Here is a 72089-nt window from a genome sequence, read left to right as displayed (position 1 = left end):
ACTAGTACAGTGATGCCTGCTCAAGATGTCTGAAATGTGTACCTTGGGGGAAACGATGAAGACTTTTGCCTTTTAGGCAAAACTTGTTCAATACATATCCCTCATGATAAATATGTTCTACTCTAACAAGGAAGTGTTCCTTTGAGAATTGTTCTCAATGCTTCTGATGTCTTGGACAAGAGTTGCTATGACAGACCTGTCCAAGTTGAACAGGAGTAAAAAGCTGAAAATTGACATCATCCTGAACTCTCAGGAATGCACCCTGACTTTGGTGGAGACAGGAATTGGCGTTAGCAAGCCTGAAAACACAGATAATGTAAAAACCATTGCTCAGTCTGGCACGGAAACTTTCATGGAGGCCCTCCAGGCTGGTGCAGACATCTCTGGGATTCAGTACTTTGGTGTTTGTCCTGGGGTTTCTATTGCTGTAATGAAAATATGACCAAAAGTAACTCGGGAAGTAAATGGCTTGTTTCATCTTATATCTTGTAGTCCATCATTTAGGAAATTTAGGATAGGAACTCAGGGCAGAAACCTAGAGGCAAGAACCAATACAGAAGCCATAGGATAATGTTGCTAATTGGCTTTCTCCTCATGACTTTCTCAACCTGCTTTTTTATATACACACCAGGACCATCTGCTCAGTGTAACAACACATGCAATTATATGAACCCTTCAATAACACTATTTTTAAAAATGCCCCATAAGAGTGGGGCGTGGTGGGGCTAGACTTTAATCTTAGCACTGGAGGGGAGAGGCAGAGGCATGTGGGCCTCTTTTAGTTCAATGCCACCATGGTTTACATAGCAAGTTCCAGGACAGCTAGGACTATATAGAAAGACCCTGTCTCAGAAAGAGAGAGAGAAGGAGAGAGAGAGAGAGAGAGAGAGAGAGAGAGAGAGAGAGAGAGAGAGAGAGAGAGAGAGGAGAGAGAGAGAGAGTTGGATTCCATTCTGCCTCTTTGGTGGCAGAGAAAGTTGTGATCACAAAGCCCAATGATGATGAACACTATACAGGCATATCATGGTAGGCCTATTGAGCAGGGTATAAAACTGATACTTTGTTCCAAAAGAAGACCAGAAAGAATACTTAGAGGATAAGAAGCTCAATGCAGTGGTTAAGAAGCACTCACAGTTCAGTTCATGGGCTATTCTTTCTTTTTCTTTTCTTTTTTTCTCTCTCTCTCTCTTTTTTGATAAGAAAGGTAAGACATAGATCAGTGATAATGAAGCAAAGGAAGAGGAGGAAGAGGACAGTAAGAATAAGGGAAATTCTAAGATTGAAGATGTAAGATCAGATGAGGAGGATGATACTGGTAAAAATAAGGAAAAAAAACAAGAAAATTAAAGAGAAATATATTGTTCAGAAAGAATTGAGCCAGTCCAAGTCTACTTGGACCAAAAGCCCTGATTGTGAAATCTATAAGAGCCCCACCAGTGATTGGGAAGACCACTTGGAGGTTAAACACTTCTTCGTGGAAGGTCAATTGGAATTCGTGGCATAGTTCATCATCTTTTGGCAAGTTCTCATTGTTCTCTTTGAGATGAAAAAGAACATCAAGCTCTGTGCTCCTCACATGTTCACCATGGACAGCTGTGGTGAATTAATAACAAGCTCTGTCAACTTCATCTGTTAGATGGTTGGTTTCAAGGATGAGCATCCCCCAAGAAATGTTCCAGCATAGCAAATCCTTGAAAGTCACCCACAAAAATATTGTAAAGAAGGGACAGGAGATCATCTCTAAGCTGACGGAAGACAAAGAGAACTATGAGAAATTCTGTGAGGTGGTCTCTAAAAATGTTGAACTTGGAATCCATGAAGATTCCATTAAATGGCAATAATGCCTTTCTGAGCTACTGAGCTACCACACATCTCCCTCTGGAAGGGGAGATGAGTTTCATGTCTAAGTATGTATCTCCCATGAAGGAGACATGGAAATCAATTTATTATATCACTAGTGTAAGCAGAGACTGGGTAGCCAACTCTGCCTTCATGAAGTGTATGAAGAAGTGGGGCTTTAAGCTGGTATTTATACTTAATCCTATTTTCAGGTGCTGCATGCAGCAGGTCAAAGAGCTATATAGGAGTAAGCCAGGTATCTGGGAAATTTTGAGAATCTCTGAAAACTCATGAAGATCTTGGATAAGTTGAGAAGATGACAAATCCTGTCTCTCCGTTGTGCTACATTGTTAAATGCACTTACAGATGAACAGCCATCATGGAGCATATAATGAAGGCCCCAGCACTCCAAGACAACTCTTCATTGTGTTCCATGATGGCCAGAAAGCACATAGAGATCCACCCAGACCACCACATTATAGTCTGCAGCAGATGGCTGAGGCAGACAAAATGGCAAGGCTCTCAGATCCTAGTAGTGCTACTGTTTTAAATCACTTTGCTCTCCCCTGGCTTCTGCCTTGAGAATCCTCAGCTCCACTTTATGATCATACTAGGCCTCAGCACTAATGAAAAATGAAGTGATAGTAGAGGAGCTGAGTCCTACTGATCCCACCACTTTTGTGTGATGCAGATACTATCATTTCACATGGAAGTAAAGCTCCCACTTGGGAAGCCTGTGCCCGTTGTGTGTTTTTCTCTTGGGCTCTCCAGCAGGCAACCTTGACTGACCCTGACCCACCTAGCTCTCTGCTGCTGCTTGTGGGTTATTTTCTTCTCTTCAGTCCTTAGTGTCTTATAGTAGAACAGTCTTGCCACCTTTGCCAAAGCCAGGGCGACATGCATTATGATTTGTTCATTCGTTTTGTTTATTTTGCCCTGAAATGTAAAGAGCCTTTCACCACCCAGAGGAGCTATAGATTAATCCATTGTGTGTTGGACTGTGTGTGGATGTGGGTGCACATATGTGCACATGCATGTGGAAGCCTGAGACAGCCTCCAAGGTTATTTTTCAGGCATTATTCAATATTTTTTATGACAGGCTTTTACTGGCCTGGAACTCATGAAGTAGGCTATGCTGGCTGACCAAAATGCCCCAGAAATCTGTATGTTTCTATCTCCCTAGCACTGGGATTACAAGTTTTACATCAAACCTGGCTTTTTATAAATTTTTACCAACTGAACTGTATTCACTAACATTAGCTTTTCACTTTCTGGATAACATCTTTTGATGTATTTTTTAAATTATTATTTGGTTTTATTTGTCTGTCCAGAGAGATAGCTCAGTGGATAAAGGGACATGCCACCAAGTCTGAAAACCCAAATTGTATTCCTAGGACCCATATGACAGAAAGAAAACTGATTACCAAGTGCTGTCCTGTGCCCCCTCCCATGCATGTGCCACAGCAAGGGCATACCTATACTTACACACACACACAAATAAATATTTTTTGAATTTTCTGTTTTCACAAAGTACAATTTATCAATTTCCTTCTTTAGTTACATGTGTTTTTAATTTCATATCCAAGAGACTCATTCCCAATTCAAGGTCATGTACCTTTTCACCTAGGTGACTTTGTAAGAGAATAGTTTTAGCTCTTAGATTTACATCTTTGTATTGAGTTATTTTTTGTCTATGTTGTAATTTATTAAGGCTAAATTCGTGGTTTTGAGTTAGGATTTCCAATTTTCCATGCACTATTTTTTAAACAAACAGTTCTTTACCTCTCTAAACAATCTTGGCATCCTTATTGACTAACAACAAAACTCAGTTGGATAGGTAAGGCACATCTTAATTGATAAAAACTTACCTTTAGCTGATGTGGTACAAATTCTATACCTAGAAGATACTTCAAGTTATGTTTTGATTAACTGTATAGATATATATGCCCAAATAGTTTCTCAAATAGTGGCATTTTGCTTCTATTAGGAATATCTTTCTTTAACAAATACTTTAAAGTGACAAAAAAATTTAAATACGTTGTCTCTATTTTTGATCCTTATTAAATGGCTTATATGAATTTCATGCTACAAAATTGTAAGTACTCTCAAAGTCATTCTATTTTGGTACAAAGTATGCATTTATCCAATTAAAAATAGGAACTTCATTAAAAGATTCTTCAAAGTTAAGATAGTGTAACATTCAATTATAGAATCACAAAACTAATTCTTACAAATCATTTGAACTCTCATCACTTAATTTCAGTTCCCCTGTTGTTTTCAAGAAAAGAAATCTCAGTGTCTTCCTGTTTGCAAGTTTCCTTCGCAGTGATTTCACTTCTAAACACTTCAAATGAGCTTTCAGTGAATACTGATTAAACATTTCCAAATGCAGTCCTGATGCAACTTAATATGCCAAGGCAGGTTGACATCCGTGGGAGGCATTCCCTTCTCTGAGGAAAAAGGAAGAGGGGAGGGGAAGGGAGGAGGAGGGAAGGACTGGGAGGAGAGGAAAGAGGAGAACCTGTGATCCAGGATGTAAAGTAACTAAATTAAATAATTAATGGGAAAAAATCCAAATGCTTTTAAGGAATCTAAAATTTGGAAAACTTAAAAAAACAGCTAGTTTTATGTCAACTTGACACAAGCTAGAGTCATCAGAGAGGAAAGAGCCTCAGTCAAGGAAATACCTCTATGAGATCCAGCTAAAAGATATTTTCTCAATTAGTGAATAGGGCGGGGTGGGGGTAGTCCTGAGTTCTATACCACCCCACTTCCACGGCCTCTGAACCAGTTCCTGCCTACAGATTCTTGCCCTGTGTGATTTCCTGTCTAGACTTTCTCTGATGGTGAAAAGTGATGTGGAAAGGTAAATTGAATAAACCCTGTCCTCCCCGGCTAGCTGTTGGTCATGGAGTTCCTTTGCAAACAATGATAATCCTAAACCAGTACTGCCAATGTAGGACAAATACAGTGATTAACAAAGTAGTTCTTCGAGGCTCAAACATTGGATGATGTACGCACTGACATGCTAAGTATTTTTTTTTTATTATTTAAAACACTTTTGCATACAGTGTATTTTGATCAAGTTTTTTCAGGTCTCCAGCTCCTCCTAGATCGTTCCCTCCTCTCTACCCACCTAACTTCATTCCCTCTCCCCACACCCCCTTCAAAAAAAACACAAAAAAGAACATTAAAGCAAACAAAAAATAAAACCTTTATTCAGCATTAGTTTTCTATTTTGTTTTGTACGCCCAAGCAGGCCTGGAATTTGCAGCCCCTCTGCCTTAGCTGGAAATACACTGAAATGCACCACTGCACAAGGTTTCAACATCAATTTTGTTAGAAAATTTGCACATAAGCTACTATAACATTGTATAATTAAAGACACTTGTAATTTTTGACAGCGTCAACTTCTGTTTTGGTTGGTATAATATTATTGCTTGGTTTATTTTTACAGTTAACCACAAATTGTATGTATATCTTGTCTAGTACCAAATATAGCTCAGTTCCATAAACTTCTCAATTTTACTAAGAGCATTGTCCTAGCTCTGATGTTGTGCTACACCAAACTTTAGATTTTTAACTATTACCCTCTTCCCAATAAGTCACCTAATCTCCAAATACTAAAGTTTTTTTAAATGAATTTACTATAGAAAGGCAGATGTTACACTTTTAACAGCATTAACCTCTGAAAGCTTTATTTAGATCCATGAACTAACTGAATGAGAATATCAAGCTATATTTGGAACAAACTGATATTCAAAGCATCTGATAACACTAGTATAAAATTGGTGTCAGGTAACTCTGAGCTTCCCTCCCTTGTGAAGGAGCCAACTCACCAGCAGTCATTGCTTAACTTTTTATACAAGGACATGAAAACCCTGGAGTACATTCAGCTGCAAGAGCAAAGTGAAAATAAATGTTCTATAAAGTCATATGTAAATATCCTTAAGGCATGGGCAATGAGTACTCTATCTGAGAATACTGTGGATCATAGACACACCTGAAGGGTAAAAGCATTTTAAAACCCATGGGCAGCTCTGCTATTCAAAATCCTAGTGTCAATGCTGACAGAATGTGAGCCAACTCCCTAAATGTCTACACTCAATGATTAATGCCTTGGTCTGGAAATGTAGCTCTGTTGGTAGAATGCTTAACTACCATGTATAAAACTCCGGGTCCATTCCTAGCATCACAAGTATCAGGCACAGTGGGATGTGCCTTAATTACAGGACATTGGAGGTAGAGTCAATACGATTAAGAGTTCAAGGACAGTGAGCATGAATTCAATCTCAGTATGTGAGACTGTCTCAAAGAATATTACTATTTTCTTGAACATTTTTCTGATGTTCTAGGAGAAAAAAGTAAACACACTCAACCACTAATAGCAAATCAGAAACAGAAACAATTTTAGAGGACAGAAAATAAGCAATGGAAAAGTTTATAAAAACAAAAGGCAAATTAACCAGTGAGATGTTCATAGAAAGACAGCAAGCATGTAATAAATGTGTATATAAGAAAGTAATGTTTTCTATTACTCTTGTACACACTTCTTTTTTTCCATCTCCTGAGTTCAGGAAGAACAAATGATTTCCTATGTATTTACAATAATCAACATAATAAGAAATTCAAATTACTCTTAAATTCATATTCAAATCTATACATTAAATGCATATGTTTATTTGCATAGGTTTATGCACACATTTGCATTCCAATCTAGCTATAAAACAGGTGAATTGAAAACTAGATAAGCATTGCATCCTAAAACTGTGTGACTAGGTCTCCTCTTATATTCTTGCTTTGTTTTGTGTGATTTTTCTCTTTCTTCCTTTCTTCCTTCCGTACCTCAGAGATTAGTCCTGAACTCTCACTCCAGCCTCAGAATCTCAAACACTAGGGATATGTACCACAACACTCAACAATTTCCTTCCTTTCTTCCTTCCTTTTCTTCTTTCCTCCCTCCCTCATTTCTCCCTCTCTCCCATCATTTTCTTTTTTCTCTCTCTCTTTTTTTCTTTCTTTCTTTCTTCCTTTCTGTTTTTTTATCTTTTAAGGCAGAGCCTCATAAAGGCCAGTTGGTCTCATATTCAATATGAAGTTGAGGATAGTGCTGAACTATTAATCTTCCTGCCTTAGTTTCTCCAGCCTCTTAAATCCTAGAATTATAGGCACCTGGATTAGAAAATTATTTAACACAAATTTTATTTTTATTTCATTTGACTGTAAAATTTCATGATATTCATCAACTATAACTTATATTTAATCTTTTTAATTTCAATTGATATTTCTTAAATATTTCCAATTATGTATGAAATCATACAGTTGATAAGACCAATTTTAATTTTTAATGTATTTGGGTATATTCAAATTTTACATGTTTTTATATAAATGGATTTTGCTATTTTCGTCCTTTAGACTTTTATCATGAAATGCAAATTAAATTAAAAATATTTTTAAAGTGGTCCTGGAGGGTGAAGCCACTGCCTCACATGTGCTAGGCAAATGCTCCACTACTGAGCGCCATTCCCAGATCTTCTTGTTTTATTTATATGAAAAGTTTTACTAAGTTACTAGGTTGATCTCAAACTACTGACCTTCTTGTGTTAGGCTCTTCTCTGTAATTCAGTTTTTAACTGTTTTGAGAATTCCATGCATGAGTACTATATTTACAGCATTCCCCACCCCCGGTGGAAATAAGATACACTGCAGCCACCATGCAAGAGTCTACTTGAGGCTGATGGAAAGAGATTCAGATTAACTGCATTGACAAAGGGTGTCTCAAAAAATCCCAGCATAGACTTTGTTCTTGTTTACACTCACAAAGAGTGTTTTGATCAAGGGTGGCAAGTTTGGAAAGCAAACATAGAAAATAAATGGTTCAAAAAGTAAATAGACATCAGGAAGTAGAATGGAGCTGAATCCTATATTCAAGGAGATAAACAAATTAAGGGCTGACCTTGGGGCAAGATCCACCCCCAGCTAAGCTTATTGTTTATGCTTTTGCAGTTGAAAAAGAGATAGTTCTCTCTAGGTGTTATTATCACCGGTTATTGTTTTCATTTAGACTTTTAATCTGGAATGAACCTCAATCTAGAAATAGAGGGTACACCTGTCATCAAAACCTTGAATATGGAAGACACAGGCTTTTGATCTGGATCTTGAAGAGTAGTGGCCAGGAAAAGCTTAGGTCTAGACATGGTGGTATACACCTTTAATACCAGAACTCAGGAAACAGGCATGCAGATCTCCAAGTTCAAAGTCAGTCTACAGAGTAAGTTCTAGGTCAGCCAAGCATAAGCAGTGAAGGAAATCATTGAAAACAGAAAGCTGGTGATGATGTAGTCAAAGAAAGGGGGGTTAAGTTCCATTCCAAGAAGAAGCAGAATTTGGCAGCTTAGGCCGTACAATCTGGCTTTAGGGTCAAGAGTAGAAGAGGTTACTGGAACAATTAATTCTGGTTTGATGAAGCTAAGAAATTAGCAGTGACTAAGAAGAGACCAGTATCACTGAGATCTTCTGGGAAGTGTTTTCTGAGAGCATAAAGAAGCTGTGTTTCATGTGGGGATCCATGCCATATACAGACACCAAACCCAGACACTATTGCTGATGCCAAGAAGTGATTGCTGATAGAAGCCTGATAATGCAGTTTCTTGAGAGGTTCTGCCAGAGACTGACAAATACAGAGGCAGATGCTCGAAGCCAACCATTGGACTGAGAATGGTGTTCCCAGTGGAGGAGTTAGAGAAAGGAAGGAAGGAGCTGAAGAGGTTTGCAACCCCATAGGAAGAACAATAATATCAATCAACCAGACACCCCCCCCCAGAGCTCCCAGGAAGTAAACTACTAACCAAAGGGTATACATGGTGTAACCCATGGTTCCAGTTGCATATGTAGCAGAGGATGACCTTGTATGACATCAATGGGAGGAGATACCCTTGGTCCTATGAAGGCTTGATGCCCCAATGTAGAAGAATGTCAGGGCAAAGAGGCAGGAGGGAAAGGATGGGTTGGTGGGGGAGCACCATCATAGAAGCAGGGGGAGGGGAGATGGAATAGAGGTTTTCAGAGGGGAAACCAGGAAGGGGATAACATTTGAAATGTAAATAAAGAACACAAGGATCCCAATGAAGAAGCTAGAGAAAGGACTGAAGGAGCTGAATGGGTCTACAGCCCCATGGGAAGAACAACATCATCAACCAACCAAACCCTCCACAGCTCCCACATACTAAAACACCAACCAATGAGCATACATGGAGAGACCCATGGCTCCAGTTACATAAGTAGCAAAGGATAGCATTATCTGGCATCAATGGGAGGAGAGGGCTTTGGCCTAGTGAAGGCTCAATTTTCCCAGTGTAGGGGAACGACAGGTGCTGAGTTGAGAGAGGGTGGTTGGGAGAGGGAGCACCTTCAGAAAGACAAGGAGGAAGGGGAGGAATAATGGGAGTGAAGGAAAAGGGGATAACATTTGAAATTTAAATACAGAGAATATTCAATAAACAAAGAGAAAAAAGAAAATATCCAGTAAATAAAAAAGGAAGCTGTATTCCAAAGATAGACTTCAGTGCTGGCAGTCAGACTTGATAATTTGTAAGAATAAAGTAGGTGTTACTTGTTTTAAAGCTATGAAGGAGTCATGGAGAGCAACTGAGGCTTGGCACTGTGAGAGGCCAGGAAAGGCCATTGGTAAAGGTATAACCTCAGTTGTAGTTGATGTCCCAGGACTGAAGGGGTAATGCAAAAAGGTTGAGGCTTTGCATCATGAAGAGAGCTGATAAGTAGCTTTGGAGAAGCCTAGTTGCAGCAGAAAACCCCAGCATGTTGGAGATGCCAGTAAAATGCGATGTTCTCCAAGAACACCCAAAACAGTGGAGTGGATCAACCTGAGCTACAGTGGGCAGAGATTGAGAAATGACCTAAGACCTTTGGAGGAGCCCAGAAGGTCATGTGTGGATCCCAGACACTGGAACAAGAAGCTGTGTAGTTGTAGTTGCCTGAAGACTCCAAGATGTTAGAGATGCCAGAGCCATGGGATACCTCCCAAGGAAAGCTACTGACAGGGAGTGGAACCAGCCCAAGAGAATGCAGTTTGTTGCTTCTGAATGCCAGATCTGCCAACAGCAGTCAACAAAGATGAAAGACTTTGGTGATCAGAAGAGCATTTTGATATCTGACATGGAGACATGGAGTTTGAAGTTTGACCAGCTGGTTTTCTGCCTTGCTTTTGGTCCAGTATTTCTTCACTGTAACACTGTGGAATGGTAATGTATATCAGCTTTTTTTATTTTGATTTTATAGGCAATTACAGTTAAGTGATTGCATAAATCTCAAAAGAGACTTTGAACTTTAGACTTTTAACATTGGTAGACTAGTATATACTATGGGGACTTTTAAAATTGGACTAAATGTATTTTTTATTATGCTATGGCTAGGTGTGGCCCCCATAGACTTCTGTGTTTGAACAAGCCTATGAGGGCCAGGAAGTGGAATGTGGTGGTTTGAATAGGTATAAACCCCATAAACTCCTAATTGAATGTTTGGTCCACAAGGAGTAACATTATTATGAGATAGGTCCTTGTTGGAGTGGGCATGGCCTTGTTGCAAGGTGTGTGTCACTGTGAGAGTGTACTTGCAGGTCTGATATATATCTTCAAGTTTGGCCAGAATGTGTCTCTCCTACCTACAGTTGTATCAAAATACAGAACTCTCAGCTCCTTTTCCAGTACCATGTATGTCTGGAATGTAACTTTAATATTTTCAAAACCTATTTTTTTGGGGGCGAGAGGAAAGGGTTTAATCTGCTTACACTTCCACATTGCTGTTCATCACCAAAGGAAGTCAGGACTGGAACTCAAGCAGGTCAGGAAGCAGGAGCTGATGCAGACGCCATGGAGGGATATCACTTACTGGCTTGATTCTCCTGGCTTGCTCAGCCTGCTTTCTTAGAGAACCCAAGTCTACCAGCCCAGGGATGGCTCCACCCACAATGGGTTGGGCCCTCCCCCTTGATCACTGGTTGAGAAAATGCCTTACAGCTGGATCTCATGGAGGCATTTTCTCAACTGAGTCTCCTTTCTCTGTGATAACTCCAGCTTGTGTCAAGTTGACACAATACCAGCCAGTACAATTGACCCCTTGTCAACTTGACACACAAACATATCACTATTAAGCCTCAACCTTTACTTTCTTATTCATCCCCATGATGTAAATACCTTAAGAGTCTCACTGTCTTTACAAAATTTTACATATTAAAACTTCAATCCCTTCAAAATATTAGACCTCTTTTAAAATTCAAAGTCTTTTTTTCAATTCGAAGTCTCTTAACTGTGGGCCCCACTAAAATACTTTCTTCAAGAGGAAAAAATATCAGGGCACAGTCACAATCAAAAGCAAAATCAAACTCTAACCATCCAATGTCTGGGATCCACTCATGAACTTATGGGCTCCTCCAAGGGCTTGGGTCATTTCTCCAGCTCTGCCCTTTGTAGCACACACCTTGTTTTTTAGGCTCCAGCTGCCTGTTCACTGCTGCTGCTGTTTTTGGTGGTCATCTCATGGTACTGGCATCTCCAAAATACTGCTGTCATCCACTGCAACTAGGCTTCACCAATAGGCTCTCTCTATGGTGCCAAGCCTCAACTCCTTTACATGATTCCTTCAGTCCTGGAGCATTAATTGCAACTGAGGCTGCATCTTCACCAGCAGTCTTCCATGGTCTCTCATAATGCCGAGACTCAGCTGCTCTTCATGACTCCATCATGCCTTCAAAACCAGTACCATCTGGGTGACAATTACATATGACCATGTCCAACTACAGCACAGGGTACAACCTTGGCTATCTCTGGAACACAGCCTCTTTATGCTCTCAGGAAATACTTCCCAGAAGATTTTACCTCAGTGATGCTGGTCTCTTCTTAATCACCACTAACTTCTTAGCTCCAGCTGACCAGCATCAATAGTCCCAGTAATGCAAAGGTTTTGCTTTAGTAGTTCTGGTATCTTGTTAATCACAATTGATTCTTTAGCTCCAGCTAACCAAAACCAAAGAATCTTCACAATCAAAACAGAAACAGCCTTGACAAGAGTCTTTAATCTTCCCTCTGAAATTTCACAAGCCAGGCCTCCATCTTCTGCACTGTTTTCAACATTATCTTCCAAGCTCCAACTGAACATCCCACAGAGCACTTAATATCTCAGTGGCTCTTCTAGCTCTAAGTTCTAATGTCCTTCCACAGTCATCCCCCAAACATTGTCACAGGAATACCTCTCTCCTGGTACCAATTTGTCTTAATCAGGGTTTCTATTCCTGCACAAAACATCATGACTAAGAAGCAAGTTGGGGAGGAAAGGGTTTATTCAGCTCACACTTCCACATTGCTGTTCATCACCAAAGGAAGTCAGGACTGGAACTCAAGCAGGTCAGGAAGCAGAAGCTGATACAGAAGCCATGGAGCTCAAAACCTACTTTTAATGATGGTTCATAAATGCTTTAATCTCTCTTTTAGCCCACCACCCACCAGTGGTTGTGGAAATGAAAGGGGAAGTAGATCTGTTTAGAAACTTTTTTGGAGCAACTCCCATCTGTGTTGTCTGGAAATTGGCAGTTTGGTTCATTGGTTAGCAGCTGCAGCTCTATCCACTTGCAAGCACTTCAAGGATACGCCAGCAGTCCAGTTCAGTAGAGTTTAGTATCAGTGGTGACAGGACCTAGCAGAGAGAGCCAGGCCTCAGCTTCAACTTGAGTCAATAGGAGGGACCAGGGAGGAATGCCAGGAGAAGTGAAAAAGGCTGTGCCTCTCTCAGTGAAAGTCAGCAAAAATGCAAGACCAGCTAGCCTTGCACACCTAGTTCTATAAGCAAGCCTAGCTCAGCCTCACATATCCATCAAGTTCTTTTTATAGTCCCTTCAAATATCACCTATCCTCCGTAGTTCTTGCTTCTCATCCCATGCACCTACCTCAGCTTAAATCACTCTGCCAATCAGCCCAACTCCATAGAAGCAGCAAGAAACTACAGCGAACCACTGAAGATTTTTGGTGCATTTCTCTCAATGGAGTCCCAACAAATGCAGCTCCAACTACATAATGTAAGGCAAACAAATGCATGTGTGCTGTTAGCAATGAACCCTTCATCACACGTCCTTTCGTGTGCTTGCTTTAGCAGAACATCCTTCCACCTGTGTCTGCTTCATCTAAACATTTCTTCAGGAGTCTGCCCCAGCAAAACACCATCCAACTGACTTTCCAGAGAACTCTTAAGTTTCCACTTTACTGGACACTACCATGCTTCTTGCCAAGATGACAATGGACTGAACCTCTGAAACTGTAAGCCAGCTCCAATTAAATGTTGTCTGTATAAGAGTTGTCTTGATCATAGTGCCTCTTCACAGCATTGGAAACCCTAACACTAAAATTATAATGAAAATCATTTACTATTGATATGAGGACACAAAAAGAGATACAAATAGAATGGTGACATCATCACTGACAAGCAGAGTTCAGTAAACTATAATTTCCCCGGGTTAATTCTTATATAGAAAAATCACTGAATGAGCATTTGGAAAATCTGGAGATTATTTATTTACAATAGATTACTGCAAAATCAATTATGGAAAAACAGTGTGTGGGGAAAAAAGCTTTAATATCTTTGTTTTCATGTGATTTTTTTTTAATTTTAGCTGATGTGTATCTGTGTTTGCAGAATATACGTATGTGCTCTCTGTGTCTGTTGCCAACTGCAGTCAGCAAAATACACCCAGTGTCCAGAACTGATTTTATCAATGGTTGTCAGTCATCGTATGGGCTGAGAACTGAATCCACGGCCTCTTCAAAACAATCAGTTCTATTAACTGGTATGCTATCTCAATAGCCCCCCAGTGGAATGTGCCTATCGCATTTCCAGTCTCCTGAACCCCTAACCATCCCTATCTCAATCCCCGCAAAATACCTGGTATATTTGCTATAGTTTCTTTTTACTATCCCATCCAGGGCTCTTCGTTCTGCTTCTCAGCTGAACAGCTTGGGCTTATCAATGAGCCCTGCAGAGCACATGAGGAACAGAGTCTTCAGAAAGTACCTTAACAGTGGTATGCTCAGATTATATGGAGAAAACAAAGTAGAGGATTCTACAAATAATTCTCCATCCTGATGCAGTTTCAGACTACAGAAAAGATGTAGGAAACATATTTAATTAGCATAACTTTAGCCCTAATAGTGCTGATCACAAGTCAATCGAAACACAAGGGTACAAATGGGCCTGAATGATTGGGATGACAGTATTATACAAACTGAAATTCTCATGGAACAAAATATGAAAGAAGACTTACACCTCCAGTAAGTATAATCATGAAAAATCAACAGAGGGGCCTCTGAGGATCTCAGTTTTCTGTGAGACATGACACTCATTTACACAATGCTCATACACCTGCCAGGTGGTTTTCTCAGGGGCCATAAGGAGGAGCAAGGGAGGCTGCAAAACTATTCTCAACCACAGAAGCCACACAGTGAGAATTCTGCATCATCCAGCCTCTCTGTACAGTCAGTTGAACATAGTCAAGATATTGACCCTCCTCTTAAGATAAGTTCATAGTCACTGCACTGTTAAGAAATCCCACAAAGAACAGACTTTTATAATTCTCTAACATCACATCTATGAACAATGCCCTCTGAGAAAAATTGAGACAATCTCATTCCTCCATAAGATGCCCACAGCCATGTCTCTTAATTTTAACAGATCCCCTAGCATGTTCTCATTCAGACTTGGAAACTTGGCTATAGTTTCTTCTCTTCCCCATCCAGGGCTCTTTGCTCTGATTCACAGGTGAACAGAAGTTGCTGAACAATGTGAGACTGATAGAAATCAGACTACCCCATTTCTGGAACAGGAGATCTATGCAAAATGCCCTGTCAGCAAGATCTAGGCATTCCCAATCGTCTTTCAGGTCCACAGTCACAAAACTGAATATCAACAAACCCTGGAGTTCCAGGGCCACCTTCTTTGGTTCCCAACATGGCACTGCTAAATGGTGACTCTCCAAGGACACCTGCCTATTTACATCATTTTATGCTTCCCTCTTCCCTAACCAACTCCTCCCACACCCCTCACTCCCTCTCACATCCATTATATCTTCTTCTAGAATTAGTATTGATAAATGTGTGCATACAACCTACTGACTACTGAGTCCATTTATTATTGTTCATAGATACACATTTTAAGCCGGATTATCTGTGATTGCACAACCTATTAGGTTGCTTGTGCCTGGAGAAAACTGATTCTCACTCTCTCAGCAGCCACTGATTACCTATACCTCTTCATCTAGGGGTAGGACATCCTGGTCTTCTGTATCTCATGATCATTCTGGTCTGTCTTCTGTTATTGTTTTATCCCTGAGTCTTCGGTGTAAGGGTTGAATTGTAGATGTATCAGTTTAGAGTTTCCCATCCCATGGCCACTAATTCCTGAATTTTGACCAGTTGTCGATCTCTGAAATAGTATTTATCTGTTACAGAAAGAAGCATCTTTGATTAGGAGAGCTATGTTTGTAAAGATAGTATTTAGGATATAGTTAGAAATTGTTTTTGGTTTTGGGAAATGGCAGTAATGGGTTCTCTTCTAGGGTCTATGACTTCTCCAACCACAAGTTGTTACTGAGCAGGCCTTAAGTACAATTAGACAGCCACTGATTATTCTCCTAATAAATGTGCCAGTATTGCACCACTGGGGATATCTTGTATGGATGGTCATTGTTGTGGTAGGATTTAGAGTTGGGTAGGTCTACTGATTGCTTTTCTCCCTTGGCAGCTTACACAGCACCTCTGGTACTATTAGAGCTAGTTTTCAGGGAGGAAACTACCAGGTCAGTTCCAGCTCAGTTCCTCCAAGTCCTGTGTCTGAAGTATGTAGTGTCCTCAGCAATAGGGTCTTTCCCTCTCTCCACAGTTTGAAAAAGGGTTTTTCCCAATTGCTCTTACATAACATCTTTATCCTACCATTTCCTTCTACAGAATCTCACTTCTCACATATTCCTTGTCTCTGCATTTCCTGTATATATGCCCTATACATCTGATGTGCGATGTTCCCCTTTCCCATGGTTATACCAAGAGACAGCCTATATAACCTTTGCATATGACTCAGACTATGACAAGAGACACAAGAGAGGTAGAAAGGGAATTGGCAACGGCCTGTACTGTTTGGGGAGTCTCTTGGATCCCCCTGATCAACAACTCAAAAAATTATTGTCCATGCCTGGCAGTGATGTTTTTGTTAGTCTATGGCTCCTGGAGAAAGCATATCACCAAGTGAGGCATGACTCCATTTAAATACACCAATAATACATTTTAAGTAAACATTAAACTGTATGTTTCACCATGGCTTTTAAAAACATCTTAGTGTTATTTATTCCCCCTCCCTCCCTTCCCCTCTCTTCCCAAAGTTTTCCCTTTTTCCTCCTCATAACACCCGAGTCTTACTATTGCCCTCTAGAATTTCTGCTCCCACCTAGCATAGTCACTATCTAATTTTCTAATTTTCTGGTTTCTGAAGATATATTCGCAGCTAAAGGCTCAGAGCTAAGAGAGAGAAAGAGAGGGGGGGGGGGACATGAAAACACTCCGGGTCTGGGTTACCTCATTCAGTATGAAAGCTTTTAGATCCATCAATATACCTGTGAATTTTGTCATTTAATTCATATTTTACAGCTTAAAATAATTCCATTGTGTATCTGTACCACTTTTCCATTATCCATTGTCAGCTGAGGGACATTCGGGTTGTTTCCGTTTCTTAGCTACTATGGGTGCAGTGGCAATGAAGTTGCCTTAAGCCTCTTAAGCAGCTGGAACCATAGGCAATACCAACACACAGCTCATAATGATCATGAGTAGAAAAATAAGATTAATGCTTTTAATGAAATGAAGGAAAAGTTTTGTCTGTGTTTTGGTTGGTTTGACTATTGAAGACTAAATGTAAGACCTCAATTTATTCTAAACACATTGCTCTACCACTGAGCTACATATTTAGCAACATGAATTTATGGAATAAGTACATAGTTATTCATGAGTTACATATTACTTTACTTGCATTACATTGTCTAGACTCTGCCAAACCATCCAGACACTCAGGCATATTTAAGTTCAGTCATCCTTGAGTTTTTGCCAATTCCATATAAAAACCATGGCAACATACATTTTTATCATAATGAAGGTATTTTTGTTCAGGTAGGAGCACAGGCATATTTTATTTAACATCCTGCTATCTTGATTCATAACTTGTAAATATTTAAACCTAATGGAATATGGGCTTTTGTTTGTCCTCTTGCCCCAGGCTCACAAATGTCAGGGATGGCCAGATCATGCCATATGCAGATGTGTGTGGCAAATCATCTCCAAGCAGGCTTTGTACAGTAACAAAGTGCTTTTTGGAGTAGACAGCAGTATTTTTTCAGTATCTACATGTCTTCTGTTCTCCATGTGGTTACTGATACCTGCACTGCCTCTGTGGCAGGTAATAAATATCCATAAATGCTTTCTGCAAGTTAGAAACCTGACATCAACATTCTTTGGAGGTAAAAACTCAGTGTTTAATTTTTTAGCGACTATTCCCTTGGGCTCACTGCTGCCCAAAGAGTTTATTGCCGAAACAAAAATAATAAGCATTAGCTAACAATATGATAAATAATAGATGTAGGCTTATGCTCTACAATAAATGACAAAACGTTTGCAAGCTAAAGCATTGAGAAGCCCTTTCTACCTTCTACATCAGCATGGCTCAGCTTTTATTTCCTGTACATACTTCATATACATCTAATTTCTCATGTCCCATATTTCTCCCTGATACACCAAGAGGTGACTTACATAGCTTTGCATATGACTGTGGCTGAGATAAAAGCCACAGTAACTGAGTAGCACACAAAGAAGCACATGAGAATAACAGCTTCAAATATCTCTTTGCAGTATTCCCTTAAAGATCAGAACTCAGCTCCTATGAGTGTTACTGATGGAAGCACTTAGTTTGATCTGGGAGTAGTCTGGTTGCTCTCCTTCACTGAGATGTAGGTGTAACTGTCATGCAACCAGAAAGCCAGATAGAAAGAAGCAAGACACTGTCTTTAGTTGCAAAATGAAATAAGGTCTCTGCTTGGTTTTATCTCACTACTAGGCAATTCTAGGTCTGAATCTGGAAGTGCCAAATGGAAGTCGACCACTTGCTCCAGCTTTTCTGATGTTCACTGATAATAATGACTTAAAAATTAAAGGCCTTGGCTGTGGATCATTCTCAGTTAATAGAATGATTGACTGGCATTCACAGTGCCTGGGATTTAAGCCTCAGCACTGCATAAACGAGGCAGTGACACATACTTCTGTAACCTCGAGGTAGAGCCAGGAGAATCAGGAGATCAAGTTCATCCCCAGTTAAATAATGAGTTTGAGAGCATCCTGAGATATATGAGATGTGTGAGAGAGAGGGGTGGGAGTGAGGGAGGGAGAGGAAGGGAAGGGAGGGAGGGAAGAAGAGGAAGGGAAGGAAAGGAAGGGGAAGGGAGGGAGTAGGAAGGGGATGGGGGGATTTATGACAAATGTTAGGCAGAATAATAGGGCAACAGGGATAAACCAAAATTGTGTCCGGCCCACAGACTTAAGGTCACTCTAAATGTTCCCCCTTCTGATTCATTCTGCAGGATACAGGTGGGTTTTTTTCTAAAGTACTGCTTTGCTAAAATCAGTCCTTGTTAGTGCATAGTTCAATTACCCTCCACTATTCTCATTATTTATTTTTATACTTAACTTATTTCTTTGGTTTCTCAAGATAGGGTTTCTCTGTGTAGCCCTGGCTGTCCTGGAACTAGTTTTGTAGACTAGTCTGGCCTTAAGCTCACAGAAATCTATCTGTCCCCTGCCCCTGCCCCTGCCCCTGCCCCTGCCCCTGCCCCTGCCCCTGCCCCTGCAAGTTGGGATTAAAGGTATGTGCTACCATGCCTAGCCTCCAGTGCTCTAAAGTTAGTACCTAAACTCCCTGATGTAATAGGCATCTGGAACCTGCCCAGCTCATCTTGGACCACCTCTTTCACATACCTCCACTGAACTTAAAGTGGGTTTACCTGATGATCCATCTTGTCTATGATAAACAACTGTCCTGTCAAGATACATTGTAACTATATTCCCTTGTATGAAAAGGGTCTTTTCTGACCCTCTCTTCCAACCTAGCCATCTAATCCCTATTCCCTGGGAATGTCTGTTGAATGCCTCTATTGTGAAGGTGATATCACTAGTTTCACTTCAGATCTGATTGCATGATAAAAAAAAAGCCTTTGATTTAGCCACAGCCCAGGATTTTCCTTCATCTGTGGAGCATTTTGAAAACAATACTAGGAACCCAAATATGAAGGAATCTAAATGCCTAGGTGATAAAATTGTACTGGGTAGATGGCTGATAAAGATAAATGGGGAGATTCTGAACAGAAAGGAAGCATGTACACAGAATTATTTTTGGAAACACAGTCTGGGATTGTGTAGAGGATGAACTGGGTTTCCACCCATTCTAACATCCTCCCCACCAATAATGTTCCCAGTAAACAGTCTCATTCTCTCTCCCCCCAGTCCATCCAAACCTATGAAAGTAGCAAGCACATGAGAATATGGAAGGTATTTCTAAGTAAATGCTTCTCGTTTTTAACAGCTATGATCCTAATTATCTTTCATAGCTTTACTATGTAAACAAAGAACTCTTGCAAATAAGCATGAAAAGAACATAAAGAGAAACCTCACAAGAGAGGAAAGACTGAACAATAAATTAGTAATATGGTGCCAATTTTCCCTAACAAATTGTCAAGAATTATAAAACTAATAAGAGTTAGAGTTTGCAAGGGTTTAGGAGATAAAAGTCAAAAATATATCCTACAAAATATTCAACACATTTCTAATCACTCAGAAATCTAAAAAAACAACTGAATGGCTAATAAAAAAGGACATCAAACCTAATGTGTTCAGTTGATTAATGATCCATAAAGGTATATCCAAGCACCAATACCCCAAACCTTCAAATGTTACCTTATTTATCCAAAAAAACTTTGCAGATATAACTGATGGTTTTATGAATTTAATTGTTTAAATTAATGTAATTATATAAAACATCACAGTGTATAAAATATTAAGACTTGGAATACTTCATGTTCATATTATAACTTTTGGCTTATAAAATAAGATATGGATATATACACACAATGCATGTTTTAGATGAATATTAAATATCTGAGTATTACCACTGATATTTGTCCAAAACTGAATGAACTTCTGGGATACAATGATAATCCAGAACTTCAGTCCAGCTTTAACTACATTCACAGCTTTGTTTTTCCCTTCTTTCACCATGTGGGTGGAATGAAACTTAAGTCATTAGGCTTGGCAGCAAAGCACCTTTACCCACTGAGCAGCCCACTCAGCCCAGTAGTCAGAACTTTGAAGTTACCATTATATGATAGAGCAATTAATTTAGGGTAGTCAATCATTACTGACTTTCAGCTGGAAGGAGATATTTTCATATAATTCATTTTTTTTTATTAGCGCACTTTTATTCACTCACTGATTCAATATTTATAGAAACTAGAGGGGTTCGACTGCTGTACCATCTCCCCCACAATTAATATGTACAGATAAGGGGCCTGCTTGGATCACCTCTATCTAGCAGAGGACATAGGACTATTTGGGGCTGGAGCTTGAAGCAGTGCGGTGCTTACTACCCCATTGGCATCGAGCCCTATCGAGCCCTATGGGAACACAGAAGTTCTAACTCCTCTCGGCCCTGTCCCCTACCCTCAGTACCTTGCAAGAGGCCAAGGAAGCTGGCACAGTGGAAGAACTGAGTAGTACCAGCTTCATTCAAGCAGCCCTGCCTCTGATGTTCTAAGAGAAGTCATGGTAATGCTGAGAGACTAGGTAGAAGCTCCTCTAGGGCCCAGAGACAGAGATTAGGAGCCTAAGGTAGGCCCACGGCCAGGGCCACAACACTGAAGGCAAAGAGCCCCAGAGCCTTGCTCTGACTCACTAACAAGTGTGGATGGTACTAGGACAGGCTGCATGCCACTGGGATAGTTCAAACACTTTTCTCCACGTAGGCTATGGGATGCTGACAGGCCATACATCCTACTAGGATACCCATGCCCATTCCAGCTCAGCAGCCTGGTCTCTAAGTTTGGCGCTCTCCCAGGAGGAATGAAGTGTAGGCCAAGCTTCTTCACAACAAGGACGGGCTAGTGGCAGGTGTTAGAGCACCAGGACCAAAGCCTTCTGAGTTTCCCAGCTGGGACTGTGGTGTGTTATAAGAGACCCGACCCCAGCAGAATGACAGTGCTGGGAGAGAAAGCAGAGTCAGGAAGCTGTCCATGTTAATACAGTGGCTAGATGGCCAGAAGTCCCCCCAAAAAAGACATCTCCAATAGACAGAAAGTATATCCTGCTGCCCAGGCAGCAAGGGCAGGTCCTGCTGCTCCTCAGATGGCTGTAGAGGCCACAGCACCATCCAATTCCAGCAGCAGCTTCCTGAGCGTTGTGGAGCTCTTTGTCCCTGTCAGACCCCTAACGCAAAGCAGAACACACATCTCACCCCCACTCACACGGCCTGGGCTCTAGACAGAACTATTCGGTAATACTTGGAAAAGTGAGACAGTGAAGGGCTCTGGTGAGGGCCTTCCAGCAAGAGAGGCTGCAGAGTCAGGGCCAGAGGTCTTCACTGCCATTTGCTCTTGTAGGGGTGAGAGAGTTGCTGCTGGTTAGGCTTCTGATGCTTGTGAAGCCGACCAATGCTGACCCCTTGTTAGCGTGGCACTGAGCTGTTCTGTTCCACTAGGTTAGCCTGCATTCCTTCCTGAGCCAGCGTGGGTATGAAGGTACAGGGAAACTGGTCATAGTTGTGTGTCCTTCGTTGGCCATCGGTCTTGAACTTCCTCCTTGAGACAGGCCTCATAGTGCTAGCAGCTCCTCCATTCAAGGGCTCGCGTTACCTGTTCAGCCCAGACTTGTCTCTGCTACCTGTGACTTCCACCGCCTCCTTCTCCTCTAGGCTGCTGGACCTCTGGCTGCCTTGGCTTAATCTACTAGAAGGTGAGGAACCCTCCCCACCCTCTCTGAGTGCCAGGGGACCCAGTACACCATCTTCAGCAAAGTGCAGCAGGCTGGTGCTAATGACAGCATGGTTGTAGCACATGCAGTCATCACGAACTAGGAGGTCATCTTCTCCAAAAAGCACCTTGGAGATGGGAGAGGTGACAGGGCTAGAGGGCCGTGTTGGGTTGGTGCTGATCTCAGAGGCTGTGTCTGCGCTCTCATTGCTAGGGGTGGGTGAAGGCTGCGGGTGTGTGAGCACAGCCATAGCTGGACTCCCAGTCCACTGCTAGTCTTCAGGGACAGAGGAATTGAAAGGTCTTTCTGAAACTCTTGAAACTCCTCAGTTAAGACATTGATGGTGTCGAGCCACACACTGACAGCTGCCCATCTGAAGACTTGCTCAACGATCCTGGCTTCCCTGTCCCCTCTGCTTGTTTCTGATGGCAGAATTGGTGTTCTGCATGTCATCCTCATCATCAGAGTACTGCTGGGGCAGTCAGACTTCAACTCAGCTGCGGCCCACACCTGACGCCAGGTCTTCCTCCTCCCGCACAGGGAATTTGGCATATTCGTGGTTGTCCAGAAAGGCTGGCAACCGCTGGACAATAAGCTTTGACAGAACCCCATGGAGGCTGCTTCCTGAAGGTTTCACCACCAACTTAGACTTGATGGGAAGACTATGTGTTGTAGTTTGTGGACACAAACCAGCCACCTCCTTTGCACTATCTGCGTGAGTACATTCAGAGGCCACTGGGGTTCTGTCTGCCTCTAGCCCAAGGGGGCAATTGCTGCTGCCTGGCTTGCTCTCCTCAGGCAATTGTGACTCTTGAGATTTGTGGGTCTAAATCAACTCTGGCTGTGTTACACTAATCAGCTGCTGCAGGGTCTCTAGGACTATTTGTAGGTTCAACTTCAGTACACGTAGCCTGGCCTTATACTTAATCCTGTGGTCAGGCCCACCTGCCATCAGGTTGCAGTGAATGTCATGGTAGGGCTCCCCTGCGGCAGCGAGGCCGATTCACTCCATGGTGACCCTGCTGGCTTTATCTGTCCACTCCTCGTCCTCTCCCCAGGGACATGATCAATAGGGTAGACTTTCAGCCCATCCAATTCAAAGAGACGCCCTGTGATGGGCACATAGCTGACAAAGTGAAACGCCTCCATGGTCGGCACTGCACTGAGACCATTCTGTTTCTCGGTAAGGCATGGGTATTGTGTGCCTTGGCCAGTTTTGGGGCACTGCCAATTGCCTATCCTTTGCTCTCGTGCGCCCCAGACCCACCCTGCTGCAGTTCATAAGCCTCAGCGTGCGCCCCAGACCCACACTGCTGCAGTTCAGAAGCGCGCTCAGCAAGGCCTGAGTGGCACAAGAGTTGGGAATCAGCTGGTGAGGCAAAGAACATGTTATTCACAATATCATCATCAGTCACAGACGTATTATCCACCAACACAGAAAGCTTGCTGTGGGACCTGTGTTCTTCGATCCATTTGAACAGGAAGATAAATCCATATACAGGCCCCTGACATTTACTCTGAAGATCCTAGATCTCCACTTGCACCGCTTTGACACCGAAATCTTCCACCAGGAGGGTGAAGAGGCCCGGGTCACTCTCCAGCTCCAGGCAACCCTTATTCGTCTTCCCACAGAGTGGCCTCACCACCAAGTCCAGGCTCTGCTAACTCCGAGTCACCCCCACTGGGAGCACTTACGGACCTCGGGGTCTTCTCAGCCCCACACAGACAATGGGCCATGCTGCGTCACTCCTAATTCATTTTCTCTAATATAATATATACGTAACGTTATATTCTTCATATTTTTCATGATTTAAAGGTTGAAGATGATACAATATGAACACTACTAAACATGAATCTGGAGTTTTGCCTTACATATTTATTTATATTTTTTAAAGATTTGTAGACTTAAAAAAGAAAAAATAGATTCACCAAGACTATCAACACTCTTAAATTTTTATTATATGTATACTTATTTCTCCCCCATCTTAGACTCTTAATGAATATATTTTAAAGTAACAGACTTCACAATATTATAATAAAAAGTACATGCCTACACTTCACCTAACCAATAACAATATAAAATACAAAATTTAAGATGTTTACTTTAAGTTATATGTAGAGTGTATAATCACATTAAAAAGAAAGAGACGAAATAATAAGAATAATTCAAACATAATTTAAGTGTCATCTCTTAGTCAGGGTTTCTATTCCTGCACAAACAACATGACCAAGAAGCAAGTTGGGGAGGAAAGGGTTTATTCAGCTTACACTTCCACATTGCTGTTCATCACCAGAGGAAGTCAGGACTGGAACTCAAGCAGGTCAGGAAGCAGGAGCTGATGCAGAGGCCATGGAGGGATGTCACTTACTGGCTTGCTTCCCCTGGTTTGCTCAGCCTGCTTTCTTATAGAACCCAGGTCTACCAGCCCAGGGATGGCTCCACCCACAATGGGCTGGGTCCTCCCCCCTTGATCACTAGTTGAGAAAATGCCTTACAGCTGGATCTCATGGAGGCATTGCCTCAACTGAGGCCCCTTCTCTATGATAACTCCAGCTTGTGTCAAGTTGACACAAAACCAGCCAGTACATGCCATCTTCATGTTTATGATGTTGAGTATTACCTTTTAAAAACTAATCTGACACTGTGTCTTTCAATTAATATACTTAGATTTTCATTAAGTCCAATAGAGTTGTGTATAACTCTATCATCTTGCTCCTTCTTTTCTGTCTCTAGCTCATCTACCTAAGCCCTTTTCCTCATTGTTGTCTTCTTGTGCATTGAGTTCTATCTCTCTTATTCAGCTGAACTGTTTTGTAATTCTAATGATTGCATTAGGGAATTATAGTGTGCCTTTAACTCATAGTCTGCTGTCAGTAATGTAACACTTTGTGTATAAGAATTTCACAACACAGAGGAAGGGGTGTAAATTATGTAAATATAGTGTGCTCATGCTTGAAATTCTCAATAATAAATAAATAATACATAAAAGAATCTTACAACACTCTATCTCTATTCCTTCCCCATACCCAGCCTTTGGGGACTCCAGATCTCTACAAATCCTTATATAGTCTCTGGCAGCCTTTCCCTTATCTTCTCTTTCCCCCACTCAACTTCACACACATTATTAATATATCTCTTGTCCCATTATACTCTAACCCTGCTAGACTAAAATTAAATTTACTGTCTTGTGTATGCAAACTAACAACCCCTAACAATGTCTCCATCCTACTCTCTAAACCCTGCAAATGTGACCTAATGTAGCCAAAAGTACCTTACAGATGGAATTACACTAAGGATCTCAAAGCAGTAAGAATATTTTTAATTGCCTGAGTGGGCCCAAAATGTAATCACAAGGTCTTTACAAGAAGTCTGACTCAGCAGTGGTGGCAGAGACCTTTGATCCCAGCACTCATGAGACACAGACTAAAATCTCTAAGTTCAAAGCCAGCCTGGACTACAGAAAGAATTCCAGGACAGCCAGGACTACACAGAGAAACCATAACTTGAGTGGGGGGAGTGAAGTCAGTGAAGGAGACAGTAGAGTAGGAACTGTGACAGCAGCAATCAGGATAGGGTGATGCAAGGAAAGGACCTTGAGGTGGATACTACTGATGACATTTGTTATTTGAAAGAAGCCAATAGACAGATTTTCTAAAGCCACCGGAAAGAATGCAATCTTGCTGACATTTTTACTTGAGCCCGGTGAGACTGACTCTGAAGATCCAACCTAAAGAAGTGTAAAAATCAAACTGTTATTTTATGCTGCTGACTTTATAGGAGGTCTGTTAAAGCGACATTGGGACAGCAATGCAGTCATTAAGTTACAATTTTGGAATGTGCATGCACTCCACGAAGACTCATACATGAAGCACATTTCTATCAGATGATCACAAAAACCTGACCACAGGAAAACTGTCCTCATAGATACTGTTTGCAGTGGTGACAGCAAGGATGCAATGGACAATCCTACAGACAGACTCTCAGGAAGCACCAGAGCCTTCAGGGAGCACAACAGAAGCTAGCATGTTGGGAAAAGTCAATATTTTTAGAGCCTTCCATCTTACATCCAAGATATCTTAGCAAGTCTGAGTCAGTCTCCATTTTCTCTCAGGTACCATATTTTTACTGATCTCTCATGCATTGCTGTAGTTTCACCATCCTCAACTCCACCCAGTCCCTCCCCACATCTCACTTCCCCTCTTCTCCAGATCCACTGCTCCTCTGTTTTCCTTCAGAAAATGGCAGGCCTCCCAGAGACATCAACCCAGCATGGCATATCAAGTTGCAAAAAGGCTAGGCACCTCTCCTTGTATTAAGGCTGGATAAGGCAAACCTGGTAGAAAAAAAAAAAAATCCCAAGGGCAGACAAAACAGTCAGACACATAATTGCTCTCACTGTTAGGAGTCCCACAAGAACACTGAACCACACAACCATAGCATACCTACAGGGGATCTAGCTCCAACCCATTCGGGGATTGTGATAGTCCCTTTAGTCTCTGTGAGCCTCCTATGAGCTCTGTGGGTCATGCTCTTCTTGTGTCCTTGACCCCTCTGGCTCTTATAATCCTTACTTCCCTCTTTCATGGGGTTTCCCAAGCTGTGCCTAATGTTTGGCTGTGGGTTTCTACATCTGCTCCCACCATCTGCTGGATGAAGTCTCTCCGATGACAATTGGGCTAGGCACTGATCTGTGAGTGTAGCAGAAAATCATTAGGAATTATTTCATTGAGTTTTTGTAATTTTTTTGTTTTTTTCCAGCCATGTTTGGTTCTAGTCAGGTATCTATCCTACATCTCTGACCTATCCAAACTGGTTCCTGGTCATCCAGGCAGTGTCAGGGTTGGGCTCCATCTCGTAGCATTGAATTCTGTAACTTTAATGTGTTTTTAAATCCTACTTTTAATGGTGATTCTTAAATGTGTTAACCTCCCTTCTAGCCCATCACCCACTGGAGGTAGTGGAAATGAAAGAATACAAGGTAATTGGACCTGTTTAAAAATGGTTCTTTGGAGCAAATTCCATCTGCATTGTCAAGAAATTAGCAGTTCAGTTCGTATGTCAGCAGCAGCATCTCAATCTATTCACAAACATTTCATGGATACACCAACAGTCTAGTTCAGTAGCGTTGGGATAGCAATAGCTGTGGCCCAACCTAGTAGGAACAGTCAGGCCTCAGAAACAAATTGTCACACATCAATGGGAGGGACCAGGGTCAAGAGGAACTCCAGGGAATGTTATTAGCTGTGCCTCTCTCAGTGAAGTGAAGATAAACAAAGACTTAAAGACAGGAGACCAAAAATCATTGTACAGCTAGCTGTACCAACAATCCAAACCCAGCCCCTTTCATTGTCCATCAAGTCTTATACTCCCTTAAAAAATAATGTGTCCTCCTTGGGTCTTGCCTCACCATGTGTTTTGTGTGAGCACTTAAGTTTTAACAAAACACTATATCTGTCTCAGCCGGCGTCAGTCTCCCAATAAGCCAAAGTCCGAGGAAGCACCAAGAAGCTACAACACACCACCAAAAGATTTTTTGTCTATTTCTCTCTATGGAGTCCTGACAAATGAAGCTCAACTATGTAATCAATGTAAGGCTGACCAGTACCATGTGTGTCGTTAGTAAAGAATCCTTTATCACCGGTCCTTTCACGTGCTTGCTCAGGAGAACATCAATTCACCTGTGTCTGCTTCAGTAAAATTTTCCTTTATGTCTTTGCCCCAGCAAACCACCATCAGACACAACTGATTTTCCAAAGAACCAGAAAGTTTCCACTTCGGAGTATAAACCATGTTTGTCGTTCAGGGTTTGGATTACCTCACTCAGGTTGGTTTTGTTTTGTTTTGTTTTGCTTTGTTTTCTAGTTTCATCAATTTGCCAGCAAATTTTTATGATGTCCTTGTTTTCAACAGTGAAGTATTTCTCCACTAGCTAAATGAACCACATTTTCTATATCAATTCTTCAGTTCAGGGACATCTAGGTTGTTCCCAGTTTCTGGCTATTATGAATAAAGCTGCTTTGAACATAGTTGAGTAAGTTCTTTCAGTTTTAAGCACAAGTTTTTGTTGTTGTTGTTGTTGTTTGAGTTTTATTTTGTTATGATTTGTTTTAGTTAATCCACATGGATGACTCTCAATCATCATGTTTAATGAAAATAAAAGCCAGATTTAAAGGAGTACACACTATAGTTGGACAACTACATATGTTTCTCAAAGGCTCAGGGAAAATCAAAGAAGACAAAAAGAATGTGAGAGCCACAGAGAGGGAGAAAGGGCAGTGAAATGCCATCATCTAGACATGACACAATCATTTGCAATCATACATGTGCCACAGCTATAATACCTAGTAATGGGCCTGCAAAACACTGGCCCTGGCCCCAGCCAGCCATGAATGAAGAAGGGCTTTGTGTGCCCTCTGCCTTACTGCTGAACTATTGCTGAAGATTCTGGCAGAGATTTATGTCTTCATCCGTACAGCTACTGGTAAGCTCACTAGGCTCCAATGGCTAGTTCCAATCGGAGGGTCACATACACAACTCTGGTTAAACTTAGAGGGCCTCAAAGCAAGAAGTTGTGAGTGTAGGCACACACATATTTGTGTACAAAATTGTCAAAGAATAAAAATTTATAAACCTTTCAGTTTTTCTCATCTTATGCCTATTTATACATTTCTCTTTTTTAACTTAATTACACACCACCTTAAACTTCCATTTCATTGTCTGGGATTTTATTTTGCTGTTTTGAGAGGAAATGGTCTCATTTACCCTAGGGTAACCTTTAACTCCTGAGCCTCTTGCCTCTCCTTCCCACAAGCTGGGATTATAGGTAGGTGTTAAACATGGCCTTTCTTGAACTTCCTACATCTAAACATCACCTTAGCTCTATTGACCTGGAAACTGAAAGCCATATGAATTCTAATTATGCCCTTCTGTATAGAACAAACACATTTGCTCTTCTTGCCAAGTGGTCCCAGGTTACAGGGCTTTTTGTAGGCTTTGTGTCTGCTTTATTGTTTTTTCCTTCCTATAAATGTTCAGTAGTGAATTACCCTGTGCATGTACTTGGCAGAAAAAAGGTAGGTGTTTCTAATCTGCTGAGAACCACTGGGGATAGTATTGAGAGCAGTTAATCATGTTGATAAGAACTGTTTGTTAAGTCAATTGAATGAGTTTAAGAGTTATCCTGTAGTAAAATGTAGCCAGTCTTGTTAAGAATTGAGTGATATGTAGTTTAGCTAATACTGTAGAGTTTAGTACTCAAAGTTACCATTTAAGTGTACACACACACACACACACACACACACACACACACACACACACGATTTTTGAATTAGCCTGAAAAGATTTGGTTCGCTGCCCACAGGATAAGGTCACATTTGAGTCAAAGCAACAGATAATGCCAGGAAAACATTTTAAAGAATCACAAACAATAAGGGCTGGTTTCAATCTCTTTATCAAACAGGGCATTTGATTAACCTTCTTTGTAAGATAAGAGAATCAATTATGGGAATAGCCTGCTGTGTGTGTCTGCTCACAACATTGCCACTTAAGATTTTTATTTTAAAAATAATAATTTATACACTCTCAAGTCTAGATAAAGTTTTGTTACTTCATTTTCCCAGGCCATAGTAATTTGTGAAATATTTAAACTGACAGAAAATAGTGACAACGCTTCTGAATTCCGGCATAAAAGGGCACCATGACTAGAATATGTTATTTTCAATCTTGGTTCTCTGCTAAAAAGTCTGCATGGCTGAGTTTGTGGGTGACGTTAGTCACATTCGCCGGGTATCCTTTTTGCATCTCTCTGTGCCAGATAATTGTTATCATTTCCAGAAACACTTGTAAAAGGGAAGACATTCATTTCAGATGTGCTTGCCATCTATTTTCTGAACTCCTCTTTTACAGCAGGCACTGAGCAGGCACTGCTATCCTCCAAGGGATATGTACACTAATATGTTCTCCATTTTAAAACTGGGAAGACTGATGCTCAGGAGACTTTAGGTGATTTCCTGCAGACAAAGCTAGGAAATTGTGAGCTAGTGACTCTCAAGCAAGGGCTCCACACCAGTGCGACTGATTGGACTTGTTGACATTGTTTGTGCTAAATAAAAAATAAAGGCTTCAATTTCCTTTCAACTACTGTAGCAGAGTACCTACGGAGTCGTTACCCATGAATTTATTTTTAAAATTAAATCTCCCTCTTTATACCTCTACTTGACTGAATTATCATTCCTTGATCGGCTTATTTGAACCAAAACCTTTTTAGTAAACATGAGCCTCAAACTACTATGTCCAGGAATTTATAAGCTCTCTACTATATTCCAAGTTTTCCAGCATTTTCCTTTCATTGTGAAAATTTCAGCTTTACCTCTTCCAAGTACAAAGGTGGCCACGTGGAAACTTTCAATTTTCTAAAAGTTAACAGAAGAAAATTAATTACGTGTTCCTCAGCCTGCCCTGATCAGTTGAAACTATTATCAGATTTTGCAGCACTAGACATCAGACCAAGGGTACGGTGCATGATAGACTATACCACCAAGGTGTATCCTTATCCCGTGTCTGGTTTGTTTGTTTTTAAGACAGGATTTCATTCTATAACCCAGACTGCTCTTAGACCCTCTCTAACTCTCCTTGCTCAGCCTCCCAATTGCTGGGTTAATAAATATGAGTCATCTTGCTCTGCTTCTAATTCTTGACTTCTTCAGATAGTATCTTCCTATATATGTCGACTAGCTAACCTTTGAACTTGCTTTTAAGTCCAGGTTAGTGTCAAACTCTCAATTCTTCTACTTCAACTCGAGAGACTGAAATACTGGAATTACACACACACAAACAAACACATACACACACACACACACACACACACACACACACACACACATACACATATATATATGTAACCAAACCTTAACTTGAAACAAAGATATCCCTGTCTTATTTTGATTTAAAACAATACCTTAGACAATGGAAGTACCTTTTTATGCTTTAAAATATATATTTTTTCAACTGTTGGCTCTGCCTCTTTCTGTGTGCTCATAAAAGATGAAACACTGAAGAATATTTACAGGAAAAGAAACTGAGGCCCAGAAAGCTTATCTCAGCTTCACACATGGATGCGAGTGCTAGTCTTGAATTTTTCACTCCAATCCTCTTCAGCCTGCCACATGCTGCCTTGGAATAAATATCCTCATTTTTACTTGCCATTTTTCTCATTCCAGACTTTCCCCAGCCCTTCTAACTGCTCAATGAGAAAACTGACGACCATTTCTCTAGCAGAACCATCTTCCAAAGCTCTAATGGGCTCATGTTTGCTTCTCCTAATGATACTTAAACACCACCATGCTAGTGTTGACTTTCCAGTTCATCAGATAACAAATTGAGTCACTTCTGTGTTCCATGTGGCTGGGACATGCAGTTGCTGACTAATGGGACATTCTACAGAGGAAGGAAAGCAATTATGGCACAAGTCAGAGGAGCAGATTCTGATTTGTTTCACACAACCCTGCCTATTCTTAGCACATCAGTATAACAAACCAATGAGAATTCTCCGTATCTCTGGCAGTTGGTTGTTTAATTGCACAGCTTTTTACAAATTCATGTATTTGTGTGCTTGTATATGGTGTATGCATATCATGGCAAGTGTGTGAAGGTCAAAGGACAACCAGTATACCTCCGTTCTCTCCCTCCATCTGTGGGGCCAGGTTTAAACTCTGGTTGTCAGGCTTGGTACCATATGCCTTTACCTGCTGAAACATCTTGCTGACCTATCAATTATACATCTATTTTTAAAAACACATATATACACTTGGGCCAGTGAGATGACTAAGTAGATAAAGTGCTTGCCACACAAGTTTGAGGAGCTGAGTTCAGATTCTTAGCACCCACACAGAAAGCAGAGTTCAGTGAATCCTAGCACTAAGAAGGGAGGTCCCTATAATTTGCTAGTCAGCCAGGCTAGCCAAATTACTGAGCTCCAGGTCCAGCAAGTAAGATAGAGAACAGTTGATGTAGACACTGGAAAATGGACGTTGACCTCTGACCTGTTCATGCACTCTCATGCACATTAGTACACACGCACGCGCACACACACACCCATCCACCCACCCATACATACACACCATAAAAATTAAAAAGGACATGCAATCATGATTACCTTAAGGTACACAAGGAACTTAAAAGAAGAATATCCGGTCCAAATTTTTGACACTCCCTGAAGCAGTTTCTTCCTTTGTACAGAGGAGATACTACGCCAAGTAGTTGGCCACATGGGAAATATTGTCCTGTGCTGAGGTTTCATCAGGTAAAACAAACACAAGCCATGTTTTCTCATGTGTCAAAAGCAAGTGCTGTGAGGAGTATGTGGTATAGCAATGGGAAGAAGCCCTGCACAAGTCTGAGGCATAGGGCATGGGATGGAGATAGAGCTTAACTCCGGGGTCGTTACCATTACTACAGACGGTCTGGTGCCAGGCAGCCCCTACCTGTGAATTCTTCAAGGGGCTCCTATGCTCCACTGTGCATACCTTCCTGGGCAGCCCACAAAGTGAAAAGGAAGAGACATAAAATCATGGCCACTTAGGTTCAACAGTTGATAGGTTTGATGGGTCACCTTAGTCACTCAGCTTCCATCCTCCCACCTCTGACCACTCCTGCTGTTGTTTCCTCCTTCCCACTGATGCTGGACCCAAAGACACACCTAATAAAAACCCCCTACACAGCAAACCCTCAGGCCGGCTTCCTGGGGGAAGCCCACCTGCCATACAAAGACACTGCGGTAAAGAAATAGTTGAAACTTGAGGCTTAAAATCATTTATAGCTCTGACTGGACTTTATCTTTAATAAACCTATTATTATTAAAATATGCATAAAACACCAGAAATTCAGAACAACTTTCAAAAGCTAACTTTTAAAAACTACTACTACTGGTAATTGAGATGAGATGAGATAAAAAAAATTACATGCTGGGAAAAATGGTTATTTGTAACAAAAAGGGTGGATAAATGTTTTGCTTCTGATATCTGATTATTTTCTGAAATTTTTGAGTTATGTGTATTTTTTTATAGTAGAAGAAAAAAATTAAGGAAATATGGATATTTACATGATTTCCACCTAATGAGCTTTTAAAATTAAATTCATCTCAGTTTCAAATAAAAACTTTTCATACTTTTGAGAAAAAATTATAAAAATATAAAAAATGTAAACCATATACCTCCATCACTCAAAATAAGTAATTTTATTATTTATGAAATTAACGTTTCACAAAGTGGCTAATCCCCAAAAAATGGCATCTGATGGTGACCTCCAGCCTCTGCATGCATGTGCACACATATGTAACCAAACATTACCATACCCACAAAAAGGAAAGGAGCCAAAATAATGTTTAATGATATAGTTTTTCATCCATTAAAATTCCCAAGCATTAGATAGGGGAGGGGCAGCTATTGGCTTGATGCCTACGGAAGGAGGAAAAACCACTTTTTTTTGGTGAATGGTCACTGTAGGTGGCACATGCTCTGGTGGATGTTCCTATAGGCATACACATATGGGTCAAGTAGACTTAGTAAGTTATCAAAAAAAAAAAGGCACAAAGTTAGAAAGGGGATATGAAAATCATCTAAGAGGATCCAAAGTCAGAGAGTTAGATATGATTAAAGTACATTGTACACACATACAAAATTCTCAAATAATAAGTAAAACTACTAGAATTTGAAATTTGCCATGCATGCTATCTCAAGCTTTAGTGTTTGAATCCAGGTAGCCAGAACAAATGCCTATGGGCTACTGAATCATCAGTATCTGAAAGGGAAGTCTGGAGACCAGCTTATAAGCTAGACAAGTGCAAGTGAAGCTAAGCAATGAGAAGTATGGCCAAGTTATGAAAGGGAAATAGACTTAAGGTGTCACTACTGATCCAAACATCCCTACACATTGGCTACTTCTGACCCTGGCCTCTAAAGCATAGCTATTCCAGTCACAATTAATTACTCCACATTTCCTGAATTTTGATATCATTTTCTCAAGATTCAAAATCCATTCTAATGACTCAATTCACATGCTAGATACCTCTTACAGAAATAAAATATGATCTCCCTCAAATCATAAACTATAAGAATATCAGTTGTGAAGCTATTTTCAAAAAACATGAAGCCTAGTATCTTTATCATCCTTTGTGATGCTGAAGCCAAGACTCTATAAGCCAAATTTCTCTCCCACTACTATCTCCTATATTGACCCTGCCAATGGAAAATTCTAGAAGAAAACTGGAAGTTTAGAAAATCTGGAAAAGAAATCAAGGTCAATTGTTCCTTGTATTTACTTCCTCTGCTTTTCAGATTAGTTTGGCAATACTTCTTCACCCTGGAGGTGGTGACTCATGCCAGTAGTAGATTCAAGATTTCCATCTTCCCAACACTTGCAGAACAAGCTCATCATACCTCCTTTAAGCTCAAAAACACTAGTGCCAGCCAATCAACCCTCGCTCTCCTCAGAGGTTCAAGTGCATGACTCATTGGGGCCTTTCCCTCAATCCTTTACGTTTTAAAAATTCCAAACCTTCCCTTTGATTTTCTGTTGCTATGGGTGTGTCCTTTTGAATTCTTGGGGTGAAAACCAGGACACTGCTGGAGCTAGGCAAGGTCTCCACCACCAAGTCACATACCCAGCTGTGGGTGCTTTACCTGCACTTATATCTGTGCACCATGTAGTGGACTAGTGCCCACTGAGGCTGGGAGAAGGCACTAGGTTCTTGGCTCTGGAGTTAAGGATTGTTGTAAACCAAGTTGGTACTTGGAACCAAATCTGGGTTCTCTGCAAAATCAAGAAGTGCTATTAACTGCAGAGCCATCTTTCCAGCTCTGTAGCTTTGGTTTTGGAGACAAGGTCTTGCTATGTATAATCCACACTGACCTCAAATTCAGGATTGCCATGTCTCCACCTCTTAACTGCTGGAATTACAGGTACGTACCACTATGAAAGGCTTTTAGTGTCTCTTTTCTGCTTTCAGGTTTCTAGTACCTAGTTAACAGTGTGGCTCACATTGTTGGGGCTCATACCCATCTCTAATTCTCATCCTAAAGGATTACATAAGGTCTTCTGACCTCTGAGGGCACTAGGTACACACACAATACAGACATATATGCATTCAAAATAACCCTACACACAGAAAATAAATTAAAAGCATTACAACTTATAACAACATAAAAATATCAAACATTTATGGATGCATTGGACAAATTTGTGCAGTGGGTGTCCACTGAAAACTATATGTTGATGAGAAAAATTAAAGACAAGTCAAGTGGATGGAAAAACATACCATACATAGATCAGATAATTGAATCTTGTTAACATGTGTTTTCCCCCATATTGGTGTATATATTTGATGTGCTAGCAATCAAAATCCAAGCAATCTTTTTTTTTTTTTAAGAATCTGGTGAGCTGATCCCAAAATTTATATGGAAATGGAAAGGACTTCCTATGAAAGCCACTATCATAGGTTTTTATTGCTGTGAAGAGACACCATGACCAAAGCAACTCTCATAAAGAGCAACATTTAATTGGGGCTGGTTTACAGGTTCAGAGGTTCAGTCCATTATCATCAAGTCAGGAACACGGCAGCATCCAGGAAGGTATGATGTGGGAAGAGCTGAGAGTTCTACATCTTGTGCCAAAAGCAGGACATTTCCAAGCAGCTTGGATGAGGGTCTTAATGCCCAAGCCCACAGTAACACTTCCTCCAACAAGACCACACCTATTCCAACAAGGCCATACTTTCTAAAATTGCTGCTCCTTGAGCTGAGCATATTCAAACTACCAAGGTCACTGTCCAGGACACTTCTCTGTCAACTAGATACAAGCTAGAGTCATCAGAGAGCAAGGAACCTCAATGGAAAAAATGCTTCCAAAGAGACTGAGCTGTAAACAAGCCCGTGGGGCATTTGCTTGATTAGTGATTGATGTGGGAAGGCCCAGCCCATTGTGTGCAATGCTATCCATGGACTGGTGGCTCTAGTTTTATAAAAAAGCAGGCTGAGCAAGCCATGAGGAACAAGCCAACAAGTAGGACTCCTCCATGGCCTCCCCATGAAACCTGTCTTCAGGTTCCTCCTCTAAATTCTTGTGCTTCCTTTCTTCAGTGGTGGGTCATGGTGTAGAAGCATAAGACAAATAAACCCTCTCTTTCCCAAGTGACTTTGATCATGGAGTTTCATCATAACAATAGAAACCCTAAGATACACACACACACACACACACACACACACACACACACACACACACACACAAAAACCAAATGAACACTATTGGCAAAAGTATTAACATATAGGCAATGGAGCAGAATAAAATGTCTATAAGTAAATCCATAAGAATTTTAGTAAATGATTTGTTTTTAGTGTATAAGACTGAGTCTTGCTATGTAGCACACGATGGCCATAAATTTTTGGTAAATTTATGGTTCTCCTGTCCCTGCCTTTCAAATGCTGGGATTACCTTAAGGAAAGGACCTTGTGAGGCTAGCCACCATTGCAGCAAGTTGAACAATTGATTTTTTTGATAAACTAATCTCATGGGGATCTTTTCAACAATGGCATTTAAACAGGTACCCAGTCATTTGGGAAAACATTAATCATCAATTATACGTGAAACTTAACTCCGAGTGGATCATAGACCTAACTAGAGATTAAATATAATCAATTTCTAGGGCTAGTATGACTACCTAGTAGGTAGAAGCACTTGCTGCCAAGTCTTGTTCAACCCTTGGAAGTCACACACTGAAAGCAGAGAACCGACTCCTGAAACATGTCCTCTGACCTCCACTGCAACAGGTGAGGAAATAATCCATCTTGCCCATCAGAGAGACAAGAGAATTGTAAGCAGAGAGGAAAGCTGAGGAAAGAGGCTCTGAGTTGGCAAACATCTGGTGTTTAAGGAATAAACAAGGAAGCCTGTAGAGATTGAATTCTGTGAGCAGGGGCAAGTAGTAGAAAGCCAAGTGAAAGAAATACACAGGAGACATCTGGGACCATAAAAATAAAGAAAGAAAATCATACCATTGTTATTATTGTCTTACAATTTAAAAGGTTCTGTGTATTCTGTGTACACATAGCCCATGAGGGAGAACAGCAAAGATTATTAGAAACTGTCCAACCCCCCCCAAAAAGAGCCAACAACAATAATGATGGTACCTGCATCATTCTGTATTTTCTACTTTTTTAGAGAACTGCCTGTTTTGCAGCTGTTTTTATCACTGACTTTGCCTTTAGGACTCTAGCAGAATTTGTTTTGTATTATGATGTGAGGAACTTAATTTTTACATTTTTATTTTTAATCCCAGGGGGCCAACTGTCCTAGCATCACTTTGTGAACATGTTTGGTTGGTTGGTTCTTTCCCTTACCCATTTGGAATCCAAGGCAAAGCTTCCTCTGCCCTCTCCCCTCCCCCTCCCTCCACTGCCCCTCCCCCTCCATCTCTTTTATACACACACACACACACACACACACACACACACACACACACACACACACACACACATCAATGACTCTTTTGTAAGGAAGGATATTCTCTACTCTGTTACACATTCATTCAGTTCGAAATAATTTTGCAATATGTGTTGATTTCAGCTGGGCTGCTTCTCTCCCCTCCAGTTACCTTTTGTTTTATTTTCCACATTAAGGAGGAGGTGCATTATTTTTCACACTAATTTTAGAATCAATTTGCTATTGCGTTCTCCAAAAATTCCTATGTGTGTTTTTGTTTTTATTACATATTGCTTGTAAAGCGGCCAAAGGAGAGTTACATCTATTGTCTTAAGCTCTTCCAAGAGTAAGTAAGTAGAACAAGCTTGCCATTATCAGGTTCCTCAATAAAGTGAAAATCAGTCTCCAAATTCTCCTTCCAGGAACTTCTATTTACATTGCTACTACAAAATATTTCTTGCTGAGCTTTGTAATAATTACTAGTAGTAAAAAGGAAGGCGTTTTTGTGTCCAACAAACAAAAACAAAGCCCCCTTATCAGGCATAAAGTTGGCAAACACATAGAAAAACAGTGAGCAAAAGATCTTAAAAGGAATTCCAGGAGAAATCCAAACAACCAATTAACATATACAAGATTTAGTCAAATTAGCAACCAAAGAAACACAATCATTTATATCTGTCAAAGAAGAAACACTTTTTTCTGATCTTTTCTATTTTTCCTAAGTGCTGTGCTTACTTCCCTTTTATAAAGATATGCCAGCAGGATATTTGCTGCTATTCAAACTTAAAATTGGTACATTTACAGAAAGAAACAGAGTCAAATTTTCTGAAAACTGTTCTGCTTGATCTTGGGGAATGCTCATCAAAGAGTCATTTCCGATTTAAAAAACTCAACAAAATTTTAACTATTTGACACCAGGAAAAAGAGTTAAATAACAGTATGGTACAGCCACGTGATGAAAGAATACAAGCATCACATGAACAGGTCTAAATATTCTTTCATAGCCGAGAAACGTGTTCATGAAGAAATATTAATAAAAACAAAGAGTGAAAATAATAGATATCATATACTCATAAATGGATGTAAATACAGATAGATTCAATACACCCATGTACCATTGACAATGAGTGTGTGTGTGAACACGTGTGTGCCTATATTGATATTTCTCATATATATAATGATTTCTGGGTTGTGAATTACCAGTGTTTTCTTTGTTTTTTCTAGTTGTTTGTATTTAATTAATTTAATGAAATTTCCACAGTAAGCATGTATTATCAAAACATAAAAATGTTAAACAACAAATACCTCAATATGCTAGAGGCCACAAGCAATATGGAAGGGGCTTTTTGATCTCTCACTTCACTTTTAACCATGTATTCTGTTGCATGCAACCATGGCTAGATACACTGCCTATAGACTATTTAGCCTCTGAAAAGTAGTATGTATATGGGTGTTATCGTTTAGATCTTAATAAAATGCCCAGAGTTTTGTTACATGGTCAACACTCCATGGTTCTGGATGGAGTTTCTTAATCTATGTGGTGCATATTAATGAGTGTGTCTTTATCTAGATTTTATATAACATTGCCATTTGAAGAAAGATGAGTTTGTCATGTTGTTGGCAAAACCAAATGCAGCATTTCTAAGGTTTATGTTGTCATTTGGTGCAGCTTCCGAGCCCAGCAAACCCATGCACACCCACAGCCTGGCTGGGTACTGTAATTACTCCCTTCACCCTGCAGCCAGGAACGATTGCAGAGGATCGTTTTACACTTACGTATAACTGCCTACCAAGATATTTTTATCGTATCCTCAAAACCACTCAACTCCTTTTCATTTGCCTTTTTTTCCACCTACAATAACTTCAACTCTTTCCTCTTTCTGAAAACAAGGAAGTTCTCTTGGTAGTTATGTATTTATTTTGCTAGGAAACAAGTTGGAATTAAGCCACATTTCTATTCAGTGTCAATAAAGCTCATAAAAGGGACCAGCTTGCCACCTCCATTTAGGCCTCTTGGTCAAATTTACTCAGCTTTGCAGTCAGCAACCACCCCACTCACAAGGCCAGTGTTTCTCCAGAGAATGAATAACCTGGACCTAGAGCTATATGACTAATCACGTTTGCCTAGCCCTCCCTTTCCCTCATTAAACAGCTTTTAGAATTCAGCTTCCTCTGTCTCCCAGTGAATATGTGAAATGCAGAGGCACTCCATCCCAAACTCCAGTCTAATATAGCAGCTTCCTCTTCGCTGATTCCCTGACAGCATGCTCGTGGGTGGACAAACACACCCAAGTATCTGGCCCCATCGGTGCTGTGTACATCCACATCCAGGTCCCTAGCCAGGAAATAGATACTAAGTAGGGCTATGGAGAACTTTTTTTCTCAAAACACCATGATGGGTTATGTAGTCAAGTTCATAATGACAGGAACTGGGACAGCTCAGGGGTGCCAGGCCCTGGGTTAAAACTCTGACACAAAACAGCATAAGGACAAAAAAGGATAGTCAACATGGGAAGTTAGTGTATAACAAGTACACATTTTAGGCTTAGAAAATTTAAAAGTTTTAGAAATGGATGGTGGCATTGGCCACATGTTGATATGGATATATTTAATGTCACCAAATGTAAAATGAAAATGGTAAACTATTTCCTTCAGTCTCTGCCCCACCTGGGGATCCATCCTGTATACAAACACCAAACACCAAACTATTGCTGATGCCAAGAAGTGCTTGCTGACTGATGTAGCTGTTTCCTGGGAGGCTCTACCAGAGCCTGACAAATACAGAAGCAGATGGTCATAGCCAACCATTGGACTGAGCACGGGGATCCGAATGGAGAAGTTTTAGGGAAAAGACTGAAGGAGCTGAATAGGGTTTGCAACCCCATAAGAACAACAATAACAACCAACCAGAGATCCCAGGAATTAAAACACAATCCAGAGTACACATGGAGGGACCCATGTCTCCATCCACATAGTAGCAGAAGATGGCTTTGTGGGGCATCAGCAGGAGGAGAGTCCCTTGGTCCTGTGAAGGCTCCATGCCCCAGTGTAGGAGAATGCCGGGGTGTTGAGGAGGGAGTGGGAGGGTGGGTGGCTGGGGGAGAATCATCATAAAAATAGGGGGAGGAGGGGATTGGAGAGGGGGGAACCTGGATAACATTTGAAATATAAATAAATAAAATATCCAATAAAAATAAATCAGTTAAAACCAAGAGAGAAAGAGAGAGAGAGAGAGAGAGAGAGAGAGAGAGAGAGAGAGAGAGAGAGAGAGAGAGAAAGAGAGAGAGAGAGAGAGGAAGGAGAGGGGGAGGGAGATAAAGAGAGAAAGAAAGACATAAAGAAAGAAAAGAAAGAAAGATAAAGGAGAGAGAGGGAGGAAGGAAGGAAAAAATGGCAAACTGTTGTATCATGTACATTTTGTGACTTAAAAAGAAAAAAGAAAAATTCACTAGAAGAACAAATTGATGAGAGAAAAATCCAGCCCTGTCTGTCTGTGTAATCCAACCCCTCTTATCTAGATGCTGCTTCTTAACATTCCCGATGGGTGACCTCTTAGACAGTCAGAGTTCCACACCAGGTCCGCTGGTGAAAGGAAACTGGAAAGCACAGGAGGGAAAGATGACTTGGCTACAGCCATGTCCCCAGAGCCGGCAAAGAAGCTGTACTAAAAGACACGGGGCTCTGGAAGTGCTGAAGGCTCCCTTTCCAGCCACTGGCTTTTGAACTCCATACCAGGTACTTATTTCTGGACTCTACCTGGCCTGTGGGGGTGGGGGGGACTATGAGCAATCCAACCCCAACTGTACTATGCTTACTTGTTCAGCAGCTCCACACAGTGCCACCGTGGTGGGGGGTTAAAAAGGGAAAATAGTATCTTTTCCCCTCCCCCAGTCATGTCCAGTCCTTGAGAGTCACCCTAGTCATACTTGCCCATAACTCAAATATCAGGGAAGAGTAATGTGACAAATCCATAACCCTGAGCAGGCCACTCAGCACGGTTCTGAGCTATTGCCCCGATTCCTCAGTAAAACTCCTAAGTCAAAAGATGGAATTTTTTGCTGGAACTATTTTCAAGTCGAATAAATCTGCCACATTCCTTCAAGGACAGCTGCAGCAAGTGCAGCTACTGTGCTATTGTGCAACATTCAGCCGATATTGGCACAATCAAGCACATGGAGAAAACATGACATGCTTCCTCTGTTTTCCATGTTTTACCATAAAATTCTGTTCAAGAAAGTCTGTGACTCTTCAGTGTCTGTCATTTCCCTGGGCTCATCTGGAAATCTGGAAAGTTTCCTTTTTGGGTACAATCCCTCTGTTGAATAGCAGACATCATTCAGTCCCCACCCCCTTCTGCAGCACGTGCTTTTTTAACCTGAACCTCATCTAACGTTTACGTGGGTATGCAGAAGAGACAAGAACTACTGTTTTTATTTACCATTGGCAGATGATAATATGTGGGGCCCTGGATCTTGACATGTCAAGTTCCTGAAATAGCTGAAGCCCACTAATATAGAGACCAAATACTTCCCTTCCGTTAACATTTTACACCTTCCTTGCTCTGGGGAAACAGTATTGGTAACACTTCTCTGCATGTGCAATCTGTTTAGGTGGAGCATCCGTGGCAATTAGCAGCAAAGTGTGACTTTAAATGCACTACAACAACAAATTTTGAACCTGAGATTTTAATATATTCAACCTGGGTCTAAATAGCAGAGAAAAGAAATAGACTGAAAACCACTCGTAGTGTCATAAAGCAGCTCTAATTTAATTTCATCTTTAAGAATGGGAAAAAACATACATCTCCATTTTTATTTTTTTAGAAATTATTGTTGTGAATATTTGGAATACCTCCTTCTGAGAGAAAATATTGACCTCACTTTTACTCAAATGAACCTGATAAATTAAAGAGAAAGGTGCTGAAGACAGTTGAAAATATTTGTCAAATCACAAAAATATATATCTATAATGCCAAGCCAAAACACTTTTCAAAGGCAGGTACATCTAAGGAGTGAATTACATCTTTCAAGACCCCAAAGATCATTCAAGATTCAGTTTTATAACACAAGAAACATTTTGACTAAAATGTTTGTTCAACAATAGGATTGCCAAACCTCACCCAATGCACCTTTGCTATAGCAACATTTCAGCACAACAATATTACTGCAAAGTTCAGACATGGTAAGCAATAAATACAAAATTAAATAGGAGCTCACTGCTCTATTCAGAAGATGAGCGCTATTTAGATTTTCATAAGATTAAATTGAAAAAAAACACTCTGAACCCAGAAGAACAATTTGGTAAACCTACTAAATGACACTTTTATAAACATGTTTGTTTTACTATTTTATGGGTGTGTTTTCCTTGCATATATGTATGTGCACCTGTTGTTCACAAATGCCAGTTCAAGGGTTTCAGATCCCCTGGGACTTGAATTACAGAAAATTGTGAGCTTCCATGTAGATGCTGAGAATCAAATCCAGGTTCTCTGCAAGAGGAACAAGAGCTCTTAAACCCTGAGGTATCTCTCCACCCCTAAATGATGCCCTTTAAAAATGAAATTGCCTCCTCTGGATGTCTGTGATTTTGATTACTTGCTATTGCAGACACCAGTATTTTTCCCAACAATAAAATTCTCAGGCCTTTAACAGAGCCTCTGGTGAAAAAAGCTGTATTCCCCCATGAACACTTGACTACAAATAATGTAAGACTTCCACATTGCAAAGAACCGTCGGCAAAGACAAGTATTTGTGTTGTGGTTAACTATCAAAAGTCAGATTCAAATAAAAAATTGATAATAACCCCAACAGTCATGAATTGGGGACTATTAAAAATCTATGATCTCTCCCTGTAACAAGAACTATAAAAAAAGAAAAAGAAGAAGATTCTCTGTATACCTGTATTAAAATGTCAGAAGTATGTATTAGACTGCACTATAAAAATATAGTGATGGGAAAAGCAACGTCCACAAGACAAGTTATAGAAATCTACCATCTATTTGTGTGGGGGAGACAATAGAACCATTAGTAAAGTGCTTGTGACACGAGCAGGACAACCTGAGTTTGATCCCTAGTGGTCACATTATATACATATACACATACACATATACATGTATATTCTGCAAGTTACATCTCCACAAGATTCCCTTCCCAGGTGGTTCACTCTGCCCACCCTGTTACTTCTGTCCCAGGTGGATGCAATCACCCTGGCATGTTCCATGTCTCCATAGCCTGGCACAACCATGACTCCAAACCCTGATAGCCTTTCATGTAGGTTTATATATTAAATTCTCAATCCACAAACTACACAATAGGATTATATCCAATGGACAAAGATATAAACTGCCCTTCAATATGAGAGAAAAGACATATAGAATCACTTAAAATATTCATATCTACCTAGTGGCAATCAAATTCACCTGGATCTAGATCCCCCTTCTTAAACTCCATCTTGATTTCTCCCCCAGAATCTCCTCCTCTTCTGTTTTCCTAACCTCCCCTCCATACCTCTCCACTGTCCAATCATGTATCAATTGAACATAAATCTACTATATATATATATAGTATATATATATATAAATCTACTATATATATAGTATATATATATAGTATATATATATAAATCTACTATATATATAGTGTATATATATATATATATATATATATATATATATATATATATATATATATATATATATATATATATATATATATATAAAACATCCAGGATATACACACCTACACACCTGTAATCATAATACTAGGATTCCTAGGGATTGCTTGCCAGCTAGCTAGTCTAGCCAAATCAATGAGCTTCAAGTTCAGTGACAGATCCTGCCTCAAAAACTAAGATGGGGAGCAGTTAAAGGAAACACCCAACATCAATCTCTGACCTCTACATGCTTGTATATACATACAGGCACACAAAATGTGCATGTGCGTGAGCTCACGCGCACACACAAACATACATACACACACACACACACACACACACACACATGCACACATGCGCACACTTTCTGTTAAAGAACCCTGAGTAATTGAACAGCCAGTCCTCACAAAAGCTGGGGAATGTATGCACAGCCTGGCAAGAAAGGGACAGCACCAACAGTGTCTTCTGTATCAGGAAGTCTCAACCTTGAGTGTATAGCAGAACTACATTAGGGGAGTCTTAAAATGGCTCACTGGGCTATAGCACCAGAGTTTTGAACTAAGTTAAACAGAGAGGGAAGACAGGAAAAGGCCTCAATAGATTGCAGGTCTAGAACGTTTCCAGGTGGTGCTAAGCTGCCAGTCCCAGCAGCCGACTTGAGAACCACTGTCCTGCATCCGTTATCTTACCTCTTGCTTCTCCTTTTCCTTTGTAGACAACCTCAGTTCCATCTTTACTTCCTTCAAATTCTCTCCTCCATGTACTGCCTGTTCTCTGCTATCTTAGACACATTCCAGTGTGGTACCTTAGTCCATCGGACCTGGATTAGGAGTAATTATTACATGGGAAAACAGAGTAAACCCTTTTGAGAATTACCTTTATTGGTCACCTATATTGATTAAAACCACGTGGTAGAAATGTAAGGTCTGGCTTAATGGTAGAGCATTTGCCTAGCATGCATGAGACCTAGGTTGAAAGTATCATAAAAGGTGCAACAGAGTAATATAGAACTCACTTGAATTGTTTGAAATTGATATGGGAAGGGCCCTGTCTTAGGGTTTTACTGTGAACAATAACCATGACCAAGGCAACTCTTATAAGGACAACATTTAATTGAGACTGGCTTACAGGATCAGGGATTCAGTCCATTATCACTAAGGCAGGAATATGGCAGCCCACAGTGACACACCTACTCCAACATCTTCTAATAGTTTAATGCCATGGGCTGAGCATATACAAACCATCACACTCCACTCCCTGGCCCCTGTAGGCTTGTTCAAACTTATGAGTCTATGGGGGCCACACAGGAACACAACGTAATGCAAAAGACATTTAGTTCAACTTCCAGAGTCCCCATAGTCTATAGCAGTCTCAACAATATTAAAAGTCCAAAGTTCAAAGTCTCTTCTGAGATTCACTCAATCGCTTAAATGTAATCCACAAAGCAAGACAGGAAACCAGCTGGACAAACTCCAAACTCTGCATCTCCATATCTGATGTGAAAGAGATCTCCAACTCCCTTTTCATCTTTGGTGATGGCAACAAACTTGTTTCTGCTGGGCTGGTTCCACTTCCTTTAGCAGCTTTCCTCAGAAGATAGCCCAAGGCTCTGGCATCTCAAATAACGTGGGGTCTCCAAGGCAACTTCAAAGTTACAGCTTCTTGTTTTAATGTCTGGGATCCACAATGCTCTTCTGGGCTCCTCCATAGGGCTTGTTTCACCTCTCCAGCTCTGCCCTCTGTAGCACTGTAAGCTCATGTTAATCCACTCCACTGCTGCTGCTGTTCTTGGTGATCATCCCATGGTGCTGGCATCTCCTAGTTGCAGGTCTCCCACTGCAACTAGGTTTTACAAATAGCCACTCACAAGCTCTCCTCATGGTGCCAAGCCTCAAGTCCTTTGCATGACTGATTCAGTCCTGGGCTGTCACATGCAACTGGGGCTGCACCTTCACCAATGGCCTTCCATGGCCTCTCACAGTGCCAAGCCTCAGCTGCGTTTCATGAGCCGTTCATGCCTTCAAAACCATTACCACCTGGGTGACTCTTACACATTACCAAGTCCAGCTGCAGCATGAGGTACAACCTTAGCTATCTCTGGAACACAGCTTCTTTGTGCTCCCAGGAAACACTTCCCAGAAGATTTCACCTAAATGATGCTGGTCTCTTCTTAATCACCACTAATTTCTTAGCTCCAGCTAAGCAACATTAATAGTACTCTCCTCTTCTTGACTATAAAGCCAGAGGCACATGGTCAAAGAAATTCTTATAAAAACAACATTTAGTTGGGGCTGGCTTACAGGTTCAGAGGTTCAGTCCATTATCATCAAAGTGGGAGCATGGCAGCATCCAGGCAGGCGTGGTGCAGGAGGAGCTGAGAGTTCTACATCTTCACTTGAAGGCTGCTAGCACATTACTAGCTTCTAGGCAGTTAGGATGAGGGTCTTAAAGCCCACACCCACAGTGACACACCTACTTCAACAAGGTGACACCTACTCTAACAGGGCCAGACCTTCTAATAGTGCCATTCCCTGGGCTGAACATCTACTAACCATAACAGGCCCTAAAATTAACAAAGCAGTAATATGTTCACTGACTTACTCTATACTTTTTGTAGAAGAAATTATAGCAATAATTTAGTTCAATGTTTTCTTTTTTTTCAACTTGTCAACCAATATATTTTATTCGTACTAGTTAATCAGGTTTATTCTATAAAGTGGCAGTAAAGTCTCCTGAAGTTTCAATATTTTAGAACATAGATGGGAGGCATTTTATAAATTGATTCAGTAGAACTGACCAGAATATCTTATTCCAGACATATCTCATTGACTGTGCTTGCTACTCAAACTGGAAGTTCTAGACATAGTCATATGTCCCTGACTCTGTTGCCTATCGGTTCCTGTTTCCCTAACTGGGGTGTCTCATCAGGGGGAGAGGATGTGCCTGGTCCTGCAATGACTTGGTTGCCAGGGTGGGTTGTTACCCAGGGGAACACCTCCTCCTCCTCAGAGAAGGGGAATGGGTATGGGGGGAGAGCTTTTCAAGGGGAAGATGCAAGGAGAGGAGACTGTGATCAGGATGTAAAGTGAATAAGGAAGCAAACAAACAAACAAATTGGGGGGAAAGGAATTTAAAACTACAGACTGTAGTCTATGGTTTGTTCCTCTTTGACATCTATCCTGTGATCTGAAAAAATAACTTTCATTATAAACACTGAATGAAATATACAAAATTTGAGAGTAAGCCAGCAAGAGATGGCAGCAGGTACGGGGACTCACAGAGAGACATTTTGCAGAGAGTGTGCCTCAACTGGAAGTCTTCATTGGGTTCCTCCACTTGAATCAGTGAACCCTACAGAAGACAGGGAAGAAAGACTGTTGGAGTCACAGGGAATGGACAACAACAGCAGGATGTGTTCTGCTGTAGTTCAATGTTTTCATAATGAAGCAGTGTTTAGGAAGAACTCTTCTGACTGGGATTGAGTAAGCAATGATCTCCAAGCTTTTCATTTTTTACACAAGGAAAGTGAGTACCTCATTCACAGATGTATGCCACAAAATGACACATACTCATAGCTGGGAATATCCTGGTTTGAGATGCAGAATGAGAATGTCTGTTTTGGGTCTTTCATAGCCCAAGAATACAATGGCAGTTAGTTCCCCATCAATTCCACCACAACCTCTTGCTCTATAGGCTCTTTATCTTCAGGAAATGATGAAGGTAAGACTTACTGAACTCCAAACCTGTTCAAATCAATGTACTTGGGACAGCATATGTACAACCTCTTTATCTCCCTTCACTGTGATCAACGTTGGAACTATAGTAAAATAATGATAATTCTTCCACCCAATCCAGACCAAGACCATCATCTGAAAAGTGGGAATTAACACTTTCTTAAAATTATTTGATCCTTGTGTCCCTCACAGTCATGCCATCAAATGTGGCATTCTGTGTGCAATTACATCAGACATGTATGCCTTGACAAATGACAAGCTGTGTAATACTAGTCAATGAAAAATTACTCTTGTTTCTAACAATCGACAACTTCTTTGTCAAATAAGGACTGGTACCACCAACCATAGAAGCCACCTATCCTCATTTTCATCCCTTCAATCCAGTCCCTGACAGACGTTGGAAGTGAATGCTTCTTTCTAGGCAATTTTTGATCTCTTAATAGAGTGCTTTTCTTCAAGACGTCTTAGTGTCTGGACCAATTCAATAGCCATTATCCACGTGTGTCTATTTCAGAGTAAATTTAAATTAGCTAAACAATAAAGGTAAAAATTTTACTTTTCACCCCCGCATTTCAAATATTCCATAGCCACCTACAACATTAACATGTAATAGAGACATCTCTATCAGTACAGAAAGGTCTGTTGATCAGGCCAGTCTAGAAAGCCTCCCTACAGTTGATTTATTCAAATTCTTCTTCCTAGGAAATTCCTAGAAAGACAATAAGATGGGTTTGGGGATATAGTTCAGTTTGTAGAGTACTTTGCTAGCATATACAAAGCTCTGGGCTAGATCCCAGCACCACACAAACTAAGTGTGCTGGCACATGCCTATGATCACAGTACCAAGAAGGTACAGGCAGAAGGATCAGAAGTTCAGGATGAATTTGGCATCAGAATGGGTTTTATTCTTGTTCTTGTTCTTGACAAAAACCCATTACTAGCTAATAAAGTCAGTCCCAGCCCATACTGTCCATTGTCCCAAGACTATTCCAAGATTAAAAAGATAGTTACCTGAAGTCCTTGCAGAGTGCCACTGTCATGAAAGGAATTACAGATAAAATCTCTGTTGTCCCACTATAAAGTAGTAAAATGAAATAGGGCAGCAGGCAACAAGAGTGAACAAACAGTAGCAGTGTCCTTCCCCTATCCCCAAACCTAAGCCCTGCCCCCTGTATCAAGTCCAAGTGTATGAGGGAGAACAAACCCAAACCCAGAGAGTGTGATGCCAAGAGAAAACTGGGGTGAACAAGGGTCATGTACAAAACACAGACAGGTTCTTGGTGTGTTATCCAGGCTCTCCTGGTGTCAAGCAAACCTCCTGCTTCAGTAGCTAGCTTTATAGGTAAGTGCCTTGATGTCTAGCCTCTCCAAGAGAAGGAAGATTCATGGAATTCTTGCTATGTAGTTTAGCCTCCTCCTTTTCTCACTTTACCCAGGCTTATCTCCTGTAATCAAAACAGCTGAAACCTTAACAATAGTTCCAGCCTTCCTAAGTGCACAAATGTTTCTATAAGCACATTAGATATGTTGATTCATATGCTTGCCTCAAGCCTGGTGGATACTCTTACCATTTTATCAGGAAAGCCACTGAGACACACAGAAGTAAGTAATTCTTCACAGTCCTTGTGTTTACAGGGTAGCAGTTCAAAGGAGTGGGGAGAAGCATAAGACAGCAAGATAGATAGAACTCACAGCCCACTATAAGAAAACAAGCATTTGATCCTAAGACAATTTTTCTTTTAACTTGTCATCTAGTGTTTCTAAAAATACTTGGTAGAAATTTGTTTTATATTTGTGCAATTAAATATTTTAATAAAAAAAGACCTAAATAAAAGAAAAGGAAAGTATATGTATGTTTCTCTTAATGCTCACATGTTCTTTCTTTGTTTGTTTGTTTTTTAAAAAGCCTAGCTGGTAGCTCAGTTGGCCTTTTCTGTATAAGAGGAGTGAAAATACCTACTCCAGAAAAGGATTTCAGTACAAATGTACAAACAGTGCCTGACTCTGGCAGATAATAAGTGATTAATAAATGATAGCTATAACAATAATTCTCCTACTCCTCTCTTCCTCCCCCTCTCTCCCTCTCCCTCTCTCCCTCCCTCCCCTCCCTCTCAATGTAGATATTAAACTTCACTCAAAAGAATTAAATATTGAAGGTTTGGGTCTTCACTTGGTGACACTATTTAGAGAGTGCTAGCCTCATCAAGGGATTGTCTCATTAATGAGTTTATACCTGAATGGACTACTAGGAAGATGAGGTTAGTTGAAGGAAAGAGGTCACTAATGGCATGTGTTTGAAGGGTATAACTTAGCTAGCCACAAAACTTTTCATTTGTCTCTTTGCTTTTCAATTTCCATGAGGCAAGCAGCTCTGTCATAGTTCACCTTCCCATCCATAATGTTTTACCCTGGAGAGATGGCTCAACAGTTAAGGGAGCTTGCTGCTCTCCAGAGTCCCAGTCTAGTGTCCAGAACCCATGTTGGGCAGATCACATCTAACTGTAACTCCAGCTGCCAGGATCAGGCACCTTCTTTTAATCACTACAGGTACTTTCACTCATGCGTGTATGTGTTCACACAAAACACATACACACATACACAAACTTTAAAATAACATAAAACTCTTTTTTTACAAGATTAACTTCAGTGTACCCAGCTAACCATGGACTAAATCTTCTGAAACCATGAGCCAAAATAAATCCTTCTTTCCTTAAGCTGTCTTGAGGATTTTGCTATGGTGACGAAACAGGGTTAATGGAAATAGTCTGTGCTCCATTTTCCTCCATGTTGGTTTGATTTGAAGACTGATGAGCCCTCTTCTTCTTGTGACAATTTGGCTAAAAAAATAGACATGAGCTTCTCCTCTCTCCTTAGAAACTTTTGCAGAATTTCAGCCTTGACAAAGTGTCAAGGACTGTGAAAGATTTCAGATTTTACATGTGCCATGGTTTCACTGGTGCTGGTGGAAGGTCACAGATGAAGAACAGCTTCCTCATAGCAATATCAGAAACTAGAATCTAGCTGCTACATCAGTGGTTCCCAAATTTCCTAACATTGTAAATCTTTAATACAGCTCCACATGTTGTAGTGACCCCAACCATAAAATTATTTCATTGCTACTTCATAATTGTAGTTTTGCTACTGTTATGAATTGTAATGTAAATACCTAATAAGCAGGATATCTGATTTGCAACCCCTATAAAAGGGTCATTCATCCACAAAGAGGCCTTGACCCTCAGGTTGATAACCACTATGCAGAGGTTCTTCACACTTGTGTAGCAAAAACTTTTACCCATTGAGGTACCTCTCTGGCTCTGCTTCCATACTTTTAATGCCCCCTTTGAATTTGGTTGGTAACCATCAAACATTAGATGACCATGTGACTGGAAAAACATATTCTTAATGGGTAAGAGATTATAACTGACATATATTTTCCAAACTTCATGGAAACCTTGTCTCAGCATGCTATCAAGCGTTTGTAAAAACTAATGATAAAAGACAGATTTCAAATTTAAGAATCACGATATAAAGCTAAATATGTTTCTTTATTTTATGATTTCTCAGTACCTTTAAAATGGTAGCATATATTATGAATCCCTAGATTAAATGATTCTTCAACTAATGATTGATAGTTTAGTTCACAGGTCCCTGGGAGCTCAGAAGAGCGGCAGGAACGCTTTCCATTGTAAGCAAAAGGGTGAGTCAACTTCTTTTACCCATGTTCTACCTGAGAAAAGCTGCACAGAACTATCATGGTTCAAGCAGCAGAACTGAACGTGAGTGCACACTTCTGGCCCAAGGCCAGGCCCTGCCCAGCCCCACATCTGGAAGGGCGGCCTACCCACGCACAGGTCCCTGGGCTCTCAGAAGGGTCTTTCCATCCTAAGCAGAAGGATCCACAGGAGAGACAGGCTCCACGCAGAGACAACAAGATCAACTATAATCACAAATAACAAGATGGCAAGAGGGAAGCGAAAGAACCTAAGCAATGGAAACCAAGACAACCTGGCAACATCAGAACACAGAATAGATTGCCAAACACACCAGAAAAAAACAAGATTCAGACTTGAAATCATACTTCATGATGATGATGGAGATCTTGGAGAAGCGCATAAAAAACTCCCTTAAACAATTACAGGAGGACCAGGAAAAATCACTCAAAGATCTAGAGGAAAACACAACCAAACAGATAAAGGAACTGAAAATGGAAATATTAACAATAAAGAAACCACAAAAAGAGACAACCCTGGAGATGGAAAACCAAAAAAAAAAAAAAAAAAAAAAAAAAAATCGGGAGTTACAGATGCAAGCATTGCCAACAGACTACAAGAGATGAAAGACAGGATCTCAGGGGCCAAAGACAACATAGAAAACAGAAAAAACAGGCAGAGAAGATGCAAAAACCAAAAAGTCTCCTAACCAAAAATGTCCAGGAAATCCAGGACACAACGAGAAGACCGAACTTAAGGATAATAGGTATAGAAGAGGGCGAAGAATATCAACTAAAAGGCACAGTAAATATCTTCAACAAAATCACAGAAGAATCTTGCCCTTAAGAACGAGATGATCATGAACGTACAGGAAGCCAACAGAACTCCAAATATATTGGACCAGAAAAAAAAAAACTCCTCGAGACACATAATAGTCAAAACACCAAACATTCGAAACAAATAAAGAATCCTAAAAGCTGTAAGGGAAAAAGGACAAGTAACATATAGAGACAGCCCGATCAGAATTACACAACACTTCTCAACAGAGACTGAAAGCTAGAAGATTCTGGACAGATATCATACAGACCCTAACAGAACACAAATGCCAGCCCAGGTTACTATCTATATCCAGCAAAACTCTCAATCACCATAGATGGAGAAACCAAGATATTCATGGACAAAACCAAATTTACACAATATCTGTCCACAAATCCAGCCCTACAAAGGATGATAAATGGAAAAATCCAACACAAGGAAGGAAGGAAACTACACCCAAGGAAAAGCAAAAAAAAAAAAAAAAAAAAAAAACACGCAAAAGAAAGAAAGAAAAGCACACAAACATAAGTCTACCTCTAACAACAAAAATAACAGGAAACAAAAATCACTATTCCATAATTTCTCTTAACACCAGTGGACTCAATTCCCCAATAAAAAGACATAGACTATCAGACTGGATACGTAAACAGGATCCAGCATTTTGCTGCCTATGGGAAACTCATCTCAGAGACAAAGACAGACACTACCTCAGAATAAAAGGCTGGGGAAAAAACTCTCCAAGCACATGGGCCCAGGAAACAAACTGGAGTAGCTATTCTAATATCAAATAAAATATATTTTCAAGCAAAAGTTATCAAAAAAGATAAGGAAGGACACTTTTTACTCATCACAGGAAAATTCTATTAAGATGAACTCTTAATCTTGAACATCTATGCTCAAAATACAAGGGCACCCACATTTATAAGAAAAATCCTACTAAAGTTCAAAGGACATAGTACACCACACACAATAATAGTGGGAGACTTCAACACCCCACTCTCATCAATGAACAGATCATGGAGACAGAAACAGAACAAAGACACAGCAAAACTAGATGAACTAATGAACCAAAAGGAATTAACAGACATCTACAGGACATTTCATCCAAAAACAAAAGAATATACTTTCTTCTCAGCACCCCATGGTACCTCCTCCAAAACTGACCATATAGTTGGTCACAAAACTGGCCTCAACAGATACAAGAAGACCAAAATACTTTCATGCATACTTTCAGATCACCATGGACTAAGGCAGGTCTTTAACAACAAAAAACAACAACAAGAAGAAGCTTACATACACATGGAAGTTGAACAATGCTCTGCTCAACAATAGCTTGGTCAAGGAAGAAATTAAGAAAAGAATCAAGAAATTTTTTAGAATTTAATGAAAATGACGCCACTACATACCCAAACATATGGGATTCAATGAAAGCAGTACTGAGAGGAAAACTCATAGCTCTGAGTGCCTCCAAAAAGAAAGTGGAGAGAGCATACACTAGCAACTTGACAGCACGGCTGAAAGCTCTAGAACAAAAGGAAGCAGATACACCAAAGAGGAGTAGACAACAGGAAATAAACTCAGAGCAGAAATCAACCAAATAGAGACAAAATGAACCATTCAAAGATTCAACAAAACTAAGAGCTGTTTCTTTGAGTAAATCAACAATATCGATAAGCCCTCAACCAGACTAACTAGAGGGCAAAGAGAGAGTATCCAAATTAACAAAATCAGAAATGAAAGGGGAGACATAACAACAGAAACTGAAGAAATTCAAGAAATCATAAGGTCCTATTACAAAAGCTTATACTCAACAATACTGGAAAATCTGGAGGAAATGAATAAATTTCTAGACAGACACCAGGTACTAAAGTTAAATGAGGATCAGATAAACCATCAAAACAGTCCCATAACACCTAAAGAAATAGAAGAATTCATCAAAAGCCTCCCAACCAAAAAAAGCCCAGAACCAAATGGGTTTAGTGGAGAATTCTATCAGACATTTATAGAAGACCTAATACCTATATTCTCCAAACTATTCCACAAAATCGAAACAGAAGGAACACTACCCAACTCGTTCTTCAAAGCCACAATTACTCTCATACCTAAACCACACAAACACACTACAAAGAAAGAGAACTTCAAATCAATTCCTCTCATGAACATTGATGTAAAAATACTCAATAAAATTCCTGCAAACCGAATCCAAGAAAACAACAAAAGAATCATCCACCATGACCAAGGAGGCTTTATCCCAGGGATGCAAGGATGGTTCAACATATGAAAATCCATCAATGTAATCCACCATATTAACAAACTCAAAGAATAAAACCACATGGTCATCTCACTAGATGCTGAGAAAGCATTTGACAAAATTCAACACCCCTTCATGTTAAAAGTCTTGGAAAGAACAGGAATCCAAGGTCCATAACTAAACATAATAAAAGCTATATACAGCAAACCAATAGCAACATCAAACTTAATGGTGGGAAACTTGAAGCAATCCCACTAAAATCAGGGAATTGACAAGGCTGCCCACTCTCCCCATACCTATTCAATATAGTACTGGAAGTCCTAGCCAGAGCAATTAGACAACAAAAAGAATCATAGGGATTCACACTGAAAAGGAAGAAGTCAAAATATCACTATTTGCAAATGATATGATAGTATACTTAAGTGACCCTAAAAATTCCACCAGAGAACTTTTACAACTAATAAACAATTTCAGCAAAGTGGCTGGCTATAAAATTAACTCAAAGAAATCAGTAGCCTTCCTCTACTTAAAGGATAAACAGGCTGAGAAAGAAATTAGAGAATTGACACCCTTCACAATAGTCACAAAGAGTATAAAATACCTGGGGGTGTCCCTAACCAAGCAAGTGAAGGATCTGTATGACAAGAACTTCAAGACTCTTAAGAAGGAAATTTAAGAAGATCTAAGAAGATGGAAAGATCTCCTATGCTCATGGATTGGAAGGATTAACACTGTAAAAATGGCCATCTTACTTACCTAAAGCGATTTACAGATTCAATGCAATCCCCATCAAAATTCCAACTCAGTGCTTCATAGAGTTGGAAAAAGCAATTTGTAAATTCATTTGGAATAACAGAAAACTTAGAATAGCAAAATATATTTTCAAGAATAAAAACAATTCTGGGGGAATCATTTTCCCTGATAGACAAATGAGACCTCATGAAATTGCACAGCTTCTGTAAGGCTAAGGACACTGACAAAAAGACAAAAACAGCAATCAACATATTGGGAAAAGATTTTATCTGAAGAGAGCAGTGTCTGGCATCAATGTGAGAAGAGGCTTTTGTTCCAGAGAGAGCAGGTTGTCCCAATGCGGGGGGGGGGGGGGGATACAAGGCAATGGGGTGGAGAAGGGGACCAGAAGGGAGTGAGTGCACCTTTGTGAATGCAACTGGAGGGGAAGGGGGATGGGAGCAGGCTGGGGTAAAGGAATAACATCTCAAATGTAAATGCAGAGTATCTAATAAAAAATATAAAAAAGAAAGTGTATTTAAAAATCATTATGTTTAATCTTTACACACCAAGAAAACTTTGACTATCTCTATGTTAGGTTTTTGTTTTACATGTACTTTATACTCATTGTAACTAGTAAGATTTCAATGCATACTATCAGACCTTTAAAAAATCAAGTACTGACAAAAATATATTCATATAGTTTCATGCCAAAATTCTTTTAAAAATCTGTACATGTATATTTTTTTAAATAAAGTTGTAAGAAAAAAAAAGAAAGTTTAGTTCAGCTTCAAGTCTGTCCACTGTACCAAAGCACTTAGGATTTCAAGGTATCTAACCTCGTCAAAATTAGCTGTGATTATGTTAGACTGAGAGAGACAACACAAAATCAAAGCTTTCTAAATCCTTGCACGTTCCTCAGGCTAAAGTACACATATTTTGTGAAGTGTGCAGCACAAAGCACGCATTTATGTCAAGCTGGGATTATTATTATCATACTTGAGACTCATTGAGGCGCTTTTAGCAGTTTTGAAATACAGTTTCAGATTCCCAACTGTAATCGAATGAATGCCTGAGAGATCATACCCTCCTTGCTAAAACCAGTACAATTATGGAAGTAAAAACAAGTAAATATCTCTGACATAGCCCTTGGGCTGTCTTGAAATACTCAGGCATTAAGTTAATGCAGTGTGTTGACCTGAAGAAACGTGGATTCTGCCCTCCTATTCTAGTCAGAGACAAAAGTTGGTAGCATAAAATTGAGAGGTAAATGAGCCATAAAAAGGAGAGATGTCCATTTTTTTTTTTTGTAATGGCATTGCACTAGAGAATAAATCCCCCACTGGAAAAGTAATTCTTTATAGAAAATGACCAAATCACAGACTCTCTGGGGGCAGGGGGAGCTTTAAAGTCTATCGGGTATTATGTAGACAACTTTAGATCATTTCCTTTTTGAGAATCAGGGGTTTGTCAATGTGAAAAAGATGCCGAAGGTGGATAACATCTTATTATACTTACTATTTCACATTCCTTGTCAGTCCGAGATTACTCCAACAAACACATGCATTCTTCCTAGGGTGGGATTGGGAGATAGCAAAAGAAGAGGCACAGAGAACAGAGGATCCATCTTAGTGATAGCAGCTGTGGCAGCCAGACTGGGATATTATGAATGAGGTGACAGTATCCACTGTCCAATTCGAATAACATGGTGACACAAGATGTCACAATGGACAATAGTTTATAGCAAAATTTTGGCTGAGGCAAGTTCCAGCTTTCCTGGAGACAGTGTGGGCAACCAAAAGCTCTCATTAAGGCTGTTCAGTGCACAGTCTTTATTCCAGAGGGGGGGAAGCTTGTGCGATGGCCTTCTGCATGGTCTCCCAGACATTCAAGGTCACACTGATATCTGTGTGCCAACTTTTGCTCCTGACACCCAAACACTGATCAAATTTCAGCAATAGTGCTGCCCTTTTAGCTTGCTTGGAAAGATGAACAAATTCTAAAACTACACTGAGCTTTAATACCCTAAACACTGGAAGGAACCCTAAAACAGTCTCTGAGGACAGGCTATGAGAGGACTTTGAATGTCAAACTGAAGGGTAATATAACTGTGGCCGCTCTTTTATTAGCTAATGCAGTATAGAATTAACAAAAGGAAGGGGGAAGCCCTCTCTAGTTACACTGCAGATCTGTGGACAAATGTCATGCATACTACAAGCATCCCTGTGTCCTATCTTATGACCTTTCACGTCCTTGGGTTTTTTTTTTTATGTTTTAGTTTAGTTTTTGCTTCAGGACTACTTCCAGGGCCTCTAAGATCTTCCCTTATGTCAAACAGTCTACAAGCACACACACACACACACACACACACACAGAGAGAGAGAGAGAGAGAGAGAGAGAGAGAGAGAGAGACAGACAGACAGACAGACAGACAGACAGACAGACAGACAGACAGACAGACCTGGGAGAGTGGGTGGCACAAGGGCATAGTTATCTTAGAGAAAAGTCTCAGCAATAATGAGAGTGGATAAATACCCCTATGTCCCACAAACAGGGGAAACACTTCTGAGGTGTAGTCTGTGTACTTGAAGCTTCAAGACCCAAGTGATTTTATTCCATAAGACACATTTAATTGCTTCTCTGTGGCTCCCCCACCCTGCTTCCTGGGATTGTCTTCCAATTACACTATCAGTTCCTCATTTTGGGGTTGTTTTGAAGAACCCTCAAACTGCAGCACCTCTCTTCTCGGGTTCAGTTTCATACATTTGGGTCATTTTCATATTAGGTTTTCATGTCCCAGAGACACAAAGTCACCTTGCTCCCTATCACAGTACGGGCACAAGTGTCCTTTGCTTGGCCAACCAAATGCATCCACAGGAGACTTTGACTATGAAGAGATCAAAGTGAGAAAGCAGTACCAAGAATTATTGCTCTGCTAAGGCTGGCAGGTATTGAACGGTGCTACTGTGGCAGGCCATGAAGCGTAGCTGCAATGCAATATGAGGCCATAGTAAGCTAGACAGGAGGAGAGAAGATGGATAAGCCTCCACTATGGGAGTCCGGTGATGTCACTTGGATATTTTCCTAACCACATAACCTCCAAACCAGCTTCTCTCGCCTATGAATGTTTTCTGAGCCACCAAACATTCTTTTAAATTTTTATTTATGCATTAATTATATGTTGATGTATATCTTGACTACATGGGTGTCTGTATACTATGTGTATGCCTGGTTCCCTTGGATATCCTAGAACTAGGCTCACAGGTGATTGTGAACCACCATGTGAGTACTTGGAATTGAACCTGGGATCTCTGGAAGAGCAGACAGTGCTCTAAATCACCTAGCCATGTCTACAACCCTTGTCATCAAACATTCTATAATAAATTACCAGTAGCCTAACTTCCCCTTATGACAACCTATTTGCTCTCCAAACTTCTTCCTGGAGAGGAGGCCTTCTTATAGTTGAACATTAACATATATCTAAGTTGAACAATGGAGGGCAGAGGAAACAATGCACTATTCCTAAGTCTGGCTCATAACCACTTCCCGGGCATGATCCCTTCACCTCTTTCACATCTGCCAGCTGAATGCATATTCAAAACCTGTAGAGGAAAGCAATCTGCATCTTGAACTACTATATTGCATGGGAAATTAGCTTTTTAACATATAAATTTGGGGAGCACATTCAGAATATAGTGAAGCCCAGAAGTGGATGTCCTTTATTGACAGGTGGCTTCCCACATGGCCGCAACAGAGCTTGTACAGTGTGTTTGCTGTCTTTCATTCTTTTGTCATGTGAAGACTTAGTGTCTTTTTTTCCCTCCTGCTTTCTGCCACAGGAGGATATAGTAAGCAGGTCCTCACCTGATGCTTCCTCATTGATCTTGGGCTTGCCAATTTTTCAGAACTGTGAAAAAATAAAATTTTGGTTTTTTTAAATAAACTAACTACTTTGAAAAAAATTACCAACCTCAGGTTTTCTGTTTTAACATCACAAACAGACTTAGATGTGCTTCACGGGTGTAATGTATGATTTTCTGTGGTGCTAAACCTATAGAAACATTGGGGTTCATATATGACTGTGGCTAGCCTACTCTGAGTAGCACAGGTTAGTTCTACTATTTACAATAGAAATGAAACATGTTATGGCAAATTCAGGACACTGGATATAATGCAGGCATCTGGAGAATAAAAAGCAAAGGAGACTAATGCGCTAGACCAGACTGGTAGGGAAGCAGAGGTCAGATGAAGGACAAAACCTCATAGAGTTTTAATAACTGCAAATTCCAGCATCAAACCTGCAGAGAGTGCAGCCAGTACATAAGCGTCTCACTGTAACCACAGGAACTGTTTTCTCCTAAGCTTCAGATGATATTGCTCAGACAAATAAACGAAAGAGAGAGTCTCAAAACTTTGATGCGTGTCCTGAGAGAATCCTCAGAAATTTGAAAAGCAAGGGAAGGGGGTGGGAGCAAATAACAATGATCTTTGGGGAAATTTGAGTTCTTTAACATGAAGAAAAGGTGGCCTTGGAGGAAGCTTCTCTACTGGTGTGAGTCAATGACTAAGCTAACAGATATGAAGGGATATCATAGGGCAGGTCCTTCTCATATAGAGGAGCCAGACATGGAGGCTCTAAGTGGACTTGCTTCAACCAGGCATTCTTATAGGTCTCCAGCCCTGAGAGTAGAGAAGGAAAGGGCTTAAAGGAAGCTAGAATTGGCTAATGGAAACCTGTAGAAATTGACAGTCTCATTTCTCTCTATGCTCCAGGAGGCATATAGGCAATGCTAAAGAACAGAAAAGGGCTGACTTTCAGCCAAGTGAAATCGTGTTTGTTTGGAAGCTCTGATCTGTCATAAGCTCAGCATAGATGCTCAGAGTTCTGGCTTTTGATTACAATGGGTGGTGGCATCATCACTTGGCAAACTTGTCTGTTCAAAACAAGCCAAGTGTCAATGTGATTTAACAATCCGGAGGAAACTAGTAAATTGTGGGAAAACAACAGGCAAATAGAGAGGTAAGTAAAAAGCACATTTGCCTAAGGCAAGGGAAGGGTCTGCCAAAGTGGAAGAAAATTCTATTTAAGGAGATTATTTAGAAAAATACAAGCTCGACCCTTCCTATTCCAAGAATTAGGGGCTTCCCGGATGCACATACTATATTTTATCTTATTTGACTCTAATAAAACTGTTACTGCCTTCTTTCTGTTATCGTGGACAACACCCTCCCTTATTAGTTCATTCACTGGCTTTCTTAATAGTACTATTGCATCACATTTGGAAAACCCCAGTGTATGGGCTGAACCAGCGAGTCAAGCAAGCCTTTATGTTTTGTAAAACTCTCACAAAAGGTCGTCCATTAAACAGCATTCACTGAAAATTATACCATTCTTAAAATCCCCTTGGGGCGAAGGACATTAGAAGTCCTGATGAAAGTGGCAGTCATCCCCAAGATGTCAGGGCAACCCTCTCATTTTCCCTACATGACAGTTCAATCTCACACCAGGAGCAGTTACATTTCATTTGGCAAGAGCAACTTCAAAGCTTATTTCTAGGGAAATGTGGCTGATTAGCTCAACCTGTATATCTCCTTGTGGGAACCCAAAGCCTGACCTTAAGAGCTCATGCCTGGTTGATGCCTTGGTTAAGAAACGAAACTGGTCCGGTGGAGAGAAATCTCAGTCAGGGAAGTGTTAACTGCACAAGCATGAGGACCTAAATCTAGATTTCCCACTGTGCACCATAAAAATAGTAGTAACAATACATATTTTTTAAAATGCTAATACAAGACTATAGTAACAGCACAGAGGAGATACAAACAAGGGGATCCTTGGGGCTTGTTAGTCAGCAAGCCTCACCAGATGGGTGTACTTCAGATTGTATAGAAACTGTTTTAGAAAATAAGGTGGAAAGCAATAGAAGAGAACAGATGTCGACATCTGGCCTTGACATGCATACATGCTCACATACATGCTTTCATACATACCAAAAAGAAAGAAGCATAATTGGGTGATCAATTTGGATAATTTGCATGAAAATTATTTATAGATGAACTGCACCCACTTCTTTTAAGGTTAAAGTCCTGTTTTATTGCTGTTTCTTTGTTTTTAGAATCTGAAAAGCTTGCCTCCCATTTCCTCTCAGCACTGTTCTCCTGGGTGACTAGTGTTACTTACCAAACAGTATCATTCCCAATGGCTTTGCTATCTATGTGACAGTATTAATAATTAGAACCTTACTGCCAGAAGCAGTTTCTGAATTCTGTCTACATGATCTTTACCCTAGCCAGATGTTTGCAACTCAGTATTCAAATTCAGTTGCTCACCTGGCACTGTTGTTCACATTCATAGATGCCATCTGAAGCCCCTTAGCTGAACACATAAAAAATTACTTAGAATTAAAAATACATCCTAGTTCATCCCTCATCATCTCATTCCTTCTCACAATATTTCAGTGTCCCAAAGGTTCTTGGAGCTTCTCTTTATTTTATTTACTTCTTTCTACATACTGTAAGCAGGTGAGACAAATGTCCTTTCCTTTTTAATGTGTAAAAACACATAGGGAGAGGTCCAGTAACTTGGCCAGAGACATACAGATAGCTCACACAGAAGGGACTCCTACTCAAAATTATGGCTACCTAACCCAGTACTCTAACAATTACCTCCCTGTTTGCTTTTATGTTGTCTTCTATACAGAAACTATATTCTGTGGTTCATAATCATTTGTCTGAATTTACTGGGTCCTTCAGAATTGAAATTGATATTGGTTCTTTCTCTATCATCTCTGATCACCGCACAGGTACACATGCAAAGGATGTGTACCCAAGCCTAGTGTCTATCCTGTTGGAGTTTTCTATTCCTCTAGTAGCCCTTTTTTTCTTCATTACTTCATTTATTTATTCACTTTACATTCTGATCGAAGCTCCCTCCCTCCTTTCCTTCCAGTTCCACTCCCACAAATCAATCCCCCTATTACCCCTCCCCTTATTCTCAGAAGAAGGGACGTTCCCCATGTGTACCAACCCACCTCGGGACATCAAGCTGCAGGAGGACTAAGCACAAACTCTCCCACGAAGGCCCCACATGACAGTCCAGGTAAGGGAAGGGGATTCAGTCAGGCAACAGAGTCAGAGACAGCCACTCTCCAGTTGTTAGGAGACCCACATGAAGGCTATGCTGCACATCTGCTACAAATGGTAGGGGCCTAGGTCCAGCTCCTGCATGCTCTTTTGTTGGTAGTTCAGTCCCTGTGAGTCCCCATGTGTCAGGTTGCCCTCTCTCTCCATATCTATCCAACATAATACTTGAAGTTCTAGTTAAAGCAATAAGACAACTAAAGGAGATCTTGGGGATACAAATTGGAAATGAAGAAGTCAGGGGTAACACTATTTGCAGATAACATGATAGTAGTATACATAAATGACTCAAAAAATTTGCCAGAGAAAAACACCTTCAGCAAAGTGGCTGGATACAAAATTAGCTCAATCAATCAGTAACCCTCCTTTGTACAAGCAATAAACAGATTGAGAACAAAATCAAGGAAACAACACCCATCACAGTAGTCACACATAATATAAAATAACTTGGTGTAACTCTAACCAATCAAGAGAAAATATAAGTGCCATACTTGTATGACAAGAACTTCAAATCCATGAAGGAGGAAATCGAAGAAGATATCAGAAGATGGAAAGATCTCCTTGCTCATGGATTGGCAGGATTAATATAGTAAAAATGGCCATCTTTCTGAAAGCAACCTACAGATTCAATACAATCTTCATCAAAATTCCATCACAATTATTTACAGATCTTGAAAGAATAATTCTTAACTTCACATGGAAGAACAAAAAACAAAAACAAAACAAAAAACAAAACAGGATAGCCAAAAACCAATACTGTACAATAAAAGAACTTTTGGAGGTATCACCATCCCTGATTTCAAGCTGTACTACAGAGCAATAATTATAAAAAAATTGCATGGCATATGCATAAAAACAGATATGTTGGTCAGTGGAATGGAATGAAGGACCCAGAAATAAACACACACACACACACACACACACACATACACACACACACACACACACACACACACACACACGAACCCAAGAACATTTGATTTTTGACAAAGAAGCCAAAACCATACAATGCAAAAAGAAAAAGAAAAGAGGAAATAAAGGAAGGAAGGGAGAGAGAGAGAGAGCAAATGGTGCTGGTTTCCTGAATGTCTGCATGTAGAAGAATGCAAATAGTTCCATATTTATCACCCTGCACAAAACTCAAGTCCAAGTGGATCAAAAGACCTCAACATAAAACTGGACACAGATCACTTGTTTTCAACTATAAGCACTGATGTATGTCTGCCCCAGGCTTTCTCTGACAGCTGGAGCCCTCTTAGTTTTGGAGTATGTGCTTAGTTCTAGACCCAGAAACAGTCATCAGTCAGGAAAGGTACAAGTTGAGGGACAACACCTCAGTCCCTGGACTTTTTGGGAGAATATAAAGCATATTCTATATGGTTTATATGGTCTTCTGTTGTTCTGCAGATTATCTGAGCCTCAGTTGGTCACGGCAATATCTTATTCTTGACTTCCTCTTCTAAAGGCTTCCTTTCCTTCTCATTCTTTCCTCCTACTTCCATAAGATGCTTCCTGTCATTTTTCTTAATTTTGTAATTGTATTTATGTACAGAAAACTTATTGTACATTTAACCCAGTTTAGTGGTGAGTTCTTTAGCCTTTCTTTGCCTTTTCCAGATTGGCAATGTGAGCCATAGACTTAGGACTCAGAACGTTGCCTCCCCAGTGGTGGCGGATCTCATCATATCTGTCACTGTAATTGGTCCTAATAGCTTCCAGCAGTTTAGCCAGAGCTCCCTTGTCTTCTGAGTTAACCTGTGTGAAGGCAACAGAAAACAATGTTTTTCTGTTGACCAAGTGCCCCAGCCTGGCCTCTCCCTTGATAATGCAGTAGGGCACTTCCATCTTTCGACGCAGGGCAGGCAGGAAAACCACCATCTCAATGGGGTCTACATCATGGGCAATCACCACCAGCTGAGCCTTCTTGTTCTCCACCAAAGTGGTGACTATATTGACTCCTGCTCGGAGGACAGGTGGTCTTTTAGTTGGGATGTCCCCTTTGCAGCAGCTTTCTTCTCAGCACAAGCCAATAGCCTTTGCTTCTTTTCTCGCTTTGTCTCTGGCCTGAACTTGTGGGCAAGCTTAAGCATCTGGGTAGCTGTTTGCCTGTCCAGGGCCTGGGTGAATTAGTTAATGGCAGGAGGTACTTGAGCCGCTTATAGAGGATGGCTCTTTGCCGCTGCAGCCTGATGTAGCGTGGCCAGTGGCCATTTGATGAAGCGTGTTAGATCTCTTTTGGGCTGGATATCTGCCCTATGCCGAAGTTCCTGGGCTTTTTCTCAAACAAAGGACTGAGCACCTTTTTGGCCTCCAGCTTTTGATGACGGCAGGGGCCAGGGCCACCTCCTTCCCCTTGGCCGTCTTTCCTTTGGGCATCTTGCTCGGCTGGAGGAGAGGCTTCCTGACATTTTTATAGCAACAGCCACGTCAAAGAAGTGTCTTTTCCCGTTACGCCATTTGTAGATGTGGCCCATTTTTATTAGCGTGATTAGGATAATACTGCAAGTGCTCCTGCATCTGAAGAACGTCCCTAAAACAAACCTCTTACTATTTTCATTAATTTATCCTTTGACAATTTCATGTGAGTATCTAATGCATTCTGGTCATACCACCTCATCTCCTCTTACTGCTGTTCCCCCTACCCCCCAAAGTCCCCCTCACACTAGCATATCCTTTAGTTTTATCCTGTTTTCATTTTGAGACTCACTGACTCTAACCAGGGCCAACTACATAGGTGTTTTCATGGAGCTCTCTCTACTGGAGCTGAGGCTATGCAGTGTTGACGGTAACTTCCTTGTTCTCAGCACTGTGGATTAGAAGACGGTATTTCACAGCTCTCCTTGCCATCATCTAATTCAAGTAGCCTATCAGTTATGATCTAACAATCATCAGTTCTCAACCTGTGGGTCAAGACCCTGTGGAGGGTCACATGACCCTTTCCCAGGAGTTGCCTAATGCCATTTAAAAACACAGATATTTACATTATGGCTCATAACAGCAGTAAAGATCGAGTGACTGAAGTAGCAACAAACCCAATTTTGTGGTTGGGAGTGATCAGCATGAGGAGTGTATGAAAGCATCACAGCATCAGGAAGGTTGAGAACCACTGGCACTCTAGACACATCTGGAAAGATAAAATTCTCTGCAGTCCCTAACCTAAGGCCCATTAGAGGAGAGCACGTGGAGCTCTAATTACATGGATCACCTCTTTCTAGACCACACCTGTGAGGGAGTTTTCTTTGTTGGATTATTTGAAGTGGAAAACCCACCCTAATCTGGACCACACCTTCATGCGGCAGGTTACATAAAAAGACACAGAAGCAGGAAGCCTGGGCTCCCTACCTGCCTGCCCTCGCTGTCACCGGCAATTCTATCTATCCAGAGCTGTTTCTTTGCTGGTGTTAGGACTTACTTCTTCAAAACTCCAACATGGACTAAAACCTGAAAACTGGCCGCTCTCTAGGACATCCCTGGGACTTCAGCACCAGATTAGGACTGCTGAGAAATCTAGTCTCACTTATCTCGAGGACTGAACAACTGCTGTGTCCTTGGTCTTTTCTGCCAAGAGACAGCCATGGTTGGGTCATTCAAATCACAGCCAATAAGCTACTTTAATAGATCCCATAAATACACTCCATGCTATCAAGTCTGCTTTGTTAGAGAACCCTGACCAATACAACATAAGAGTTCAAATGTTTTTTCTTTCACTCCTTATAGGGAGTGGGAAGGACTTGGGAGGAAGAGGGGAGGGAAGAGGGAAAAGGGGGGCTAGGATTAGGTATGGGAGTAGACAGGGATGATATACAGAGGGACAGGAAATTGAACAGAGGTGTTAGCAATGAAGTATGGGGAACTGGGGATAACCACCAGTAAGTCCCAGATTCCAGAAAAGCAAGAGGCTCCCAGGACCCAACAGGGATGAGATTAGCTGAAATGCTCAACAAAGGGGAGGAAGAACCTGTAGAGACCATATCCAGAGGTTAGGCAAGGCCCCGGTTGGCAGATGGGGCCACTCATCAAATGCCTAAGTGCAGGATGTTTGTAGCCATTTCAAAGCTGTGGTTATGCTTCACTTATTGATGATGGGACCTGTAGCAACAGAGAAAATATACATGATTCTGCCAAGTAGAAAGAAATGGGGGAAAAGAAGCGGTGGGATCAAATGTAAGTCTATTGCACAGCCCATAAATACCTATTTGATTTGCACACCCACCCTGGAAATGATGTACTAAAGTGCATACCGAGGAACTAGCTGAGCTGAAATCAAACTTAGTAGCATTTACCTCCAAAGTACATACTGAAATAACTAATGAGAGATTCAGAGAGGTCTCTGGATGTTGAGAAATGGACAGACATGTCTCTATGAATAAAGAATAACTGATTTGAACAAGTAAAGCAACCAAAGTCTTGGAGCGATCAGCAATAAAGAGGAGGCCTGGGGTTATGGATTGCCATAAACTACCTTTTGCATAATGACATCTGGCAAAATACCAAAATTCATAAGACGAGACACAACATTAGTGCCTGTTCTCTTATAGTCACCATCATACCTTGAATCTTGATAGGAATTCTAGATTATTAATTCTGATCCACAACAATTTGTTGCAAAATAAACATGTACAAACCATTAGGATCACAAAAAAAGCTTGAACTGCTCATTTAAATTTTTCTTCTAAAATAAAACATAGCATGGCCGAACGCAGATGAGACATGTTTTAAAATTCAATTATAGTTTAAACAGCAATATGGGGGAAAAATGCATTCATTGCCTTGAATGAAACAAGGGCTTTTGCAAACTTAAATAATATAGAAAGTTCTCCCGTGGGTGATGCTAATTCTCCAAATACAACACATTGTTTTTGCATTGTAATATTCCATATTAAAGCTCACATTAATTCTCCAAACATGACTCAACACACAATAGCCTTGCATTTCAATATTCGGAGTAATAGTTGGTTATGTCAGAGAATAAAGGTTATTACTTGATGTAATCTCTGCATTATCTTTTTACATATAATCTTTTATTAAATGTTCCTTTCCAGTATCAGAACTGACCTTTTGCAGAAATCTCTACACCAGAGCAGAAATTGGTTTCATAAGGCAAAGGGGATATTAAAAAAAAAAAAAAAAAAAGACCTTGTCGGGAGTGACTATTGCATCTGGGTCTCAGATTTTGCTGCTTTTATATGTTGTTAATTTCCTGCAGCTATAATTGATATCTAAATGTGAACTTATTAAATCCACTGATAAGAAATGCTAATCATCTAGATCTATAAAAGCTGAGACATATCTCAATACCCTTGCACACGAATAATGAATTTAAAGATAAATAAAATAAAACTCAAGAAGAGAGAGCTTTAAGCTTACTATGATTCTATACTCTAAATTTACCTTCTACTGTCATTTTAAATGGACTTGCTAGGGGCTAGAGGTATAGTTCAGTGGTAAAGTATATGTTTAAACCTACAGCCTAGTATATGTGAGGCTGTGGGTTTAAGCTCCACTATTGCAAAGAAATAATAGTAACTGAATAGATAAGGTGCCTTGTTTAGAAAACAATCTAGAGATGGAGAAAAAACAGACTTGAATTTTTTGTGTTGATGTTATTTTCTTTCCTCCTCCATCAATATTCATGGGACTTCATTTCTGGTGCACTTCTGACTTTAAAATGCTTAAAAGTCCTATTCAATTTTTCTTGTTCTTTGGAAGTAATGAAGTTCAATGGATAGTTTTAGATAAGATAAGAAGATAGATCTACAAAATTTAGAAAAAGAACATTTACTTTTCTGAGGAAAAAATATGATAAACCAAACTTAGGTCTGTCTCATAAGAATCGGAGAGGGGGGAGGGGGAGGAGAAGGAGAAAGAACCAATGTGACTAAAGAAAAACAAAAGAAAACCCCTTCCCAAGCTGCACACGGTGACAGACAATGGTACTGGTGATGAAGTATATATACTGACAGGCTGATGACATCATCTGTGTAGATTTTCCTCAACACTGAATTATCATCTAAGTAGTGAAAGCTGCCACGGCCATTCCATCTTTATCATAAGAATGAAGTCTTGTATCTACTAACCTGTCAGTTCTTCAAATGTTTCCTGTTTCTTTGAAGCATCAGACAAAGTCAGAAAGTCAATCAAGTTGTTCTTTGACTTGCAAATAAACTCTCCTTTCTCCCAAACCCACATAAACACACCTTGCACCTTATAATGCTCTCTAATATCTGTGCCTATAAGGTACCTCTATTCTTAAAGAAGAGACATTCCACGTTCAAATTAGGAACTGCGAAGCATTTGTGAGTTAAAGGTAGTTTCAGCAACTCTGAAGGCTGCTACAAAATGTCATGACTTAAAGTGTGTTCGTGGAGCACAGATATCAGCATCCTCTGAGAGCTTGTTAAAATGTGGACTCTCTGGCTCCTTCTCAGACCTATGAGACCAGAATCTGCATTTTAACAAGATCCTGGAATGTTCAATGAATATTAAAATCCGAAATGTTCTGATTTTAGGGCTGAGAAGATGGTTCAGCAGGTAAAGTGCTCACTCTGCAAACACTTGGGATGGAAATTACATACTCCCCAAGCCCCACATAGAAGCTGAGTGGATGTGGTAACCAGCCTATGCAACACAAACACACAGAGAGAGAGACAAATACACACATGCACACACATACAAAGGTAAAAATGAAAATGACAGCAGTGGTATCTGAGAGAAAAAAAAAGCAGTCCCTCCAAGCCTACCCAGGCACAAGTACAATAGAAATTCAAAGACCTTGAAATATTCCCAACTGCAGGCATTTACTTCACTTCAAACAAGAGTCACAACATTTCACTCCACAATTTGAGATAAATTTTAAGAAAAGAGAACTTGTTGAGAGCCTACAGTCATATGTGCCTACTTGCTCTGATTCCACACTTTCAGTCTTCCTAGCACCTCAGCCTATCTTCTCATGGAAGGCAAGAATAACCTAGGCTGAAGAAAGAACACTGTGATGCTAGAGCTGCATCCTCCACCAGTGCCCACACACCCCAATCCTTACTGAAGCTCAAACCCAAGAGCAAACCCACTGAGAAAAGAAAATACTATTTCCTCAAGGCAGAGTTTCTACAGCCAGATCTTAAAGCTCTTCTCCAACATATGAGGACTAAACAGACTTGTTAAGAGAGTAAATTCTGAGTTCAAATCCCAACTTTTTCATTTCCTTTATGGTCTTAGACAATAATACAATTACTCACGTTCTAAATATGGAGACTGGCCATTTTCTGCCTTGTAGAGAAAATATATGGATTAAATAATCAGTGTGTGTGTGTGTGTGTGTGTGTGTGTATGTATGTGTGTGTGTGTGAAAGAGAGAGGGGGGAAGGGAGAGGGAGAGGTGAAGGGAGACAGAGACAGACAGAGAAACAGAGAAACAGAGAGAAGAGGAAACTTTTGGTTTGTTTGTAAAGTCAGTTATACCAAATGATGTTTTGCTGAGGCACACAGGTGAAAGGATTTTTTTTTTTTTTTTTTTTTTTTTTGCTGGAGCAGATACAGAAAGAATGTTTTGACACAGCAAACATGTGAAAGGGCCCATGATGAAGGAATATAAATATGACCCTGAGACAATAGGAGAGGAATTGAGCATTGGTTTGCTTTGCTTGGCCTCACTACTTTTTGCTAACTACGTGCATGTATTGTTTTGCCTTACATGGCTTTGTTGAGCTCAACTTGTGGTAGCGCTGCTATTGAGAGAAACTTACCAAAGAACTGCTCATGAGGTTCCTGCAGCAGCTTGCCTCTTTTGTGGTCTTTCCTCAGGCCGGTTGGCAAACCTGGTGGTTTCTTCAGGATCAAACTACAGCTGCTTGTTCCTGGCTGGTGTCTGCCTGCCAAGAGAACAGGGCCATAGCTGGTACATGGTTCATGCATGGTGTCTGCCTGCCTAGTGGACTGGTCTGCAGCTGCTCAGTCATATTTGGTGTTTGCTTCAGGAATAAATTACTGAGAAAGAAAATTGATCTCACCCCCAAAGAACTATTGCTAAATAGGTCCACTTCCCCCATATTCTAATAACTTTTTTCTTCCACTACCTCTGCTGGGTGGTGGGCTAGAGGAGAAGTTGAACCCTTATTAAAAGTAGGTTTCAAACAATTTATGCCTGTGTGTGTGTGTGTGTGTGTGTGTTGGTGTTGTAATGCATCTCTAGCAATAGGAAGAACTCAAAAGTACCCACCCACTGTTATTAAAATCTCCACTATCATTATCATCATTATCATTACCATTATCACTATAGATCTACTGGTTTAACTCTGAATTAGTATTCTCTGGCTAGAATTGTCCAACCACATGCATCTTTCACTGTTTCTCCTCAGACAATAATTCTCTATCTTATCAAGAAGCCGATTCCACCTTCTTCCTCCTTGTTTACAAGAAAAAGAAGTGTATAAAGTCCCATTTTGGGGGCCCCAGGAAGTAGATTGTGATAAGTCTGAGTGAAATTAAGTTTTAGAGTCTGATGCCAAAAAAAGACCTCTAGTGTGCCAGGATGACCACTGTGTTCATGGAGAAATGACTTAGTGTCTCTACACTGAGCCATCAAACCCTCGTTCCTTTCCAAAGACCTCTAAGCTCCCTCCATTTAATAATTCGTTCTAAAAATTTGGGTGAACTCACTTTCCAGTTTGAGGTTAGAGCTTTGGGGAAATGAAAACATTTTCCAGTCTTTGTCTAGATTCTCCCGAATTGTCATTTTTCTGTGTCAAAAGACATAAATACATTTAGAGCTCTCTCACGATCACCTCACTTATCTCCGGTTTCAAGTTCTCTAAGCTAAATGCATTCTGACCTTTCTGTACCACTTCCATTGCAACTGCCACTGCCACTGACAAGGCACTATTAGGACCAAGAAGTCAGGCTCATCCTAGTTGATAAGTAGCAAAAAAGTAAATTGAAAACAGCTTTTTTGTTTCTCACCAACAAACCTTGACTCATTGGTGGTTAAGGTTGTTCTAGTCATAGCTTTACATATTTCTATTTGTTCTTTAATAAAATTTGAAATGTAGAATAAGACATTTAGCCTAAAGCTGAGAACAGAAAAACTGCAAGCAGCTCTGGACTCTAAAGAGAGCTATGAGGGCTCTAGGGTGATGGGTTAGTGTGTAAACTGCTTGAAACCCTAGCACTGTGAAGAAAGAAGCATGAGGATCCTTGGGGATTCCTGGTCAATCAACTTAGTCAACTTGCTAAGTTCCAGCTTCAATAAGAGGTTCTGTGTCATAAAGTATGGTGGAGAATCATTAGGGAGTTATCTAACTCCAGCCTTTGGACTCCACACACAAGCATACATACACAAATATGTACACACACAAACACACACTTGCATGCACATGCATGTGCACATGAGTGAGAGACAGAAAGACAGAGACCTGAGTAAAAAGAGACATAAACAACTGATATCAGACAGCTCCCCCCCAAAAAAAACCAGGCCATACTCCTGCCATTTATCATAGCTGATGGCTGAGGAAGCATGATTCCCTATGATCTCTAAACTGAATTCTGGAAAAGGATTTAGGGATAAAATAATAATCCATTCTCATATATGGCATAGTGGGCTAAGCAGAAAACTTCATATCCCTTTCATGAAAAAGAATGCCTCTC

General features: G+C 40.4%; 1 pseudogene across 1 annotated transcript; it reads right to left on the bottom strand.

Annotated features, from left to right (window-relative positions):
• Positions 1-21825: 21825 nt before the first annotated feature.
• On the bottom strand, positions 21826-70361 carry LOC308414849 (ubiquitin carboxyl-terminal hydrolase BAP1-like; annotated as a pseudogene). Its single transcript has 4 exons — positions 70193-70361; positions 66913-67007; positions 64059-64205; positions 21826-23605 (listed from the first exon to the last, which is right to left on the bottom strand). The product of its transcript is annotated as a ubiquitin carboxyl-terminal hydrolase BAP1-like (transcript).
• Positions 70362-72089: the final 1728 nt, after the last annotated feature.

The sequence above is a fragment of the Micromys minutus genome (genome assembly GCF_963924665.1).
Source record: "Micromys minutus genome assembly, chromosome: X".
Lineage (NCBI taxonomy): Eukaryota > Metazoa > Chordata > Mammalia > Rodentia > Muridae > Micromys > Micromys minutus.
This window is presented reverse-complemented; position numbering and strand designations above follow the sequence as displayed.